Genomic DNA, 72,089 nt, shown 5'->3' with positions numbered 1-72,089 from the left:
TCATCTACAGCTCTATGCCTTGTGCACAGCGGATGCCCAGTAATGCGAGCTAAGTGAATCCGGTATGAAAAGGAGAATGCACGTTTCAAAGAGCTTTCCATCAGCCTTGCTGCTTAGTTCTCTGCCTCCCAACTACTGGGTAGTAAGACATGTGACCAGCAGGAGGAAGAGGTGGTTGTTTTGCTATGGGAAATTGACTAAAGTTTTCCACATTTCAATCCAGTGTCTTTATGCAAAACAAGTGTCCCTTACTGGGAGTCTGGTCTTTTCACGATTTATTCCTGAATTTCTTTTTCTCAGGTGGGGAAGGTAATGACGTCTTTGAGTCTGAGAACCTATTAGGTCTTTTACCCTCAGGCTATAACATAAGCCTCTTTGAGAGGATAATTATAACTCTTTCGTAGCAGAATAGGTGTTCAATAGATAACTGCATGTTCATGTTAATGTATGTCTTACCATTGTAAAGCCATGGTGAGGCCATTGTCAGCCAATGGATTTTCCAATTTATGCTTTTATATTCTGGACAGTGTCCCATCTATACAGATGGGCTTCATTTTCCCCTTAATTTATCCTTCACTCCTCTCTCCCAGCATCCTCCTTCTCTGCTCCTTCCCCTAGCAGTCTGGCTGCTTTTTAGAAATTATCCCCTCCCTCATTGATAGGATCCTAGAGCTAGTGATAAAAATGTACATAACTAACTTTGAAAACTTTTTTTAAAAATTAAGAAAACATAATCCCTCTGCCTTCCTCTCACATTATTTTATAAAAAAGTTAAGGCTGTGTTTTCTTTTTTTTAAGTGAACCTCAGCTGTGCCAAATTGGACTGATCCAAATTCTTGGTTTAAGACACATTGTCATTATCTGTTCAAGCATTGTCTTAGTTTAAAACCTTTTGTGTATTTAACAACATAATGAGCCCTTGTAAGCACACTGCCTGACTCACCCTGGAATGTTGCCAGTAACAGACCAGACTACCAGATCCAGTTCCCGCCTCCAATGCGCGGAAGCCACTGACCCAAAGTTTGTCTTTATCTATCACCCTTAGTCTTTTGAAAATGCGTTTTTTAACATATATATGCCCCAATGATACATTGTTCAGTTTAACTGCTTTTTGATTTTTTGAAAAGTATACCCTGGTATCTGAGATGCTCTAGCACTTTGTCATGCAACACTACCTTTCTGCAATTTACCCACGAATCTCCTCTTACAACAAAATAGATTTATCTTTAAAAGAAAACAACAACCACAAAAACACCTAAAATGCTATATATTCTCCCACTGTGAATGTTAAGAGTCTGAAGTAGGTTGTGTTAAATGAGAGGGCTACTTCTGTAGAGTAATGTCTATAGAGTAAAATATCACTTATTTTCATTGTCTCATTTATTCTGAGTAACTTCAAGTGAAGCTGAAACGAGAATAATTGGGCCATTAATGTTCATTTGGGTGTTATGTTATTTCATAATACTTTCTATCAAGTCTGTTACATGAGGTATGATAAAAATATTTTACATCAATATATGCTAAACTTATTGTGTGTATTTTTTTAATATGATGCTCAAAGATTTGATTCAAAGGATTTCTAGTTTTGGCCTCATCTGCTTTTTTTGTTTTTTGGTTTTAGCCCATGAAAATGCATCTCAGAAAGGTATACTTTTAGGGGGCATTTCTGGATCAAACAAGAGCAAACATTCCTCAAATTTTTCTAGATAAGTTTTCTAGGTTCAACACTCTAATGACTCAGAATTAACCTCCTGGGACTTTTGGGGGTGCTGCTCACAGGAACTAATTCTTTGAATCTTCTGAGACTTGGCTGTTAATAATTTAAGCAGATCCTTTTGCCCAGTAGTTCCCCAACTCATCACTGAGCTGCAGCAATAAATCCAATCTGGCCACAGAGGTGCACTCTGCAGGCCTGGAGGAAGATGGGCAGCTCCTCATTCTCCAGTCACAGGATTCAGACCCTCACACACTGTATCCCTCCTGCCAGGCAATTTTGTGTAGCAGCATGAAGTTCTGGTTACCCAAAAAATAAATAAATAAATAAATAAATAAATAAATAAATAAATAAAAATCCTTTTGGAAGTCGTCAGGGGCTACTGTTGGAGCTCTGGCTGCATGGGAGTTGAGTCTGAGACATCAGAAATAAAAATTACAGAATGAATGGCTGGAAAAATTCAGACTCTAGCTCTTTCCCTGGTTCTGGAGCAGAAGACATCATTAAAGTATTAAGTAGGGGCTTTAAGTCTTAAGTAGGGGCTTCTAACAAAAAAAAAAGAAGGTTTCCTCTTCATTTTCCATGGCCTCAATTAGAAGCTGTAGTTAAGGAAACAAATTTGAAATGAATGCTTTTGGTTATATGATTGCACTTTCCTTACGTATTTGGCTAAGACATCTGCTCATCATTGAACATTCTAGTGGATGCCGAACAGGACACAAAAGGAAGGAAGGAAACTAACATTAAGTACATGCCCGACACTTTGTAAGACATCTCCCCTTTGCAGATCAGGTAACTGCAGCTCAGACAAGTTACATAATTGTCATGCTCTATAGTATTGGCATGCAGTCCAAGAGCAAAGTTTATGTTCTTTCCATAACAGTACTGTTGATTCTAAAGGAATTTTAAAATCTAACTAATGAGAGCTGCCGAAGAAGAAGTAGGAGGAGGAAGAGAAGAGGAAAAAGAAGAAGAAAGGCAATATGTGTCTATGTGGCTAATAGCCAGGAGGATGGATTGCAACACAGTTGTCAGATATGAAGGAAGAGTGTGGAATCCAAAAGGAGAAACACAGGACCACGGTTCAAGCTCTAGCTAGTGATCATCAAGGAACAGGATGGAGGCTTGAGGATGATGGCTTTGTTAAAGATGGATTTTAGAGAAGCTGATCTGATTACAGTGGTACAGATGTGATGGCTATAGTCATGGGAATGGAGAGCAAGTGTCCTAGAGGAGGCCTCCCATTTTTAAAATCTCCACAGTTTGGCTAGGACATGGTACATAGTAAATGAAAGTTTATTAAATGAATAATGACTGTAATGTGAAGTAGGGCATGACATAACTCAATTTATATATACATATATATATATATATATATATATATATATATATATGTAGTCATTCAAAGAATTGAGACAATCATCATGCTGTTGAAAGACCTAGGGAAGATCTAATTAACTTATGAGAGATCTTTTAACTTTATTCTACATGTACTCTTTCATCCTGCTTGTTCTCTATGTTTCACTCTGGATATCTGTTTGCAGCTGGATATTATCTTCTAGCTCACTAGTTGTATTTGTACTTTGTTCAAACTGATGGTAAATCCATCTATTGATTTCCTAATTTCAATTATTGTAGTATCAGGTTCTAAAAGTCAATTGTAAATTCTATGTATCAGATGTTATTCTCCAGGTATTTCATAGATTTTATGCATTTTTTAAGTATACGAGGTCAGGCCAGAAGGTGTCCAGCCATATAATATGAAAAATAGAGACATTTATTGAAGAACTTAGACGATAAAAGAAACATTGTATCTTGTGTGACGTCTCAGTCCCCTTCAAAGTAAGCACCTTGGGACCTCATACAGTTCCCCCAAACACCATTTGCTGCCGCATCCAATTTTCCAGAATCTCATCCACAGTCTGAAATCTCTTCCCTTTCAAAGCTGATTTTAGTTTTGGGGAAAGCCAGAAGTTGCAGGGCACCAAATCTGGGCTGTATGGGCGCTGATTCACCTGGGTGATTTGATGTTTCGCAAAAAAAAACTCTGCATGAGATGTGATACATGAGCAGGCACATTGTTGTGATGAAGCTGCCAACCACCAGTTAACATAGTTGTTGCCTTCTTAATCATCCAAACAGTTTCACAGTGAAATGCGCAAACTTAATGTGCAAAATTTGATGCAGATTCATTGCTCTACTCACTCAGTGATTTTGAATGTGATGGCCCCATAGTACACATACTCACTCAACAGTGTCTACCACCCCTACTGACTAATACAGTGAAGTTGTCATTGTTCATGTATGCACATTCCAGTCTATTCCCCTTGGCTGCCAGGGTACATCAGTGTCTCAGAAACCATTCTCGTTATATTAACAATGACTGGACTTTTTCAGGCACATTTTGTATGTCTGATAATTCTAATATCTATCTCATCTCTTAGTCTATTTCTATTGTCTGTTTTTTGGTTCTGTTTCTTAATGCCTCATAAGTTCTTGCTTAATGTTTGACTGTGTTTATAAAAATTGTAGAGTTTTTACGTTCTCACTTAACATTGTGGATAGGTTCTTGGAAGCTGCAACTTTAAGTGAAATGATATACAGATGAAACCAATTTTAACATAGGCTAATTGATACAAACAAGTGTTAAGTTCTTATGGTATATTTCTAGTCATGAAAACATCACCAAACTTCCAAATAAAGACTGAAAACACTTTTAATATTAAACATTGAAACAAATGTGTGCTATACATAGATTTAAGAAAGATTAATAAAAATAAGGTAATTATTTTGCAACCTGCTTATTCCAGTTCAGGGTTGAGAATGGCCTAAGCCTCTCCCAGCAGCCCAGGGTACGAGGCAGAAACCCGCCCTGGATGGATGCTTTTCCATCACAGGTGCATTCACACACACCCACACTCACTCAGGCCGGGAAAATTTAAATACTTCATAAACAAATGATGTTGAATGAAATGGTAGATATTATTTGAGGATCTGCTATAATGTTACCTTCCTGTAGGAAGAGTTCTCCATTCTCCTGTAGGTAGCAAAAAGGCAGATCAACTTACCCAATCAGAGACTAAGTTTATTGATAATAATTTGTATCTTTCATATCAAAAGTCAGTTTGGTTAAATATAAAATCTTTATTTCCTTGAGAATTATATTTTCACCTCAATTATAAATACATTAATGTACAAGGTGGGGCAAAAGTAGGTTTACAGTTGCTCACATGAAAAAATACAAAATAATACAAGAATAAACAGTATTCTGTATACTCAAAACTGTGAGCCTACTTTTATCCCACCCTGTATTTTCTTCAGGTACAAGCTATTGCTGTTTAAAATTCTGATAATTTTATCTTCACTTTTTTTATAAGTTATATGATCTTTTTGCCTAGTGTTCGAAGAATTTTTATTTTTTTAAAAAGTCTAGTAATTTTACAATAATATGTCTCAATATCTGTCTTTCTGTGTGAACACTCTCATGTGTTACTGTGTGCTGTTTCAACATGTATTTACAGTCTTTGTCCTAAAGAAAGCTTTCTTGAATCATAAGTTTTAGTATTTATTCTGTGCTCTTCTCCAAGAAGAGGAAAACTGTATTTTGGACCTTCTTTGACTTTTAATGTTTGTTATGTTCCCTCAAATATTTTAAAAACTACTTTTTGTTTTGTATTTAAAAATAGTTTTTATATCTACTATATCTCAAGTTTTCATCTTTTATGTCTATTTCTCTTGTGCTTTTCTGTTTTACTTTTACTTTTAATTTTATCTTTTCTTTTATTTCTAATTTTTCTTGAGGTCTACCACTTCATTTCTAAATTTTTCCCATTCTAACGTATGTTGTTCTTTCATCTCTTATATTACACCCTTAATTTTAACAGATTTTTTGAAATAGTATAATTTTTTGTTTTTAAATGTGTATATAACATTTAACTTTAATAATTTCCTATTGTTTATTTTAATATGAATTTAGCTTTTCTGAACTTTTAGGAAAAAAGCCAGCTTTAGGATGGATTTAATAACTTCTCAGAGTTTTTTCCACATTCTCATACAGTGTTAAAAAAATGACAGCTTTTTAAAGACTTTTCTAGCTCTATTTTTCTCCCCGTTTTTGTCTGAACTTTCTCTTTCTTTGATTTCTGTTGTCTCTGTCCTCAACTTCCATTCCTATCTAATTGTTTCTCCTCAGTGTGGAGTTGTGTCGTGAATGGAATCGTGACAAGCATCTTTTGAAAGCTCAGAAGAGCCAGCCTGCTGCAGTCACAGTCTGTCCTTATCCCCAGACCGCTGGCACCGTTGGATCAGGCAGAGTCTCTTTCGGGTTCTGAAATTGACACGCTGCACTTTTAGTGCATATCTGTTGGCTATGTGGGAACTCTGCTGTTACAGGTCTAACAGATACACAGCACTTCACTATGCTTCCCCCCACATGGAAGCTGATAACTTAGAAGTCTTGTGGTTATTGGCAGTCTGTTCCCATCTGCTTGTATTTTAGAGTTAATGGGGATAACTTGTCGCCTTTGGGTGTTTTTTTATGGCTTTTTGATCTTACGATCCAGTTGCCTATCTCTTTTTATGTTGTATTTGGGAAGACCCCAAAATTATGTGACCACCTCTGCTTCAGAGGTCTTAGATTTCCTGAAAGGATAATTTAAGTGTAGTTTTTTACTTGAAGTTCTTATGAATTATATTGAAAAGTTCCCTTAATTTGGAAACTTAAAAATATTTTTTATAACATATAGGTTTATTACAGAAACAGTTTTATTGGCTTTGGGAAAAATTATTAAATAAATCTGTGATAATTTATACTTGACCTACAATTCATAAATCATAAATTATTCCAAATAGAGTTTTTAAATAAAACATTTATTGATATCTAGGATAAGAGAAATGACAGAAAACTTAAAAATGTCAGCAACAGCAACAATTAATATCTCTTGAGTGTTTATATATTCTAGGTACTATTCTAATTGAACTTACATGGATTAACTAATAATCCTCATACCAACCTTGTAAAATAAAGTTTATTATCTCCATATTACAAATGATAAAACTGTGGAATAAGGAGATTAAATAGCTTATGGTCCCACAGAGGTGAGTACCAGCCCAGAGATAAGTGGGTATCATTTATTACTCTATTCTGTTTTCAAACATTTAATATAATAAGGCAATATCTTCCAAAAATTGTTTAAAGGCAAATTTTATTCTTCAAGCATTGTCACTGGGGTAAAATATACCTTATAAAAATTAATATGTCATTTATAGATAAATACAGTTTTTGGTTATAATTAAATATAATTTTTGGTCATTCTTCATATATTATAAGTACAACTAGAATGTTCTTCTAGCTACACAACTTCCTCTCCTCTTAGCTTTTTCTCCACTTATGCCAATGATAGAAAATGACATCAAAAGAAGGTAGGGAGTCATGGCAACCTTAATTCAGTCACTTGATCCTGAGAACCAACATGTTTTCTGCCAGGTTTTCTGGAGTGTGAAAAGACGGGTCATGCAAGCAGAAGGGAAATCAATGTTCTCACCTCACCAGAAACTCTGGGCTGCTCCTAGATAGCAGCAGGCCACCCCGATTTCAGGAGAATCACTTCTTTCTTGACTCATACAAATGGGTGTTGACTTTCAATAACAAGGGGTTAATTTAGACAGACATCAGAAACCGATTCAGGCCACTGTCAGAGAGAGAGCCAGGAAACACTTGGAACCAGCGGCTTCTCCTGAAGAAGGCTGTTCACTCACAGATAAAGGGTTTTTTAAATATATTTCCTCAAATAAACTTTTTATAAGAAAAAATGTGTGATTTCTTTACCTCTAAAAGACTTTGCAAAACCTGTAGGCTTTGAGGGTACAGAAGAACAGTGAGGCAGACGAGACGCAATTAGGAGGAAATGAGTTAAACTCTTCTCCATTTTCCTTCTCACACAACTCCTCTAGGATTCCTCAGCTTATACCTACAGCTGTTGTGGAAATGTGCAAGACAGAGAATAAAGCTCCTGAAAGGGGCCAGGAAAAGAGTAGGTTCTAAGTGATGCTTTCAGAAAAGGAAGGAGGAGGTAGTTGCTGTGAGTGAAATACTGAGTCCATCTATCAAAAATACATGTTTCACTCATAGGTATGTCTTCTATAGAACTGCCACACTAGTAATTCTATTTTGCTTTTTGTGTGTATCTTTCTGATGCCCTAATATTTGGAAGGGATGGAGAATACAGTGTCAGAAAGAAAATAATGCTATTAGATAACCAACATTGCATCTAGTCAAGAAGACACAGCAGGACAACTATTTATTTCCCTCTTAAATTGCTCATCACTCCATATTAACACCATGGCAGCTCAGTATGAAGGATTTTCTCCATTTCTGTCTCTTTTCCTTTTGTCCACCTTCCCTGATAGTCCAGAATACATTTTCACCCCTCTACCTCCACCCCATGGTGTTGGATTTTAGTTATTTTGCTCCATCTGAAGCCATCTCCTCCTCTTTCCTACCTCATTCTCTTAGCTGGGGACACAGGGGGCAAGGTTGGAGGGCTTTACATTATTCAGGCATTGGTAGTAAAATATTTAGCTGTTAAATAACCCCTGTCTTTTCTAATATGACTACTTCTTTCACCATAATGCCAGGACATTATTACATGGTTCCTTTTCTTTGTTACTTCTATTGCTCTAGTTCGGCATGGGCAGTGCTCAAGGAGAGAGGTGAGCCAGCTTCTCCCTCCCCCATGAGGAGCGTGCAGGAGTGGGAGTAGAGCCCCTCTTATCCTGTGCACCTTTTGAAGTCCACTACAAGTTCCTCAGTAACGCTCACCAAACAGGGAATGATTCTCACAAAAGCTAGAAAATACAGCTTGTGTAGTTTTTCTTGATTGTTGATGCCAAGATGATATGGAATATACTAGTTATACAGAACAGACTATCTAGGGAATATGGCATTGAAACTGAATTAAAGCAGTGACTGAGCGTGTCAGTAGCCAATGACAGAAGCTATGAACAATCCCCCTTTCCCAGGGTTTCAGCCTTTACATGTTAGAGGTTTTCCTGCCTTTCTATGTGGACCATTTTGTGAATCCCTCTGCATACTAGGTCTGGTATGCTAAATTCTTTTTTGGTGGAAGGTAATATTTATAAATTTAAAGGTAGTTTGTAATTAAGGATAGTTATACCATGTATGAACTATATAAATAAGGTGATAACAGGACAAACATTATGAAAGAGGTTAATTCCTAAATATCTAATGTTTTTTATAAGAGACTTAATTGTACTGCCTATTTTTTCTTCAGGAGATAGCTGCAGAAGTAAATGTGTCTCTAAAACAACTACTGTATGTGAAGCTGGAAATACTAACCAAATCAACCTCTCTCTCCCCTTTCTCCCGTGTCCCGGGAGGCTGAGGCAATATCAGTAATGGAGACACTCAGATATGGGCAAGATACACATTTAACAAGTCCCATGAAAGAAAGCTTGTTTGCTGTGTCACTATGCCCTTCAAAGTCAACTGAGACGATGGCAAAGGGCAGCTGTCTTACAATCCCTTATTTTAGTGCAGAGAAATGTCCTTGCTGGTCAGAATTAACTCAGTTTGTACAAGACGGTCTTCAAAATATTTCTAAATATTATTATTCATCATTACAGAGACCATGTTATTAGGGAAAATAAAATTATTAAGACAGAGGTCAGGCTGCCTGGTATTAAACATGTCAGAACAACACAGAAGATGCAGTAACCTGACATTCTTGTTACAAATGAAAATCAAGTTTTTCTGTTACATTAACAATCACATAAGCCTCTAAAGGTGGCTCTTATAACATGAAGGATTCAACATTTTCTAGTACATATTAAATTATATGTACTAGAAAACATTCTTAAAATATGTCTTTTTTTTTATTGAGTAGAATGACATTCAGTCTTTCTGAAAGGTGTCCCCTTAGGGACTAATGACCACCATGGGCGTGTATTGATCGGCCAGCTGGTACAGAGAAAACATTTAATTTGCTAAGCATTTCTTGATAAGTATTTTTTGATCACCTACTATGTGCTGAACACAGAAAGACAAAATGAGTTAAAGATCTAGAATATGCCTTTCAGAAGAATATAATCATGTTGGGAAAACAACAAATGTTTAAAAACCAACAGCCTGGTTGGTATGAAAAACAGGAAATATTGTGATAGTATAAAGCAGAAATAATAAAGGCCATCCTGGCCCGTGTAGTTCAGTTTGTTGGATCATCGTCCCATAAACTGAAAGGTCTTGGGTTCGGTTTCAGTCAGGGCACATACCTGGGTCGGGGGGTCTGGTCCCAGGTCAGGGCACATGTGAAAGGCAACCAATTGATGTTTCTCTCTCACACTGCTGTTTCTCTCCCTGTCTCTCTCCCTCTCTTTCCCTCTCCCTAAAATCAATGAGCCTGTCCTCATGTGAGGATTTAAAAAAAAGAATTAACAAATGCCAAATCCAAAGTTTGGCAAGACGATAGGGAAATCATCCAGAGCAAAATGCCAATAGGGCAAAGGAGCGTGGCAGATATAAGACATGGTGAAGAGCATTTGGAACAAGGTCGTTCCCTTGAGAAGGGGTCAGATGACAAGAAAGTTTCAATCATGGAAAAAGGAATTTTTTTAAAAAAATTGCTCTTATAAACATTGGAGTCCTAGTAGTGTAAATGAATCATGCAAGTGGGTGACCGTCAAAGATTAACCATCTGCAAACATGACAATCTAGAGCTGGGTATTTGCAATAATATACCCGTCAACTGACTAGAGTCTATAGTGAGTCCTTGGGACTAGAAAGGAAAAACAGAACAGAACACAAAGGAAGGACTGATTTATGATAGGGTTCAGAGGAAAATAAAGTGCTGATGACCACACATGCTAGGAGAGCATCCAACAGAGTTAAACAGTGGCTATTCAATGGACGATGTCTGAATGGGTAGCTCTTAGGTAAATCTCAGATTCCGAGCCTGAGTACCCAAGACGTTGATGGATAATAAATGATGGACAGTAGTATTATAACACCCTCATACTGGCTTAGCTCTCTCTGAGACTACACAAAATTGAAATTAGAATCACTCAAGATCAGTATATTTAATTCAATAAATCTAGTTTAAAAAAATCAAACTGGTTAGTTTAATGGTACATAGAAGAGACAGATCATTTTTCAATATTTCCCTTTTTGCCTTTTTGATGATCTGGAGACTTAGATTCACAAACACAGAAAGATGGAGCCATATTAGGGATTGTGGGATGTGCTAACCTTTCTTACTTTTTCTGCTTTTGCAGAAAAGTAGGTTGATGGAACTGACTATACTTTCAATGAGGAAATACTTTCCACAAGATCATTTGCAAAGGCCAAAAACAATGAAGACTTTTCACAGAACAGCATCTGGTTTTTCCTAAACAATAAGCTGTTCCTGCCAGGGCAGTTCTGCTCACTGCTCACCTCTGAGGAGCCTTCTGAATAGCTGCGCTCCCTCTCTTTTCCTGCTCCTGGTTTTAAATCATGTCTTTATTTCTATTACCTTGGCCCCAAGGTCCCATAATAGCTTCTTCCTTAAGCACAGGGACTCGGTCACAACAGAACAGCATGGCTGGTGTGAAGGACAGGAAATGTCAGGCAGTGCTGAGTGGCGGGCAGATGCACAGTATTATATTAGTGCAGAAGCCACAGGCTACAGCCTCGTTCTTGAAACTCTGTTTTATTTTCAAGTCTGTAAATTTGCTATAATTCCTAAGGAAGTATTTTCATATGAAAGTCAAAACAAGTAATATTTACTTTGGGACTACATTATTAATAATTAATACTTCTTGAATAATTCCAGTTAGGTGGTGCTGTATAGGTGTTTATTCCTGGATCAACTTTTTTTTTTTTTAATGTAGTTACCATATCTTCTAATTAAAAACTTCACTAGGGGAGGATTTGAAAACTGTGAATGTGCTGCCACCTTGAGGATTCTTTCTGCCTATTTGGACATTAACCTTAACGGAGCAAGGGTGGACTAGCCGTGATGGTATCATCTTATTCTATAAAGAAACAGAACTAAAGTTGAGTTCTCCAGTTTGGGATATTGCAGAACACGGAGGCAAGCATTTTCATGGCTGATGTTACTTCAGCCACAAGTTTCAGCATCAGGTGCCACAGTGACGGGTCTGAGGTACTCTGGCATCTCCCTTGCTGGTGACTGCTTCGCCTCACAGGGACATTATTGCCCAGTTCTCTCTTCTTTCCCCACCTCCAGCCCCATGAGCAATATAAAAATGATTGGAGAAAGAAGTTGGCATTCTATTTAACTGAGGTTGAAATTGACCTGAAATGAATAAATAACTTAAAATACAGATATATTCACAGAGAAAGAATGACAAAACCCTAACCTCTCCAACTCATCCAATTGTTGCCATTTTTTTTCCATCATTAATACCAGAACTACAAAGACAGTGGTGCTCTAAAAATCCCCTGCTCAGAAAACAGGAGTTTGGGATGGAAGCGATCCCATTCCTAAATTTATACTAAATGGCAAAATTGTTGCCAAATTCATTATTATCTGCAAATTAAAAGACAATGAGATATAGTACCAAAGGTATTCTTTACTAACTGGTCCCCATTTGAAGCGCCTCAGTTCTATGTATAGTAGACTGACATATTTTTAAAAAATAAACTAAAACTGAACTGTAGACTCTTAATTTGGGAGATTTTTGTATTCCTTGGCTTTCAGAAGCCCCTCTCATTAACCCTTTAGCATGTTCCCATGAATTCTTCAGCTTAGTATTTACCAAGATGCCTTCTTCCTGCATGCTGAGAAAAAAAGACTTGAACTTCTATTGAACCTGAGGCCTCAACACAACTACAGAGCAGAAATGGTTCCATTTTCCCATTAAAAAAGCTTTCATTTGCAGACCACAGATGAAATTTCATCTGCTTTGCATCAGTCTAGTTTATAACTCAAGAGAACTTGGCACCACAACCTTAAACCCCATTATTGGTGTATCCCCTTCTGAGGGGAAATAATGCATTTACAGCTTGGTTTTTGTTTATTTTGTTCTTGTTTAAAAATAAAACAGTGGCGCCCTCATATTTTTTTATCCCCCATTCAAAGCTCTGTTCTGGGCTGCTCTCAGCTGAGTATCTGCAGAATGACAGCCATATGTGTTTTGGTTTTTTTGGTTTTGTTTTTTTGTTTTGGGTTTTTTTTTAGTCTGTATGTGCATTTAAGCAACCTAGAACTCCATTGGCACTTACAAATGCCCTCTTGGATTTCTGAATTCACATCCATCAAAAATATAGAAAAGTAAAATGGCACATTTTAACTTTTCCCTTAGAAATTCTAACCATGGGACATACATGCTTTCTCTTTCTGCTCAGAGAGCCTGAGAGTGGATGGTACTCTTCATCCCTCCCACAGAGCCATAATTCCTGGAGTTAACCATTCCTTTGTCTGGTTGCAAAAATAATAGCAAAATGAATGCAAAATCAAGTGGAATAAGCCTCCATTTCATTCCAGCAGGAATTCCTTTATGTCCCTCTTTGGGCTTAGTTTATTCTTCCTGACCCATGTCTTTGTAACTTAGCTTTTCTTAGCCATTAGCACTTGTAACTTAGCTTAGCTATTATCATCAGAATAAATGTCTGATTCAACATTTATTTTTCCAGTACAGAAAAATGGTTTGCCATAGAGTAGTTGGGTGAATTGAATAGATTTTACTCAATACAAGAAAGAGGGCAAATCTTTGCAAAAGGCATCATATAGATGGCTTTCTTTCAAATCAAATTTGAAAAGCAAAATGTTCAACCTATTCTATAAAGCTAAAAATAAAGGAAGGGGGAAACCCATTGCTGAACTTCTTGACAGCTTAAGTGTCAAGATGTAATAGATATCATGACCCGTATTCCAAATGTGTTATTGTGTACCAATGTTAGAATCACTTTTTAAACTATCTTAATATTTAACTCAGTGACATTAATTATGTTATTTATCCTATCATTTTTCGTCATCTGAAAAACAAATTAAATGTGACTTATAATGTAACTGCAGATACAGATAGTTGGAATTATGAGAATTTGAGGATATGCAGCTGACTTAAATTATATGAATTTATGTCAGTAACCCGAGATAAACGTAACGTAATAATGGTAACTATAAACCAGGTACTGAAACTCTAGGTTCATCATTTCATTTAGTCCTCCCTGCCCCACGAGGAAGTCACTGCTGTTATTTCATTTTATCCTCACACTTAACCAAGGTGACACACTTGCCCAGAGTGACACAGTAGTAGATCGCAGCTCAGAATTCCCGCACCTGGAGCCCAACACTGGAAACCACCCCATGAGCAACCACACAGCAAAGATCATCCTGTCATAATCATCCTTTTGTTCTATTTCCATTTCAAGACTCTTATTTATGGCAACTATTAGCCTCAGCTCATACGTTCCTCTCAGCAGTGACGTGTGGTGTCTGCAGAACCTGAATTCATTTAGGGAAGTTCTAAAAATTTCTGCTCAGTTTTGTTTTCATTTTTCTAAGTTACAGTGAGTGAGGAAACAGAATCAGATAAAACTACTTTACCTCTAACAAGTCAAAACAACTTGATTTTAGATAAACCAGGCTGACAGTATAGTTTTTACATCTAAAAGAGGAAGACTGAGTTAAAGAATCAGCTACTGAACAGTGCAGTCATTCTGTCACTCCATTAAAAAGCATATTGAAATGCTTAATTAAGAAAGAAACTAGTAAATTTTTGTTGTGGCTTTATCATATTGGCAACAGCTAACAGCCTTCTGGCTTTAGAAGTGATCCTTGAGCTAGGAAAAGAGACCTCTAGAACATTGTTTAATTAGTACAGCAGTCATGTCCTTTATTATTTTGTCATCTGAAGAACAAAGGGACCTACATGAACCTGATGTCCTTAACTTACCCGTGTGGATCGTTCGTTACAGCCTCCATCCACCTATGACTTTGTAACATGTGCTCTAATTAATGATTAGTGTTACAACGTTGCCTTTCACAGACTCATCATTCACTGTAGATGTTAACTACCACGACGAGTGAAGAGAGAGTTGAAAGAGTTCCCCCCAAATTTTTCACGGTTCTCGTACCAGACAGGCATGGGCAAGGTCAATTTACCAAAGAGGGCAGAGGTTGCCACGAGAGCCTCTTCCTTAATTTTATTAAAAAAAAAACAAGAATAGTCAAATTAGGAAGTCATTTTAACAACCTTATTACAAGCTTTACTTGGTACACATAAACATATAACACTTTTTAGTTTTTCTGTAACTTAAATTATAAATAAAACTTCTTAGGAGTTTTGTGACGGTATAATAAAAACCAAATTTATGAGGATGTTTTTCAACTTAAAATGATCCGTTTAATGCTTCTTACCCCCAAGAGAAGATATACAGAGACTTCACACAAGAGTATTTTGAATCAGGAAGAAAAAAGGATTTGACACTCTTCAAAAGTAAGATGATATTTAAATGTGAATGCTCACATCGTTTCCCTTTTTAAAATGTACATTCTTTGTTTCCATTATATCGTGACTGTATCCATACATTTCCTCCAGAAGCTGGAGAAACACTCCCATGCTTTCTTCATCTTCCTTGGCTTCAAATGGCTGGCAAGACTTTTCAATTTCTCCTAAAACCCTGGGAGACTTTGGCAACACTTTCACTATTGGAATTTCAAATTTCAAATTTGTGAACATAATTATATTACTTATAGACTATGTATAATATGTTTCTGAATCATTTTTATACCTTTAAAATCAGATAAAGCACTCTAATTTTAAATTATACTTGTTAAGCTTACTTTTTGTTGCTTGGGATTTTATTTATGGTCTAGGCTGTGGCCGCACTAGCCTGTGAAGAGGTTGGCCGGTGTAAAAAGATAAACCATCTCTTATCCACGATGCTGAATACAACATGACATAAGCCACCTTACTGCTCATGCTGGGCATTTCATTATTCCCATTACTGTCAGAATCCTTGGTGATCCTATTTTAGAAACCTAGACAAACTCCAAGAGTCACAGAGAACCAAGACACTCCTGCCATGAAAGGCTGTCAAATAAGTCACCTCTTCTCTCAGACAAGCATAAGTAACATGGTCTATTCTTACACTTAACTTGACCATTTTTAAATAAGCAAACCCATCTTGCCTTTGCTCATTTTTAGAACTTATTGATTTGAGAGGGGGGAGAAAGAGAGAGAGTGAGAGACATCAATTTGTTGTTCCACTTATATATGCAATCATTGGTTGATTCTTGTATGTGCCCTCAGCAGGGATTGAACCTGCAACCTTGGTGTATCAGGACACTGATCCAACCGATTGAGCTATCCAGCCAGGGCTCCTTTGCTCCTTTTTAGGGGCATATCTCCATGTTTGCACTGCTTGTTCATCAACACATTTTCATTTCTGACAAAATGCCATCACTTCTGCGGCAGTTTCCTTATGTGTGGCCCATATTTTCCATGAGATGATTCCTGACGTGTTAAAAGTGGCTGTCTGTCTCCCTCTTCTATCTGCAAATTATGTTTGAAATCCTATGTCTAAAATAATGTTATGTAGGAAACAGCCAGTAGTAACTTCCATTACTCTGTTTTACAGAACATAAATGTTGTCTTCCAACTGACACAATAAAACAGAGAAACAACTCTCTTCCCACCAAAAGCAGATTAAACAACATCTGTGAGAGGAAGTGAGTGAAGGAGAAAAGTGCCCCTGAGTAGGACCCAGAGGCTCCTACTGGACTGGGTGACCTTGAGCGTTAAATGATCCTTGGTTTCCTCATCTGAAAAATGAGAAAGTATGCGAGGTGATCACTGAAACTCTGTCCAGTCTTATACAGTAATACCAGAACTTTATGAATATGACAGGTGGCACAAGCTTTGTATTTGTCTGTGTCTCTTGTGCACATGTACCTGTTCTTATTTCACATATTTTTTCTATAAATTCTTCTCCTTTACTTTTCCGATAACTAAATCACGCAGGTAAATTCAATTAGAAACAGACCTTCTCTCTGGGCACCAACAGAGCAGCCAGCTGCTGATCATTAGAGCCCCTCACACTCAGGTAGTTCTCCTTCAAAAACTAATTAGAGCACCTGCATTGGGATTTTTAACAAAAATATGTTTTCTGAGAATAACTCCATAATGATATGGACAAAGCAACAACCACTTTTATTAGACACTGAATAAAACACTGAACAAATTAAGGGACCTGTAAGTGGGTCGGCAGTTGGCAGCTGCGGTTTTTCTTTCCCACACATCCTTCCCAGTAAACAAGATAACCCATCTCATCCTACTTTTTTCTGTCTTCTTGGGCAGCTTCTTCATGAGACCCTCATGAGCAGTGCAGCAGGCTGAGTGCATCTCTAGGATGCTGTCCAGCTGAGTCATTATGAATGACAAGGACATGGCAGGTACTTTCTAGCTCCATAGATAATTCTCAGTTGCGAGCCTGCATGATGGTTGTTGCAGCTATTTGTGGAAAATACCTGTAACTTCTTTGTTTCTCTCCCCTTTCCTTCTACTCTGCCTGTATGGTGTTCTGTCCTGTATTCTTTCTCCCTCTAGACTCTGAGTTCCTTCCTGAAACAGGCTTCTCTGCGCTCTGCCCTGCCCAGCGCTGCCCCCTGGCTGCTCCTGCTCTCTTCCTATCCTTTTCTCCAACATGAGTGGGCAATCATCTATAAACCACGGACCAAGCTAGGTGATGATTAGAGCCCTGACCATTCCATTTGCAGAGGCAATCATTTGGGGTTGCCTACAAAGATTCTTCCATTCTAGGTTCTTTGGAGTTTCTGAAGAGGAGAGGCTACTTACCACACAGATACGGTTTTGGTGGAAAGGACAAAATTTGGGGGAGCGACATCCACCATCAAGGGAAACGATGCCTCTAGGAAGCCAAAGAAAGTTTCTTTAATTAATTTTCTTCATTTTAAACTGTTCCTAGATTATATCAAAGCCCACTAACTCTTAACCTGTCTTTGTCAGCACATTTGGATAATAATTATAAACAGTGCTTCTGAGCACTTGCTGTGTGCCAGGCAATATCCTGAGTGTTTATTCATCGTCACAACCACACATTTTGAGAAAAACACCGTTATTACCCCCTTTTCAAAGATGGGGACAACATGGCTCAGAGAGGTGAAGTAATTTGCCTGAGGTCATGGAGAAGCAGAGCACTTTGAAATTAGGCCGCTGGGTTTCCTAAAGTTAGGGCCTATTCCCTCACACTCTGCACTCCCCTGCCTCCACAGAAGGGTGTCAGGTGCACAACACATCAGTCAGAACCACGTGTGTGTGCCGGGGGAGGGGTGAGTGGTTTCATTCATCGACTTAGCAACTTAGTTGCCTACATTCTCTTTCCCCTTTTCAAAATAAATCCTTGGCTAAAGCACATTTTATTTGAGGGATGCTGTTTGTTGTTTTTTTTTTAATTTATCAGGCCCTACAAATCTAAAGTTGGTAGAAGTTCTTCAAAATTATCCATCCTGATATGAGCTGAGAAAGGAAGATTTTCAGCTGCTTTGGGATGGGTACAACCATTTTAAGAGGGTGCCATGTAACTAACAAATGTGAAAAATTGGATGATTGGAACAGGAAGGGACTTAATCTTTTTGCATATAGGAAAGAAAACTGAGTGAAGCCCAGGGAGAAGAGGGGACCTGCTTCTGTTCACAAAACCTGTTGGTGATTGAACAGAATTAGAATCACTGATTTCTCTTTGAGAATTCTCTCCAGAAGTAGATGATACCTCTTATCTGGTGGAGTGAAAGTATCCAAAATAAATGCCATAGCCCTGTTTCTGTATATAGTTTTCTTTATTTCTACTATTAGTGTCCAAGGGAGAAGAAAATGTTTAGAAGCCAGCACCAGCAGCCACTACACCTCTTCTGTCGTCATCCCCACTTCTGGATACAGGCACCATGGCAGGAACTGGAGGAGGGGGAATGTGGTGAAGAAGGCAAAGCCAGAGTCACCATCTGAGAGTCCACAGTTGTATCATTCAAACCAGCCAGTTCACTGTGCATTTACTTTAGAAATTCTCTTAAAGTAGACCATCTTACCAACCAGGCCCTTTAAACTTTCCAAACTTCCTGGAATTAAGTCATGATGAAGGTATCTTTAAATAAATTCTCTCTGTGTCTACAAATCCTTAGTCTGAAACTCCTAAGGCAAATAGGCAAATAACATAATCATTCAGTCATCAGACTCCCCCCATATCCGCTCCCCAAAGACTGGCAATAAAACTCCTCATGCCAAAGAATATTTCCCTGTCATAAAATCCTTTCCAGATTATTTGCCTGTGGAAAAAATGCTTCCCTCCCTTCCTTTTTATATTTAAACACAGTAAAATCCCATGAGGTAAAAATTGGAGAGTTTCTATAACCTATTTCTTTACATAAAATGATGTTGCTCTTTTGAATATACTATCTGGATTTATATATGTTTTGGGATTGATTTTATTCCAGCATAAGGGATGAACTACATTATCAAGGGTATTCTAATACTACCCATGTCTTTTTCTTCCTTTCAGTTTGATGGCTTTATACTTCTTGTTGAACTTTGCTGAGTTGATTAGCATTGTTAAGTCTCATGATAACTACATAATAGGAAAGCAGACTCACTACTCCTCTGGCTACCATGGCTTGGACCAGCGATGAACTCAAAGTGGATCAATCTGCTGATTGGCCAAATACCCTCTCTCAAGAAAGTGACCACAGAGGCCGGGTCAGATAGTAGTAGAGCCAAACAGAGTGACATAGCAAGTGAAAGCTACAAGCAAGCTGAACATAATGAGAAATCCAAACTGAGTAAATGAGGAAGTTGAGAGAGGAAAAACTGGCTTCAGAGGAACAGAGACAGCAGTTTAATTGCCTCCTGAGGACTGCTGATTCCCAGCTCCCCTCTTAGAGAATTGCCTTTTGTTTTTGTTTTGTTCTTTAAGCTATTTCTATAGCTTTTATTTATTTATTTAATTTTTATTGAATTTATTGGGATGACATTGATTAATAATATTCATAGGCTGCAAGTGTACAACTCTGTAATATATCATCTCTATAATGTATTGTGTGTTCACCACCAAAGTCAAGTCTCCGTCTAACACCATTTGTTCCCTCTTTACCCGCTTCTACCTTCCCCTACTCCCTCTTCCCTCTAGTAATCATCAAACTGTTGTCTGTCTATGAGTTTTGGGGGGGTTGTTTTTGCTTAATCCCTTCGCCTTTTTTCACTCAATCCCCCAACTCCCCTCCCTTCTATCCATGAGTCTGTTTGTTAGTGTCTTTCGTTTAATAGATCCTACATATAAGTAAAATTATATGGTATTTATCTTTCTCTGACTCATTTATTTCACTTAGCATAATAATCTCCAGGTCCATCTATTCTGTTGCAAAATGTAAGATTTCCTTCTTTTTTATAGTCTAGTCATATTCCATTGTGCAAATGTACCACAGCATTTTTATCTACTTGGGCATTTTCACTTCTTCCAAATCTTGGCTATTATAAATAGCACTGTACTGAGTGCAATGAGTATAGGGATTCATGTATTTATTCAAATCAGTGTTTCAGGTTACTTTGGATATATTCCCAGAAGTGGAATCACTGTGTCATAAGGCAGTTCCATTTTTAATATTGTGAGATAACCCTATATTGCTTTCCATAGTGGCTGTACCGATCTGCATTCCCACCAACAGTGCATGAGGGTTCCTTTTTCTCTGCATTTTTTCCAGCACTTGTTTGTTGACTTACTAATGATGGCCATCCTGACAGGTGTGCCCTAATATTGCACTGTGGTTTTAATTTGCATCTCTCTGATGATTAGTGACATTGAACACCTTTGCATATGCCTATTGGTCATCTGTATATTCATTCTCTTTGGAGAAGTGAATATTCAGATCCTTTGCCTACTTTTTTAATTGGATTGATTTTTTAGTGTTGAGTTTTACGTTCTTTATAAATTTTGGATATTAACACCCTATCATCTGTGATTAACACCCTATCATTTGTGAATATGTTTTTCCATTCTGTGGGTCATCTTTGTATTTGTTGATAGTTTCCTTTGCTGTGCAAATACTTTTTAGTATGATACAGTCTCATTTGTTTATTTTTTCTTTTGTATCCCTTGCCCAAGGAGATAAATCAGAAAAAAAATTTCTCCAAGAAATGTCTGAGATTTTACCTCCTATGTGTTTAAATTACTCCTTTTCTGCGTAAACCAGTCCAAGGAGGCTTGTGGGGTTTCTTATTTTTAACCAAACTCTAACTAGCAAATCTGCATTATCACCCATTTGGAACAGCCATATTTGTTTTTTTAGTCATTCTTTCACTAAAATGGTGAAACCCAGGAGTCTCGCTGGGGAAGAGACAGAGTTAAATGCTTCCAGATTTTGAAAGGTCTTTATTTGTCATGTTTGTACAAAAACTCCATGTCTGTGTGAGATCAGATGAATTAGCAATATGGTCCATTTGATTTCTGTTACCATCAGGCTAGTCATTTGTTGAGCAGGAAATATATGCAGTTGCAAACTTGGGATAACAATTTACCATTTGGGAAAGTTGAATCTCCACAGCCACACTCAGACAGAGAGCTCAGATTCTGTAAGTAGAATCCCAGGACTTGATGTTTCCAAACCAGAGTGTACGGCATACCTCTAACATAAGGCATCTTAAATGTAAAAAGCACACGCACACATAATTTAGAGTAAGCAGCACCGCACAGTGATGGGACAGGGTATAGCCACCATTTGAGAGAAGTACCAGCATGTACCCCCTTGGAGACAGGGAAATGGTTAGTTCTTTGTGAGAATTTTCCAAGAGAAGTTTGGTTGTGATCAAGGAGGTGTTCTTTTCAGTGAGAAAGAAATCATTTTTATAATGCTTTTACTTCTTGACCTCTAGACAAGAACAATCATTGGGTAAATTTCCAACTTACTTAAAGATGAAAATGTTAACAATGAAACTATAGTTGCCATATTTTACTATGTGTAGTTGTGTTTATTCAATCAAATGCATTTCCACAAGCGATGATTAAAAAACACTATTGCCTGAGGAGTTTCCTTTTATTCTTTGGCACAGAGAACATTGTATTGCTAAATTTAATCAAATTTTGTGACTGAAAACTTAGCCCAAATGTAACCATAGGCATTATAATGATTACATTAAACAAGTGAAAGTAAAATACACTTCTGATATAAATTTAGGGGCAGTTTGACCCATAATTTATTCTGTGTATGAAGTATAAAACATTAATCTAAAAACTATTTCCTCACATTTCAGTCTGAAGATATTATTTCTGCAGTTCTTTAAAGTGGGAGAGCCTTAATTTCTAGAAAGCATTTTATTTGTGTCACAATGGGATGTTCATCTCTCCTCAACAACGCTGGTTCCCATAATACCTCCGCTGCTATCCTCAGTGGAGGCCTTTCTGGGTGTTTCTCTGTATGTGAAGAGTTGTCAAGAGAACTTCTGCAGACCCACTGGCGTCTAAAGGGTCATTTGCTCATTATTTAACTTTTTAAGCCTTCTTGCTATTGAAGAAAACATGGTTAACAGCAGAGCTGCAAAATAATCTGTAATCAAGACGAAGTTTTGGTCAAGGTCAGATAGCATCTTTGAATGGTTAACAGAACATAAAAGTAAAGACAGCCCTCAGTGCACTTGAGTGACACATTGAGTGGGATTAGCTCTGGTGTTTCTAATACTTTAATATTCTGCATATGCCCAGAACACAGAAAATTAAAGATCCTATACTAACCATTTTTCCACTTTTTTTTGATACTCTGGGGCCTCACTAGACAGGAAACTGCCCTCCCCAAGTCCTGAGATTGCAAAAGGTGTGTCTGAAATCATGCCTTTCATATGCAAACCAACCACTCCAGAGCTCACACTCATCAACTGCCTGCTTTACCAAACTCTCATTCCTCAATCCACTAGCCTCCCTCCCATCCCCCACACCCCGCTTCACCCCAGTCATACCAGCACCAGGCGTTAAGGCAGCTCAGGACAGTCTATACACCCCATAGCCAGCTGAAATTATTCAAACTAGCTAATAGGACAAATGCCCCCTTTTTAGGCTCTCTTTCCCAGTGCTAGCTGGATCCCATAAAGCATGATGACCCTTAATTGTTTTACGAGCCTTATCCTCAGAACTAGAAAATTACTGGAAGTGCCCTGAAGGCTCAGAGGCTCTGGAAACTTACACTTATTTAGGAACAGGACAGACCAGACCACAGCAGCAGGACCTTGCACCCAAAGATAACATGAGACAAGCAAGACTCACTGAAACATGCAAGACTCACTGAAACATCCTGCTCTACAACCACCCCAGTCACCTCACAAAAGCTCAAAGTCCTCCAGGGCTGGTGCATATCTTCACACCCAGCCCCTTTCTTTCTCTTGGGAAAGTAAAATGAAACTTTGCTCTCTGCATTTTCTTCTCTTTGTGAATTCTTCCACAGCCCTAACAGCAACCACCTCAACACTAGCCAACCCTAATCCAGTTTACCCTGCTTTACTTATTCCTTCCCACAGAAACAATGATAAAGCTTTTTTCCCACACTTTCTCTTTGCTTTTCCTCTGCCACCTGGCCAGCCATAGCTCTGCATGGTATTCCCGGCCTCCTGCTTCTGAAGATCCGTGTGGATACAAATGTTTTCCTTCATGGGTGCCATTTCTATGTCTGCGTGTCTTACCTTAAAAGAATTCCTGGGTACATTTTAAAACAAGTTCCTAATAATGTAGGACTTGTGCATCTCCATCATTTTCATTTCTTGGTACCACTTTATTCCTGGAATTATGGGAAAGGATGTTTTGTCCAGAACTGTGTGGGGATTTGGAGCCCAAGAGATGTGTAAAGGGAAGATGACTAATTCCTTTATTACTTTGTTTATGAATCTTATGTAACTGGAAAACGTTTCCCACAAAACTCAGCCCAAATAGTAAGGCTGAAGCCGTGCTTTCTGGAACTTTACAACCCAAATTTAATTTCTTACTGTAGAATTTGATTGTGGCTTTCGTCTCTGTGTTAGTTCCAATCCTTTCTTATTATTATTACACTAGTTTTTAACTGATTTTAACATGCAAAAATCAAATACAGAACTGATTAAAGAACCAAGGCATACATTTGGTGGGAATCAATAGTCATCACATTTACGTAATTGCCCCACGTGGCTTGGTGCATGTGGCATATTGTGACATACTATATTTTGACTAAATAATGAGCTTTCAGTCTGCCTGATACATTGTTACACGCTTCTCACAGGTTGTGCCCAATTGACTCTGCTGTTCGATTTCTTCTGTTGGATTCAGAGTACCCCAAGGCTTAGCCCATTTCATCTGTGCAAGGAAATACCATTCTCCTAGAGTTATGTTTAATTAAAACAGCAGTATATAAGAGAAATATTTCACTTGTGAGGTCGAAATCATCCTTTGCTAGTATAATTACTTTGCAAAAATCACACTGTGGCAAGAGAGGAAAAAAGCAGCATTAATGCAGCTGTGGAGTCACCATCTGAAAGTGGAAGAACAAAATCATCAGGAAGCAGCAGTCATTTTTTTGCCTTGTTTCTACTTAATAAACTACACAGTAAATATATCAACAATACGTATCCACAGTAGATGCCCAGGCCTACAGCATTTTTATTTTCCTGAGTGAAATAAAACAGTTTCTGATTCTCAGAACATGTGTGTTTGTGTAAACGTGTGTGTGTGGATGGGCATTATCATTAATTAAATACCTACCACACACAAGCGCTTTGCTTACCCACTGTGCATTTGCTCTCTAATTTTTATAATTCTAGTAAATATTATGATTTTGATAATTATAACCCTATGTCATTAATTTAGTATCTTCAAATGTTCTCCACACAAAGATTAATGCGAATGAGTATTTATATTCTATACATAGGTAGAGATCTTAACTGCTAAAATGCAAGTGTTTTCAGAAATTCTACTTACTTTAGAGGGAGTTGGAATTTCTGTGCCAGGCCCTGTGTTAAGAATTTTACGTATGTTTTCTCATTTCAGCCTTACAACAATCAGTGAGATGGGTTTACTCTTCTCTTTTCACTATTGAGGAAAATGAGGCTCCCTGGAGAAAAAATGACTTTTTTATCAAGGGAAATACAGATAGTGAGGTAGAAATATTTTAAGATATTTCTTGGTTTGCCCGTGGCTTCCCCCTCAGTGAGCCAGTGGCACTCACTACCTCAGCGGGTGGCGGGCGCAGCTCCCCAGGCCCCACAGAGAAGCGGGAAGTCCTGTCCATCGTGGCACCCAAGCAGGAAAAAGCAATGGTCCGGGCCCAGGCTTCTCAATCTCTCTGTGGTGAAGGAACGGTTACCTTTGTAATGAAAATAAAATATTGTAAATAAAATTGTAAAGATGAGTTACTAAATACTTGAAATGAAAAATCCAGAGACATAAAAAATATATACCCCCAGCTTTAATTATTAAATTCAAATCACTATAAAAGTTTTTATACTTTTACTCTCAATTTCTGTACTTATTTCATTGAGAATTAGTAACAGATAATTTAAATAATGTACGTGCTAGTACCCTGTCCATATATCACACTTTTTGTGGCACTGGATGAGGAAACCAGTCGTGGGTTTCTGGTCCCCCAGATGGCAGTGAAGTGCCTGAGGGGCTGACAGACTGAAGGACCCTTCTCATTGGGGAAAAAGGATACTGAAAACATGGAATAAGACAAGGAGAGGCCAAGCAGAACTGCAAGCATCACTGGCAGATGAAGCAGAGGCAGAAGTCACTACCTGAGACCTGGTTGGCGGTGTGAGTTCCACCTCAGTGAAGGCCTGTGAGGGCAGACCACCACCACAGACCAGACATGCACTCTTAAATGCACCACCATTTCTTTAGATAAGCTTCCATTAACCCAGACTCTTCCAAGGAAGAAGGAAGAAGAGAGTGAGGAATCCTGAATGGCTGAGTTGTAAATCTCCAAAAGATTGAATTTAAAACCAAAAGTGCCTGAGTTATCTCAATTTGACAAGATTTAATTTTCTGCTATTGAAAAAAAAGGGAACTTGTGCACTAAAATAAATAATACCAGGTATTTTTTAAATTATAATTTTGAAATGTGAGCATGTATTTTGTAAAACATCATATCTTCTATGTGATATTATTCACATTTCAACAGGAGACAATATCCTAATCCAGAAACAGAAGAATTTCTGATAACCGTCACAAGTCACTGAGACATTTTTAAAGGGGAACTTAAATTTCCTAAATCAAAATGCCACAGAGATTCACCTTCTGAACTGTTCAGCCCTTCTGAGGAGTTCTGACCCCCACAGAAATCATAGGCAGATCTGTAATAATACATGATATCATATGGCTTTACATTTTAGAAACACTTAATATTCCATTAGTTTGAGAATTTGAAGTGATGTACAGTGAGGTATCTGAGTGGTAAATGACACAGCTAGGCAATGTACTAAAATTGCTCTTTTGGTCAGACATTTTGCTAGGATGCAGACTATGGCACCGGCGTGTCCCCGAGAGCTTCACTGTCTTATCTCAGTGTTTACAGCTGTGCCCTCCATGCAACTCTCATTCTTGGCAAGGGCTGTCCAAACTTATTAGCCAGAGATTTCTGTTTTTCAAATAAAATTGGATGCCAAATCTGAATATATAAAATTGCAATTTATATAACAGACCAAAGGGAGAGAAGAATTGGAAACATATCTACTAGCAACCTCCTCCTCACGTCAGTTTCCAAGCCTATGCAAAACCCCGGGTCTCCGAAGAACAAATTGGGAAACCACTTCAGGGACTCTGCCAACACAGATGACTGTCTCCCCTGTGGAGAAAACGAAACTCTGGGCTTCACCCAAGTGTGTATTTACCTTCTATTTAAAACGACCAACAGCCAAAAGACACTTCAATAGGGAAAGTGTTGACTATAATGAGAACAGTTGATGAAGAGAATGTCTTGTCTCTGAGGATATGGCTTGTGTGTGATATTGTAGATTGGGGTTTAACATAAAACTTGAATGTGGCCATTTTCACTGGACTGAGATGAAAGATGTGGTCAGTTTTATTTCATTGTGCTTTGCCAATATGGCAACGCCTTACCGCAAAATGTGGAAAGTCCTGGGTTCCCATCTTAATTGTTGACACCAACTTAACTGAACGATGTCAACAATATGTTTTTGTCCCACGTTTTCAATAAATACATCCAGATTTACTATTTTGACTTCTTATTTTATTTATTTATTTTAGAGGGAAGAAGGGAGTCAAGAGAGAGAGATTGATTTCTTGTTCCACTTCATTTATGCATTTATCAGTTGATTCCTGTATGTGTCCTGACAAGGGATGGAACCCACAACTTTGGTGAATTGGGACAACGCTCCATCCAGCTGAGCTCCCCAGCCAGGACTAACTTCTTTTTTGTTGTTGTTGTTGTTGATCATCATACTGTTGTCTACAAGTCTGTTTGTTTGTTTGTTTGATTTTTGCTTAATCTCTCCACCTTTTTCATCCAGTCCCCCATCTCTCTCCCCTCTAATACCTGTCAGGTCATTCTCTGTATCTATGAGTCTGTTCCTGTTTTGTTTGTTTGTTTATTTTCTTCATTAGATTTCACACATAAGTGAAATCATATGGTATTTGCCTTTCTTTGACAGGCTTATTTCACTTAGCGTAATAGTCTCCAGGTCCATCCATGCTGTCACAAAAGTAAGATTTCCTTCTTTTTTATGGCTAAGTGATATTCCATTGTGTAAATATACCATAGCTTTTTTTATCGACTTATCTACTGATTGGCAATTGGGCTGTTTCCAAATATTGGCTATTGTAAATAGCACTACAATAACCATAAGGGTACATGTGGTCTTTCAAATCAGTATTTAGGGTTTCTTTGGATATATTCCCAGAAGAGAAATCACTGGTCATAAGGCAGTTTTTAAATTTTAGGGGAAACTCCACAGTGTTTTTCACAGTGGCTGCACCAGTCTGCATTCCCACCAAGAGTGCATGTGGGTTCCCCTTTCTCCCCATACTCGCCAACACTTGTTTATTGACAGCCATTTTGACAGGTGTGAGGTGATGTCTGATTGAGGTTTTAATTTGCATTTCTCTGATAATTAGTGATATTAAACATCTTTTCATATGTCTATTAGTCATCTGTATATCCTCTTTAGAGAAATGTCTATTCATGTCCTTTCCCCATTTTTTAAATTGGATTTTTTGTTTGTTTTTGGTGTTGAGTTTGATGGGGTTATTTTATAAATTTGAATATTAACCTCTTATCAGATGTATCATTGGCAAATATATTCTCCCATTGAGTGAGTTGTCATTTCATTTTGTTGATGATTCCTTTGCTGTGCAATAACTTTTAGTTTGATGCAGTCTTATTTATTTATTTTTCTTTTGTTTCCCTTACCTGAGGAGGTATATCAGAAAAAATATTGCTGAAAAAAATGTCCAAGATTTTACTGCCTATATTTTCTTCTAGGATTTTTATGGTTTTGAGCCTTACATTTAAGTAATTAATCTATTTTGAGTTTATTCTTGTCTCTGCATGGTATAACAAGGAGGTCTAATTTCATGTTTTTGCACATATCTGTCCAATTTTCCCAACACCATTCATTGAATAGACTGTCTTTACCCCATTGTACATTCTTGCCTCCTTTGTCAATTATTAAATGACCATAAAGGCATGGGTTTATCTCTGGGTTCTCTATTCTGTTCAATTGGTCTATATGTCTGTTTTAATAACAGTGCCATGCTGTTTTGATTAATATGGCCTTGTAGAATAGTTTGATATCAAGTAACCTGATTCCTCCAGCTTTGTTCTTCTTTCTCAAGATTGCTGTTTTGACTTCTTATGATGACATCTGAAACAAATTTGAAAAGTAATGACATGAACATTTTATGCAGTCTTCTGCTTCCTATATTTTAATTTATATCTCTGCATTGAGGGCACTGTTCTTTCCATCAGTTGGACATCTAAGTTTGTGTTTGGTTACATAGGATAATAACAACATATGTTAACTATTATCACAATCAATAACAAAAATAACCAAAATATTTTAAATGTTAATCACTTTATGCATTACTTTAGGATGATATTTTCTAACCAACATATTTATATTTTATTTGAAGTCATTGGAATAAGCTATTATTGAGTTTATTCTGTAACTTCTCATTAATTTATCTTAAAATATACATTTATTGAACAACCTACTTTATATGATGCCCTGTGTTGGAATTATCAAAGTAGACAAGCCATGATGGAACTAATGAGCTATCTATAGTTCAGAAGGATTGTCAGAGATTTAGAAAGGAGTGGTGTTTACATCTCCCTCTTTTTAGCAGAACCTTGAGTCCCTCAGGCATGAATTTTAATTGTAATTGACCCTCAGTTCTACTCCAAAGGCAGTCTCTGATGGCTTAAACTCTTCAGCATAATCTCATTCTCCCGACCTAGTCCAGAATGAAAGATGTGATCTAATTTGGTCCCATCAGAAATCTCATGGAAAGTGGGAAGTTACCAAAGCTATAGTAAGAAGTTTCCAAAAATAATCTTACTGCTTTAAATGACATCTAAAATTGAGTTGATGGTTATCATTAATTCTAAGTGCTGAATTTTCTTCTAAAACAACAGTAACAAATATTTTGACGTCGTTTTCAAAATGATGTCTGCGAGGAGTTAATTTTAGGATCATTTATTCTCTTAAATGCTATCATATCCTATCTGAGGAAATTGTTTTATTTCAGTGATGTCCTCCTTAACTTTTAAAATAGTTAAACATGGTTCTGAGTTTGAAATCATGTGAACTGATGAGGAAACTTGTGAAAAGAAAAGAAAATAACTACAGTACACTTGTCATTGCCCTTTATACTCAATCACTCAACTAGAACAGCCCAGTTGTAGCAGACTATGATTTTAAGTTTTTGATTTTAAGTGTTTGTTAAGAAGCTACTTTGAACTTAACTCTCTGTGAGGATCTATGAATTTTAAACATTTCAGTGAAGTCTGTAGAGTACTAAGCATCTCAGTCATGACCAGGATAAAGCTTACTAAAAATAGCTGGATAGCTTCTTTAGTTGAAATTAGGAGTTTGGTTTAATTTAAGACATAAGTTCAGTTTGCTTAGAGCCCAGTGGTATGAAAAATTTAATAAAGAAAACTGCTTTTCTACTTTAAATAGTCACCCATGTAACAATGATTTTATCACTTTCTTAGAAAGTATAGTCCAGATAAATTGTATAAACACTAGGTGGCACTATAGCTTGAAATAACATTTGGATAGAAGATGGCTAAGATATATGTGAGATGGTAAAATAGAAAAAAAAAACACCCAAGAATACAATTATTCAATATTTAAGAAAAAATTAATACTAAAGTCTTTTAGTGCTTATTAGAGAAAATAAATTAACCTTTATGCAATTAATGAATTAACTCAATAAATTAATTCATGTAACCTGTCTAATAAATTTAAAAGATTAGTCCCCTCCCCAACTGAAATAAGACCAGTACTCACTGAAAGGTAGTTTATAAATATTTGAATACCTTTTCATTCTCCAGATGAAGTCTAAATTTATATTTTTAACTTGTTCACCAAATTTTACAACTAAATAATTTTTTTCTCAGAAAACCAAAAGAAAATAAGTGCTGATATCTATTAATGAAAATAAGTTACCTAAGAAACTGGGTTGTTAGCTTATTGATTTTTTTATATTTAGATCATAGCCACATGGGTAATTTATATCCAGTAAGCTCAGTAAATTTTACTTCATATATGTAGGGTCTTCTCCAAAAGTGAGTTTTGTATATAAAATGCAGCATTTTATCAATTATGCATAGTCTTTGCCAACCAGCTTCAAATTAAGGATGCTGAGAGAGCACATGGGAGCCGTCAGCCCCCTGAGTGAGCAGTCCACTGGGCTCCACCTGGCTGTTGGCCCTGAGACATTCAGGCGGATCTTGGTCAGGCTCCAAACTCATGTCTTCTGTCCTTCAGGGCTGTCTCCTCACATAATATCAAGTCAGGGGCTTTGACAAACTTCCTCCCAAAGTCAGCCTAAAAAGGTGAAATAAAATTGATTTTTGAAAACTTCATCTAAATATTTGATGTCATGTGACCAAAGACTTTTTAGAGTAAATGCAAACCTGTTTTTCTTCCACTTGGGAGGAAAATAAAATGTGCTATTTTTATGGGTCAATTTGTCCTCCCTAAATGTTCTCTTCTAGGTCCCATTCCCTCTTATGGAAAACAGTCCTATCAAGTGACAAGGAAGAGATATTTTTGAAGTGATTAGGTAGGTTCTGTTAAGGATTTCTTTAGGACTGCCTTTGTTCATAAAATACTACTATTGTGGTTGGGAAGTTTAAAATATGTTCACCGTCTAAGGCAGGAATATCATTATCATAACATAAAAGGGCCAATAAAACCTAAGAAAAAGGTTTTTAAAAATTTGAACAACATGTTGTTTTCTTCTGCTGTCTTAAGAAATGAAAATATTGTATCTCTAGAAGCAGAAACTTAAATTGGAAATAACTAGAAAAAAGAAGTGCTCTAGAGTAGCCATAAATCACAAATACATACTGAATTCTTCTGCTTCTAGGGAGCAGTATAGTATCATGTGAAATAAAAACTACATGAGAGATGCTCCAGTCCTTTAGAGAGTTTATAATTTTAGGAAGAAAAGTTATAAATATTCAGATAGTTAATTAAAAATAACAATTTAAATGTCAGTTTAAGGCAGAGATATTTAAAAGTAGTGCCTAAGATTTCCTGAATCAATGGTACAAATACAAAAGTATAAAAGTTATTTGGAGGAGAATATGCTTATATAGGTATAAGTGTACGTATTGCTTTAATATAGGCTAAGCTACTGTAAAGGAAAGAGAAAGACCCCAAAATTTAGAGTCTTAAACAATACAGGTGTTTGAAGGAAAGGCAGCCCAGGGAAAATATATAACTTGGCTCCATTGGGTCATATGTGGACCCCAAATCACATTGTACTTAGTAGCTTCACTGCACCCCCCACCCCAAGGTATTGCATTGATTAAGGTGATACTAGCATCAAAAGTAGATAAAACAAGCATTTAGGTGGCTCAAGAAAATCATTTCTCAATCACATATAGACTGGAGGGTGGCCAGAGAAGTGGCAGGGGAAGGCTGCTCCATGCAGACGTTTGGAAACCTAGGTTGACAGAGGCTCTGCCATCTTCAACAGCATGGTCCTAGGCAAAGGCATTCAGCATTGATTGCTTATGCTGATTGGAAGGCTCCAAAGTTATCTTCCCACCTTAGGGTGTAAACACCTTGTATAACATGTAAGTGCCACCTTAAGTTTGGGCATACTTATAAATATAATGGAATATTACTTTTAAGATGAAGCAACCAATCAACTGACTTTGAGATAATCAAAAAGATTATCTTGGTGGGCCTGACCTAATCAGATGAGCCCTTGAAAGGAAATGGGTCCTTCCTGAAGTCAGAGACCTTCCTTATGAGGGAGCTTTCCCAATGCTGGCTTTGAAGATGGAAGGAGCAACATGGCAAGGATGCTAGAGCAGCCTCTGGGAGCTGAGAGCAATCCCCAGCTGATGGAAAGAAATAGCAAATTCAGTCCTACAACCTCAAAAAATGGAATTCTGCTAACAGTGATTTTTGGAAGTGAACTTTAAACCTCAGGTAAGATTGAAGTCCCAGCCAATTTCAGCCATGTGATACCTGAGCAAAAGATTTAGCTATACCATGCCCAGACTTCTGACCTACAAAACTGTGACATAATAAATGTTGTTTTAAGCTGCTAAATTCATGGTTGTTTCTTGTGCAACAATAGAAAGCTAATATAATTCCAAAGTTACTAGACATAATTCTCAAGCTCAAATTCTTCTTTGTTCCTCACACTCATACATTTTTCCCTCAACTTAAAAAATCTTCCTTGAGGCCACTGGGCTTGTGGAAAAAAAGCCACAACCTTAATATGATATTTTCCACAAGGCTAAGTATGAATGTATTTCTGTTACTCAAAGGCTTATAAAAAGGTACCTCCTCCCTTTGGAGCTGCCTTAGTGGGCTGTAGCTGCTAAAGTGAAGTACCACAGGCCGAGTGGCTCATCAACAACAGGTGACTGCTAATCCCATCATGAGGCCTCCCTCTCATGATCTAATTACCACGTATAAACTCCACCTCCAAACACTATCACATTGGGGATTAGACTTTTCACATGTGAAGTTGTTAAGAACAACTATATGCCAACAAATTGGACAACCAGGATGAAGTGAATAAATCCCTAGAAATATACAATATTCCAAAACTAAATGAGGAAGAATCAGAGAATCTGAATAGGCATACTACACCTAGTGAAATTGAAGCAGTAATCAAAAAACTCCCAACAAACAAAAGCTGTGTACCTGTGTACTGGATGGCTTCACAGGTGAATTTTACCAAATATTCTGAAAAGAAGTAACACCTCTCCTTCTCAAACTATTTCAAAACTTTAAGAGGAGGGAAGGCTCCCAGCGTATTTTATGAGGCCAGCATTATTCTAACTCAAACCAGAAAAAAACACTACAAAAAAATATAGGCCAATATCCTCGATGAACATAAATGCTAAAATCCACAACAAAATATTAGCAAATTGAATACAACAATACATCAAAAATACCACACACCATGGTCAAGTGGGATTTACTCTGGGAATGCAAGGTTGGTACAGCATTACCAAATCAATAATTGTGTATACCACATAATCAACACATGAATTGTCAGAGGTTGGGGGCTAGGAGAGGGAAGGGGGATTCAGGGGCCTGTAGGCAGTGGGCATCTCCACTCCCTCTAAGTTCCAAATTTCCGGACTTTATCCCCTTTCCTTTCTCTTACAAATTTGCTAATTCTTGCTGTGCTTTTCTCTTTTATGTATAACCTTGCTAAATACAACCTTTTTCTTATAGAACCTTGTCACAACCACACACATTATTTTATTTTCCAACTACATTTGAAAATCTGAATGAAAAGGATAATTTTTCAAGAAAAACATATATTAAAAATTTGTTCATAAAAAGAGGAAAAGAGTAAGGATAAATAATAGAACAAAATGACAATTTTGAAGAAAAACCTTGAAAACATAGCATTAGGCTCAGACCGTTTTTTTGTCCAAATTCATTAAAACCCGTAACAATTACTGGAGTACTATTCCCTGCACTTTCAGAGAGATGAAAGGGAAACTTCTTGGGGATTTTTTAAAAATAATCTATTACAACTATGATTCCAAAACCTGACACAGAATACAGATAGAATATAGAACAATCTCACTTCCGAATAGTATGTATAATTCAAAAACAAAAATTGGCAAACTATGTATTCAGTATAGATACAAAAACCTAAAATGCTAGCAAAGCATCTTGCCATATAACAAAAGACAATCCCAAGAGGTATATTATAGTACTCTGGGCATTGTTTAATTTTAACAGTGGCTAGCAAGATGAAAATTCATCATATTATACAATAACCCAAAAAAGAAAAACCAGATATTGATAGATGGTCAAAAATAAAGATTTTTGATAATATTTAACATTTACTTCTGATTAAATTCTCAATAAGATAGAAATGTAACATATTTCTTCAATGTAGGGGAAGGGTAGAAATGTATTTTCAAACAACAGCAATGTTATCCTTAATGATAAGACAGCGAGGAGAATATCAGGAATACTTATTGTCACCATTATTATTTAACAAAGTACTGGAAGTTCAAGTCAAAGCCAGTTTAGACAAGAAGTTGTAACTATAATTGTGAGTTGCCAGTATTATGCTTATATATCTACAACAGGATCCCAAATAATCAATTGAAAAATATTTAAAATAATTGTAATAAAATTATGGGTAGAACAACAAGCAGGTAGAACAACAAGCAGATTTAATATCAATAATAACATGTAAAAATGTAATAGGTAAAGGCTTATTCATAGTACCACAAAAATAAAAACCTAAAATGTACTAAATGTGAAAAAACATATGAAAATTAACAAACCCTACAATCCTTTTTGAAAATCATTCAAGGAAACTTGAAATAGTATTAGTAAAAAAAAAAAAGACATTTGGGACAGTTTGGCAATCAACTGGGGACATTAAGAAGATCCCTAGCTCATAATTCACACCATAATGTATTTCAGCTAATTTAAAGATTAACTATTTTGTTATAAAGAGATAAAACTGGAATGAAGGCTTGGCAACTATATTTAATTTTGGTGAGAGCATGGACATGTAAGTTTGACTTCAAAGACAAATTCCTCCAAAGGAAAAAAAAAGGTAGATTTTGTCATAAAAACTTCAAAACTATCACGAATCATTTTCAATAGAGTGGAGATGGTGATCAAAAGCCGTGGATGGAAGACGGACGCAGCGTAGCAGAATCTCCCTGTGTGTGAATTCTAAAATTACTGCTACTTTGTGTGATTTTTTACTTTTTTAACTGTTATTCACTGAGTTTTTAGTATGTGTCAGGCAATGACCATACACATTGGCATCATTTTTCATTTAACAGATGAAAACTGAAATTTAGAGAAGTTATCACCATCATCAGTAATAAGGTAACATCATTAGCAGCTTGTATATTCCGATTGCTGTGCTAAGTACTTTACGAGGATTCTCCTGTAATTCTCCCAATGATTCTGTGATGTAGGAATGATTACTACTCTACTACTCAGTTAAAAAATCTCAGAAGTTAAGTAATGTGTCCAACTTGGAAGTGGCAGCCTGAAACTGAGCCCACAGCTGCCTTCACGCATCCCTGCTCGACCAGTCAGAGCTCGGAAGCGTTGGTTATGCTAAGTTGTGTTGAAATTGTCAAATATCTTAAAGGTAAACATAAGATTTTCATGTTTTCCAGACATAGATATTTGAAGATGTGGAGAAACACTGACTTTTATAAAATCAGAAAACTTATATAACAATGTTAAAAAGTAACATTAAAAATTAGGAAAAATATTTCTAACATGTTTAATAAGTATTTATCAAATGCCTACTATGTGCTGACACTGCTTTAGGCACTCAGCCTTTAGAGAAAGGACAGGTCCCTACCCTAACGGAGTTTACATTCTAAAAGTAGGGTTAATATCCTCACAAATTGTTAAAGAAAGATTAAGCAGTAACGCAATATAAAAAGAAATACAAATGCAACTAGGCAAGAATAAAATGAATTCTCAGGAAAACATGCTCACACATAACTCAGTCATCAAACATTATTAATTCTTCCTTACCAAAGGGAAAGATTGTTAAAAAGTGAAGAATATTCTTGTGTGAAAAAGCGCTTATAGAGAAAAATACATGAAATGAAATCATTTTTATAAAAATCAATGTCTCCGTATCTTGTCACAATATTTAATATTTAAAAATTTTTACATATCTAGGTTTTAATAAGAATGTACAATGTAAGACAAAAGTAGGTTTACAGTTGTTTGTATGTAAAATAATAATTAATCAATAATAATATAAGAATAAACTGTTCCCCATACAACTGTAAGCCTACTCTTGCCCCACCCCATATAATTTCTATATTTTTAAGGCTGCACCTAAAACACACTAAAGCTGCACAAATCCAGTAAATTCAGGGCAACAGGGCAGAAACTCCACTCAGTCATTGAGACCTTAGAGGCAAAAAGGCTGAAGATGGAATCTCACTGCTGCTGCTGATTGGCCAAATTCTGAGTGGTAATGACCAGACAGGTAAAATTTGCTAGAATTAGAGGGTATATTTCAAAGCATTTTCCTTTAGAAAATAATGTAAACCACAATTATTCAGTATTTGTTAGTTTGTAAAAATAGAGTATTGCCATCAATGTCTCAAATAGGCATTAAAGATGCAGAAGCTATGAGTCATGCTTGGCGGGTTCAATATCTTATTTGCCCCTAGAACTTGGACCACATCTTTATATTTCATCAGGTAAGCCAAATATGGCATCAGGGGAACAGCTAATTCCCTCTGCTGTTCTAAGATACTGATGATATTAAATGACCCTTTCATCACCAACCAAGTGCTAAGGAACTGAGTGCAGCAACTACAACTTTGTTTTAATTGGGAATGAGATAATTTTATAAACTCAGGACTTGCCTAATTGGGGCTACTAGTCCAAATATTTATTCAACTGGCAAATCAATTTAATGTTTTCCCTCACTGTATTGCTTTTTTTAAAAAAATGAGAAGAACTCTCAGTGGTATTGGTATTACTTAGATATTGCCTCAATTATTTTATTAACAAAGAATCCTTTGAAACTGAAAAAAAGGGGGCATGTCTATTGGAGAAATTAGAATATGTTGCATACATCTCAATTTTAGTTGGAGATTGCCATCCAATCTAAGGCAGGGGGTTGGGTTTATGAAGGGTAAAGAGTCTTTAAAAAAATTTTTTAAGAGTCTTTAATTGTGAGAATATAGGGTTTACCAGTCAGGAGCGGATAGATTTTTTTCTTTCATATTACCTAAGTCTGCAAAAATAAAATGTCTAAAACTGAGAAACCTTATGTGCTGAAGCCTAACATGCTATAGACTAGCTATATTTCAATAACAGCCCAATTTAAATCTTATGCAAATATTTAAATTAATATGGTAAATTATTATCTAGAGCTTTTACTTAGTGTTTTACAATTTATAAAGAACATTGGTAGTTCCCAGTTGAGACACCACTCTTGAAGTGCAATCTGGCTAAGTGCCCTTCCCTAAGACATTCAGGTAGTAAGCATCAAGGTTCAATTCAAATCCAGGTCTTCTGAGGATATATTTGGTAATATTTTCAGTATAGTTGGTCATCTTTCTATGTACGGTGTTTTCTGTGGGTTAGCTTTGACTTAAACACAGCTTTGAGTAAAATGACCCATAAATCTTCCATGACCATCACAACTCTAGGATTAAGGCAAAGAGTATGAATGACAAATAGCTGCTGTTTATGCTGGCTCTCCCTGTTCTACGCTGCAATCTCTCCTGCTGCTCCTGGATGTGACCTCAGAATCCTTCACAACACAGCCTCCATGCACCCACCATAAATTAATCGGATTTGGGATGCAAAAGGAAACCTATTTTTTTCACCCCTGAAATAATTTTCTGTCATGTTCTATCATGTCCTGATTCTCAATAATTATAATATCATAAAAAATACTTATGTGCATCTGGAATGAATAAATTCTCTACAATTTCATTCACTGATGATTAGTACTCTTAGCCTTCAGATTTTCCTCTTCTTTTTATTTCACCACAAAGTTGTCTTCTCCAAGCCTCTTTTATTATGGTACCTGTTTGTTTAAAAAGCCCTCACTGTTTCTCCAATGGCTACTTAATTAAGTCCAAACTCCTGGCTCTGGCATTCAGGACCCAACACCATCTGGCCCGGACTCTCTTTCTAGCCGCACCTGCCACTCTTCTCCAACATGAGCACCACTACCAGACAACTGGGGCCACTCAGTTCCTAACATGAACTCTTCTAACACCACCCTCTTCTCTTGATGAAATGCCATCTTTCCTCTTTCTTATCTTACTTCATCTATATTTATTTGTCACTTTACTCTTGTTTAGGTTGATCAATTGCTGTCTGACTATTAATTTTGGTTCTCCTACTTACCAGCTGTGTGAGACTGGACAAGGAACTTTCCTGGCCTCTGATTTGCTCACTGACTGTAAAAAGGGAACAATAATACCTCTGGAGTTGTTACGAAGAACATGTGAGTGATTCTATGCAAATATCTTAGAAAATGACTGGCACATACTATACAAACATCTGCAGCTTGTATCATCATTACCTTTTAAGACATTATTGTTTTTCACTACATTTTAATATCATTAGATATTTCCCTGTGCTAAGAAAATTATCACACTGTCTTGATATATTTGTATTTGTATATATGCCATATGTTCTCTTCTAAATTTTAAGTTAAGAATATATTTGCTATAGAGAAATGACCATGAATTTAAGCCATTCTTATCTCACAAAACCAATAATATGTCAAGCAATCAATAGAATCTATTGAACTCAGTGTTTTGACAAAATAATGCTATCTACAGACATAACTTAATAAGTATCATATTTTCAAAATTTATTGCCTTTTTCCATATTACATACAACAAGAAGTAATTTATTTGCTAAAATCTCAGAGCAGGCAATGAACTTGAAAAGGATTGCAATTTATTCTCTGACTTCCGGTTTAAGGGTACCTAAGGCATTCAAAACAAATGCCTACTTCTTTATATTTAATTGATCTCAAAGGACAAAAATACTTTAGTCATCCCTTTTGGCCTATTTCAGTGTTTCTTTAGCTTTATGCTTTTCCTCAAGTCTAGACAAATTCTCCTGACACACTGAATATCTCCCAAAGATACTATCTTCTCAATCTTTAATACAAGTATAGCAAGATTATTAGTTTCTCCTCAAAGGGTTTATTTTTCTCATCTTTATCAACTGAATCCTCTTTCAAGATTCATTCTTACTCCTACACTGGAAACAGAATATAGAAACTAGTGCCAAGAATCAAGGATGAATCACTTTCTGTATACATTAAAATATTATCTTCTATTTTTCATAAAAAGCTACATTCTTGCCTTGTGCTCACTATGATTGATAAGACCCTCCGAACTTGGCAGCATTTGTGTGGATTTTCTCTATCCCAGAGCTGTCTGATTTAGTTTTAGTCCCTAAGTGAACTGTTTTGCAATGGGGTCTAAAAACCATTCTGAAATATATCACGGAAACTGTAGGAGGTGTTATTTGTCCCAGCTAATTTAGTGTCATGAACAGATGTGATGAAATCTCAATTTCTTCATCCAGGTCAGAGCTATCCAATAAAATCAGCCCTTGAGGCACTCCTGAGGAATATTTCCTAATAGATGGTCTTTCAGCTTGTTACTGTACCCATTAACAGTGGTTTGGTCTATATTTAATCGTTTTCGCTCGAAGACAGGACTGTCAGGAAGCGAGTACCGTAAATGGTGGTGGTGAGGGGGAATTTAAAGCTTTATTAAAATCAGTCAGGGCATGCATGTTACTTCTCCTTGGTCTAAATGCAGCTCACCTCTCATATAGCACGAATGCAATATTTTATAACATGACTCACTGCTAAAAGAACCATGTCTCTCACATCTAAGACTTTGCATTCATTTACGTCAGTAGAGCAGTTCACCGGATAATTTTCAATAATTCAAGAGTTTTTTTCTGTTATGTTTTAGTTTACACTGGTAAACTAGTTTAAGAATGCTCCTACACATTCCAGCAAAGACTGAGAAGTTTACAAATAATGGATGAATTTGTGGTTGAAAGCCTAAAGTGATAAATGATAACCACAAAAATCCCACATGTGAAGAAATACTCTGTTCTTTTTGGAAAAGGAACAGCACTAGGGAAGATTAGATCTAAAGTTTTCCCAAAGGCTTATGCCTTGAAAATTGGAAAAAGACCAAACTCTGGAAACTGTTAAGATTTTTTTTATAAGGGATTAAGCCTGAAAGCAGGCTGAGGGATAACTACTCTAAACAGAGAGATGGATTGTGCCCAATTGATATCAGATGTCTGAAGTTAAACACCAAGTAATCTTTGCATTTTACTCCTCATGATAGTGACAGGCAAATAAGAATCTATTTTTGATGCTCTTTCATGGCAGATACTGGAGAATCTGTCCTTCCTTTGTACATTTGGTGTTTATGGCAGGTCATATTTTCTTTGAAAGCCATGGGGAGTCAATATATACTAACCCAGGAAGCAGCATAAATGAGATGTTACCAGTCCCCCAAAAAGAGTATCTATGGCTTTGAAAATTTGCCAAAGAAAGTAAAATAATAACAATAATAATAATCAGCATTCAATCAGCTACATATTCACTTGAAATGAAAATAATGTGTTTTGTTCATTGTAAAATTTACAGATATTTACTGTTTAATAAAATAATTAAGGAAATAAAGAAAATTACAAAAAAATAAAGACTCAGACAGCCTTTCATTCAGATAACTACTTTTAATTTGTTTGTAAACATTCTTTTATCTCTATGCATACAGAAGCATATATAAAGTTAGGTATCCAAGTTTACATATTTAGTATCATACTGTCAATATATATTTATTCCACAACATAGTATGAATATTTTATGGAATTAAATACATTTTTAAATGACTGCTTAAAATTCTTTGGATGTCTGTACATACAGGTTGATGTCTTCAGTTTGGGGCCATTATAAATAAGACTTCAATAAGCAACCTTCAGCGTATGTATTGGCAGATTTGTGTATTGTGTCTTTAACAAAAATTTACTTGTTAGATGTGATGTTTCTGGGATAAAAAGAACATATATTTAACTTTTTGATACATGTTGCCTATCTGGCTTGCAGAAGATTTTTTAAATTCCTTTCAAAATAATGCAAGACGAAGTTCACTTACTTTTCTAACACTAAGTTTACTGTTGCAAACACCAAGTTCCATTTTATTTTTGCCAATTTGATGGGTGAAAATGAGGCAGGATAGTCTAGTACAAAGCCAGGGAAATTCCTTGACAAGTGGAATAAGGGAAACTGAGACAAAATAATTAAACAAGGCCAAACAATTTGAGTAATTTACAGCCAGCTAATGAATGACAAGATTTTACCTTTCCTAATTAAGGACATTTAGAAGCAAATGGTTTACACATTCCAGACCATCCAGAGCAGATTGGCCTCAGTCCTGGTGCCTGCTCAATGACGTTCCTTAAAAGTTAAATGAACTGAAAAGTAACCCTGACCCCTCTGTACACACATTTTGATGAATCAACATATTGAAAGACATACCTGGAAAAGCTAATGAATATTGTGTTAAGACCCTCCCCTGAGACCTCCTCTAGGATCCAAGGCTAAGTAAATATTAAAAGCCTCAAGACAAAATACCCAGCACCTGCTTTCTCTACAGCACACCCACATCTCTCTCCCCCAAGATGTGTGTCTCTCCTCTCGCTCTCCTAAACTCTAAGGGTCCCCATGAGACTTGCAACCAGAGGAGCAGCAGGCAGTGGCAACTCCTCTCAGGCTTACCCACTAAACCTGTCCTCAAGGCCCCCTTTTCTCGGACTTTCCAGTGAGCTAACAGCAACCCCACCTTGGCTCACGTCTGTCCCTGTGACTTTTATTTCTCAGTGAGTTCTTGTAGCCCAGTGTGGCCCACATCTTTCCTGTAACATTTCCAAAAAGCCAAAGCAGCCCTGCCGAAGCTGTCTCCTGATGTTTCTTCTGTCCTAAACCCTCCCTTATTTCACTCTCCCCGGCTTTAATACAGGTACTCTCCAAATCACTTGGATGCGGGTTGTGAAATATTTCCTATACAAAGTCAAGAGTCCACATGCCACCGGCCAGCCTGAGGCAGACCTGCTCTGGGCCAGTCGCTGTCCAGTAACAAAAATAATATTTAACTGCTGTTTATATTATTTTTTTGATAAATAGTGAAACTTAAAATACTATTTTAAAATTTTAATCCTTTTGTCCATTGTCAGTTTACTAGGTCCTTGGCCATCTATATTTCTATTTTCTTATTTTAAAGAACATATTTTTAAATATATGTGAGGAAAGGTCAATTTTTTCTGCCATGTTAAGCTCAAATATTTTCCTGGGTTGTTGTTTTTTGTTTGTTTTTTTTATTTTGTATGCAGTGTGTTTTTAACTGTACACAATTTGTAATCAACACAGTCAAAGTGTTTTATTCAGTTTTACATTTCTGGTGTCCATGTCATGACACACTTAGAAAAATACTCAGCACTAGTAATCTTGACTTTACTTTTTGCATTTGAATTTTGTCATCCATGGAGGGATTAATTTCTGTATGAGAGTGGAGATAGGAATCAAGATTTTCTTAAAAATGTCAATGGCTAAACAACTGTCCCAACACCCATCAGTGAAAAAGTTTACTCATTTGCATCTTTATTTAAAATACCCTCTCTTTATATATAAAATGGCCACATACCCATGGTCATCTTTGTGCAGTCTCCCTACAGTTCAGCTGGCCTGTCTCTTCCAACAGCTGTAACAGCAGCTTTAATTACTGTGGCTCTATGTTACATTTTGATATCTAGTGAAGAAGGAGCCTTTCTTTGTATTTAAAGACCACCTTTAGTTCTTCTTCTTACGTATTAATCTAAATGAACTATAGGAACATTTAGCGGAGTTCCAAAAAATGTTGTGGACTTTTAATTGATTGAATAGATGAATCCAAGTAGAATTAACTTTTGACCTCTGTTGGTGGTTGGTGATGTGTTAACTTGGGTAGGTCAAACTACATTTTCAAAAATTCCCCTTCTTACGTGTTTGCTGTCAGAGTGGGCCATAAGGGGGCTTTAGAGGGTTGGGGTGAGGCAGTAGCCATTTTGTAGTTCACGTACTTTATCACTAATCTGATGACTCCTTTTGTTGGTGTGAGACAGCAGCTGGACCTGCAACTATTCCACTTTCTCCTGGATCCTCTTTCACCTTCTCTGACTCCTGGGCCAGGTGTGTGTAACTCCAGGGTCATGACCAAGGTCCCTAGCTTCTACAAGATACCATGTCATCAAGATATGAGAAAGACCAGACTAGGGTAAGATAAGCAAGGCACCTGTGGTGCCAAAGTTAAGCAAGCATTCACTCTCTGTTTGTGGAAATACTTCATAATGGCACAAACCCAAGAGTGCATGGCTGCTTAACTTTGCAGTCTTAGGAGCCTCACTTACCTCAGCCTGGTGCTGGCTCTGTATGATGTAAAAAGAGCTGACACAAATTTTAGTTAATACCCAGGGGCTTCTGGTTTGGTTTGTGAGTTCTAGCTTATTCTTGTTCTATTCCACCTTATATTCATGTTCCAGTCTCAAACACAAAAATAATTACTTAACAGAGATAGTTTAAGCAGCTCCCACAATCACATGTCAAATCCCTATAATAAATTTCTACACACAGAGAATCCAGGAAAATGTTTGAATTATTGATGGCAAAGTTGAACAACATAATGTATATAAAAATGTTCCTAACAATTAATAATAGAAAAATAGATGACCAAGGACATAATAAGCCAACAATTCACATAAAAATTAAAAATGCAAAGGAATACAACAAGGCCTGCCCAGAAAGTATTCATCTGGGTACTATGTAAAACAGAGGCATTTATTGAAGAAGATACAAGATAGAAGAAACATTGTACATAGGACAATGACACCTCAGTCCCTTTCAAAGTAGGCATCTTGGGACCTCACACAGTTCTCCCAGATTCATTGGCAGTGATTTGAACCAAGTCATTAGCAGGTGCTGCACGATGTTCCTTCTGCTCTGGTAGCAGAAGCCACAAAACTGATTTTGCCATGACATGCTTCATGCCAAGGTCCTGCATCAAAACCTTGGACACACTAGATTTTGTAATCCCCAGATCAGTTTCTAGTCCTCACACTGTCAGTCGCTGGTCTTTGTTGATTGCAACCTGTACACGTTCAGCAATCTCAGGTGTTCTGCTTGTTGCAGGCCTTCCAGAATGTGGATCACTTTCAACAGATTCTTTACTTTCTTTAAATCATTTGTGCCACATGTTTATTTGTGCTGCACTCATTGCATCATCCCTAAAAGCTTTCTGAATCAACCAAATAATTTCCACCAAGAATGTTCAAGCTCGACACAAAATTTGATGCAGATTCATTGCTCTACTTATTCAGTCATTTTGTATGCAATCCCACACAGTACACAAGCTCACTCAACAGCATCTACTGCCCCCACTGACTAGTACAGGGAAGTCGTCATTGTTCATGCATGCACATTCCAGTCTACTCTCCCTTGCTGCCAGTTTACATTGATGTCCCGCAAACTGTTCTCATTATATTAACAATGGCTGGACTTTTTTCAGACAGACCTCATATTTTAAGTTCCACTATTAATCAAATAAGTGAATATAAGCACAGTAATCAAATATCATTTTTCACCCATCATGTCAGAATATTAATAAGCAGGTATTCTCCCAGCTCCATTTTCTGCTCCCTCAATTATCCCAAATCCTTTGACTTACATTATATCAATCAATACAACTCACCCTTCCACTTGTTATGGTCATCTACAGAATTCCAGCCACTCCTTTTAACTCACTAAAGATTTTATCTCCTGGCTCACTATCTTTTCTATCACCAATTCTGTCATCATTCTTGATGTTCCGGAAACTATCTCTCCAACACCCTGGATGCTCAGTTGGTAGAGATCTTTACTTTCAAGTGTCTTGCCCTTCTCTTTCCTACACTCACATCCTGTGCTATTACCGGTCCTTGTGCCACATCAGGAATCTTTATTTCAAGCATTCCACTCTCACTACCATTAAAGAATTGTTCAGTTAGATGAATAAAAGTATTGAAGCAAGGGTTTAAAAACTTAAGTAATGACCTCACAACAGCAGTACTTTACCTACCACTTCCTTTCATTTATAACAATCTGACATGGACCTTAGCCACCAGATTTTAGTATCCAAAACCATTCTCCATCCAAAGGAATTAGACAAGTGTGAAAGTGGCTAAATCCATGTCTTGAGTCAGGAATAAATCCAGATGGGTCTGTAATAAATTATTGTTTCCAGAAATCAAGAATATTTTTTAAAAAGTACTTAAACTACAGAGGAGCTCCTTAAAGTTTCTCTTGAATACTGTAACAATAATTTAATTCCAAAATATGTTGTGTTTGAAGCAGATTGAACCTGTGAAGAGCCATTAGTCTATAATGAAATTAAAAAGGGAAATGTTAATATTGATTTTTTAAAGCAGTCACAATAAAAATAAAGTTGGCAAGAATAAAACATGGTCACTTTAAATTAAACTTAATTTTAATAAATTTGGGGCTTTAATTTTAAAAATGCAGAGGAATATAACAAGGCCTGTTGGATATATGGATATTGCTTTTATTGCATATTGCCTGTATATATGGATATTGCTTTTTCTTTACTTATGTGTCTGTCTCTGAAATGCATTATTAAAACCTAAAATTGCCAACATTTGGCCATTGTTGCTTACAAAAACAGCCATTACATATGGTTCAGCCAATACATACACATTTGTATCTACATGTGTAAGAATGATGGGTGAAAAATGATATTTGATTATTGTACTTATATTCATTTATGTGATTAATAGTAAGGTTTAAAATGTGAGGTCTGTCCAGAAAAAGTCCAGCTACTATTAATATAAACAGGTAACTGCAATGCCACAAATACTGGAAACTCTACAAAGAATTGTAAAGAATGATTTGCTCTAGGAGTCACTCAAACTAACCAGTTAGAAAGAGAGAAAAACAATGAGAGGCCAAATAATAAATTAGCCCAATATCCTAAAAGAAGAGCTCACTGCATAAAATCACTTCCTTGTCCTTTGGACAGCCCTGCTACTTATAATGCATCAGTGAAACTGCCCAACAAAGGAAACAGTGAACAGAGGGGAAATTTCTGCAAAAAACACTTGATGGGAGTGAAGAGAGAAGCATCATCAGACGTCAAGGAAAAATCTGGCTTACAGTGCCCCACACAAGTATTTACTAAGCCTTGACTATAAAAGGCTTTGATTTGAGGTAACAACCAAGTCCTCGTAGAATAGCCCTGCCATAATGTTTTGGTGACCTTGCCTCTCTCCACATAAGTCATGTAAGCAAGGCTTGATTGCCATCTGACCGGTCTTGGTGGAATGTCCTGTCATTTTTCATACAGCAGGAGGAAATAAGCCTGGTGAGAAGTCACCAAGGGACAGTTTCATATCCCTATATCGTGGGAGACTGCCTCGAGGCCGGTTCTCATCCATTTCCCTAGTTCCAGTTGAATACAGGATTTTGATTGACCCTCCCTCAGGGTACAGCTGCAGGCTTCTGTGTAGGTCTGCGAAACTCTTGGCTGCAGTTTAGAGTTGGTTCCTCTACAACAGAGTTGCCCACCACTCAAATTGCTGTCACCTGGACTCTGAATTGATGCCATTTTGCAGTACTAGAGACACAGGGAACTGACACCATGTCACTTGCTTTTGCTGTCTGAATACATGTGAGCTCATTGTTTTCTTATCAGCTGAAGCTATGGAGGTGTGTGGCAAGCCAAGCTAACAGGTGCAATGGCAATACTTGTGGTCCTGTTAGTCACAGTGCTGCTGTTTTGGGAATGCTCAATGGCTTGACAGTCCTCTGGCCCAGCCAAAATCAATTGTTCAGTAGCTGAGAAACAACATGTCAGCTGGTCTGAAACATCATCCTCTTTGTTTGGATATGACATGATTAATGACACCTTGAAGAGGTAGAAAAAGAAGTACAAATATAAGAAAGAAAAAGAGCAAACCCATAGTTTTACTACATTGAAACAGCAAAAGTGAAATAATAAATGTATATCATTGCAATAATTTGTACATGTTTAAGGTAGACATCCTAAAGAAACTCTTACATAGTAAATCATTTATTTCTAAGATTTAGGACATATGTGTGAGTTTGAAATTAACATCTAAATGTTTAAAAGAAATTTATAACATTAATACATTTTTTATTTATAACTAATATATTAGTTGTATAAGTAGTGTTTACATTTTTAAATTTAAGATTCATAAATCATTAAATTAAAAATTGAAATAATTAAAATTAGTAGCAAATGTTCTTTTCCTCCTACAAAGAACCCTAGAGAGTATGGAGAGTATGGAACCCTAGAGAGCTATGTCTCTTCTTTTTTTCACTCTAGCCTCCTTCCTCTGGTGCACACACATAACACCATGCATTTGGAGCCCATCAATCTCACTAACTTACCCTGCACCTTACCCCCTTCATGTTCTCACATCTCTCCTTCCTGACTTAGAGTCCATACTCCATTACTGGAATTTCTCCTTTGCAAACATACCCCATTTTTTGTTCTCTTTCTATACTTGCTAAACTGGCAAAGTAAGGTGCAAGTTTAATCTAATTGTTCCCCTACCTTTTCCAGGATTTATCACAACTGGCTGACTGGCCATTGCTCAGCAATACTAAAAAATTCACTCTTGGTCCAGGATGACACTTTATACTTTCTTCTTTATTTCAAATTTCCAATGTCCTCTCTCTTTTTTTCCCATTTCAACTGATAACATTATTTTTACTTCACTGGGAAATTCAAAGCAATCAGAAGAAGACTATCTTATTTTCCAACCAGCAAACCTACTAACCTACCCATTTACACTGTTATAAATTCTGTCTTTCTCTTATGGTGAGGGATGGCCACTGTCTCCACTTAGGTATTTGAATGTACACTCTCTTGCCTATTGAAGGACTTTGCTCCTTCAATTACCTGCTTTTTCCTCCTACAATTATCGGATACTCTTTTCAGCAGTATAAAAATGTGCTTATTTTCACATTATAAAAACCTTTTAGACTCCAAATTCTCCTCCAAACTCCATTTCTCTGGACTGGTTTTTCAGCAAAACTCCTCACAAGGGTTTCTATACTAGCTATCTGTTTTTCTTAATACTCATCCTCTCTGTTTAATCCAAATCACTTCACTAGAAGGATATTTATATTAAGGACACCAAGGATTTTCTTGATGGATTTAAAGGTTAATTTTTGGTCTTCATATTCCCCCAATCTCTTGGCTGACCATTTTCTTGGTTTTCCTTGCTTGGCTCTAAGGATGCCACTTCTTCTGTTAACTGTCACCCCATTCTCAGTTATCTTTGCAAGGCTCTTAGCTTTGTTCTAAGTCCCTTTCTATTCTCCATATCTTGCTCCCTAAATACCTCATCTAGCTCCTATCTTTAATAGTGTTACTAGACTGGAGGAGTCTCTTTGTCTGTGCACATGAAAGCCCAATAAGACATGTACAGGAGTTTGCAGCCAAGACAGTACAGATTTGTTGAGGAGATGGCACTGTACCCAGATTCCCAGGTGATCTAATTCTCAAAGACCAGGCTTCCTGATGGCTTCCAGGGGATGATTTATATAGGGAAAAAATCATTAATTATGATAACTAAGGAGTTAAAGTTGTGGTCTCTACTGATTGGTTGGTGCTAGGGTAGGGTCTAATTGATTATTGCATCTGGTCCTAACGTCAGCCACGGAGTTGTTCTTTCTGAGTGTGCAATGATTTGTTCAGTGGGATTGTTCCACTTTCCTTGGTCCAGATCTAAAACACAAGTGAAGTCAAGATATTATCTTTAATTTGATTAGAAGCTTTGTCTCTGTAGTCAATTGACCCAGGACCTTGTTTCTAATACTGCTGGATGCTGACCAGAGCATCATTCTTCTGCAGGTTTAATGATAAAGCAAGAGAAAGGGAGCTGAGTGAGTCAGGGCACTGGGTGAGGGCCAGTTTGAGTAAAAAAAAAAATCAAAAGAAAAGTCCAGAAGAAAGAAAATAAGGTTTCTAACCAGTTACAATACCATATATACTCTGACGACTCTCAAATTTATATTTTTATCCTGACCTCTTTCTTGAGTTCCCGATTTCTCCCTATATTCAACTGCCTACTTGCTTCATAGCCATATTTTTCCAGGGTGTTCCAGAGAAATAGAGCCAATAGAATGTGTATATACAGAGAAAGATATTTACTTTAAGGAATTGGCCCACATACTTATGGAGGCTGGCAAGTTCAAAATCTGCAGGATGGAACAGCAGGATGGAGACCCAGGAAGGAGTTGATGCTCCAGTTTTAGTACAAAGGCTATCTGCTGCAGAATTCCCCCTACTTGGGGAAGTTAGTTTTTTGTTTTATTCAGGCCTTCAGCTGATTGGATGTAGCCAGCCCACATCATAGAGGGCAGTCTACTCCACTCAGAGTTCACTAATTTAAATGTTAAGCCCATTCAAAAACATTCTTATAGAAATATCCAGATTAATGTTTGACCACTTATCTGAGCACTGTGGCCCAGCCAAGTTGAAACATAAAACTAACCATCACAATAGTTTTCTTGAATTAAACATGTCCTCAAATGTGCTTCTTCCCAGGCTTCCTCATGTCAGTGAATTGTATACCCATTCACCCAAGTGGTCAGACCTAAACTTAAGATTTATTCTTTATTTCTCTTTTTTTCTTTACTTTGTATCTAATACTTTAGCACATCTTATAGACTCTATGTTCAATTTGTCTTCAGTCTGTCCATTCTTACCACTCCTACCACACCTACCCTGGTGCAAGCCACTATCATCTCTTGCCTAGAGGATAATAATAATCCCCTAAATTGTCTCTCCCTACTCTCATTCTTGCTTCCATTTTCTCCACAGAGAAACCAGGGTGATCTTTTAAAAAATACATCATATCTTGTGTCTCCCTTGCTCAAGAGCCTAAAAACTTCTCATCATACTTGGAATAAAATCCAGAGTCTTAATGTGGCTCAAGGCCCTGCACACTCCAATTTTTATAGATCTCTCCCCTTTATTTTCTACCACTCACCTTCTCTCAATCACTCCACTCCAGCCATGCTGCCTTCTTGATGTTTGTTTCTCACATACTGTAAAGTTCTCTCTCAACACCCCTGCCATTGCTGTTTCCTCTACCTAGAATACTCTCCTCCTACACTTTTTGATGGCTGGTTCTGTTTTTGACAGGATCACTTTGATGGTTGTGTTGACAATAGTCTGAAAAGAGAAAGTATAATGCAGAGAAACCAATTAGGACATAACAGCAGGAAGGCAGTGGAAAGATGACGGGAGTTTCCACTAGGATGGAGACAGTGCAGGTAGCAAGAGGTGGCTGGATTTTCAATACATTTTGAAGATATGACCTGCAAGATTATTCTATTTGATTGATGTGGAGTGTGCAGAAAGGAAAGATTCAGGGATGACAACGTAGTTTTCAGACTGGACAGACACTGAAAGAGTGGAGATGTGATTAACCAAGATAGAAAAGACTGTAGAGTTGCCACATTTGGGGACAGTTAAATTCTAGATGCTTATTAGACATCCAACTGAAAGTGCTGAATAATAAGTTGTATGTAAAGTTGGAGTTCAGAGGAGATGTCTGGGCTGGAAATAAAAATGATCAGTTTATAGATGGTAATTAAAGCCTTGAAAGCAGATGAAACTACTGAGGAAGAATGTAAATAAGGAATTGGAAAAGTCCAAGGCCTATGCCTTGACTTATTCTAACATCAAGAGGCCAGGAAGATGAAAAGAAGCAAGTGAAGGAGCCTGAGAAGAAGCAGCAAGGTAGAAATGGGGACAAAAAATCATGTGCCCTAAAAAGAAAATTGAATAAAGAGTTTTAAGGAAAAGCAATGATCAAATAGATCAAATGCTCATCGAAGATCAAACAAGAGGAATACTGGCCCTGCCCAGGTAACGCAGATGGTTAGAGCACCATCCAGATATCCCAAGGTTGTGGTTCAATCATTGGTTAGGGCACATACAAGAATCAACCAATGAATGCAAAAATATAAATAAGTGAAACAACAAGTAGATGTTTCTCTCTCCCCCTCCCTCCTTCATTTTTCTCTAAAATCAATTTTTTTAAAAGATGATTTCTGAGATGTGACCATTGCACTTAGCAATGTGTTAGTCAGTGGCACCTCCACAAGTGCAAGCTTGTGGGATAGAGAGGGAAAAATCCTTCAAGTGTTCAAGAGCTTTTGGGAGATAAGGAATTGGAGATAGCAAGGATAGACAACCATTTTGAGGATTTTTGTTATAAAGGACAGGAGAGAAATGAGCTGGTGGCTAGAAGGACCAAGAAAGAGCTGGAATTGTTAAAAATAAATGGAATGTCCAATAAATAAAGAGTAGGAAATTGGAATTACTTGCAAAAAAAGGAGACCTATTAGAGTTGGTAAGCAAGGCTAGAACCCAGCGCTCAAATGGAGGAAGAGTCCTTGGGCAGGAGTCTGGCAGATGGCAGCACACCCATGGTCACTATAGGGAGGGTAGGCCAGGTACATGGGTGCAGACACACCTCATCTGCATAAACCCTGTATAAAACCTCAGTTGCTCTAAACTCAGACAGAGCTGTCATTTGTAACACCCTCAGTACTGACATCTGATGTGCTGGCCAGGAATCTCAAGATAAAGGCAAGGGATAGACCTTGGGGAGCACAATACCCACAGCATTTTAAGTTTCTGTTGTACTGAGGCAGGTGGCTTTAAGCCTTGACTTTTGCAAGACTTGAAATTTATTTGTTTGTTTGTGCATGGAAGCTCACTAAAGTTTAAGGTACCTTTTTCACAGGTAAGTGGCCATTTTTAATCTTTAGATTGTAATCTTTCTATGAAGGTATATTTAAATTCTGCAAAGAGTTTATTAATTAAACTCATCCCAGTGCATTTTTTTAGCAGACTGTTCACTGTGCTACATTGGTCCTGTTAAAATGCCCCAAGTTTTATCTGTAAAGTGGCCTCACTAATAAGAAGCTGGACTACCCTGATCAATTGTTGATTTTCTCCTCCAGGGGAACGGATCTGGATTAACCAGGGGCTTAATGGTTAAATCCAAAGTGTTAAGAGGAATAAATCTGAGAAACATCGTGGGCAAAGGTTAAATTTATATTCCCCTTTCCTGGCATTTGCTTCCAGGCATTGGGACATAATACTCCAGACTCCTCTCTATTCCCTCACCCACTCTTCCCAGAGAGGGGTGGAATGCCTTATCTAATTGATGAGTTTACATGTGGAAAAAATCGGGCATGCACAAGTCTAGCTCTTCTCCTTCCATTTCTCCAGCAAGCCAGATGCCAGCAGAGCCCATGCAATCTAGGTGGCTCTAGGACATGCAGTAAGATTACAAATAAAGTTCCTGCCATCGGGTGGTTTAGTGTTGCCTGTGATTAAGAGGGTAAACCTGCCAAACTCAGATTCACATTTGGAAAGCCCAGTGCCCCACAGATAATAGGCAACTTACTCCAATGTCAATTTAATCAGCAATAAAGGTAATACTGGGATATTCCATATGCTCTACTCCTTGTCTATCTTTTTAAATAGCTCCAAAATCAGGAGGAGAGTGGGATACCATTTACTAGACCCCCTTAAATCTCAGCAACAATTTCACTCATACTCAGTACAAAGGCATGGCTACTCTGATTTAGAAAGATTGAGGTAGAAGTGCATTTGAGAGTATGAGAAATCTATTTTTTTTACTTTTTCATTAATCTTGAAATATTTGCCCATGCATAGATATTTGACTGTTACTGCCTATTGTTTAAGATTTGTCCACAGATAAAATGGACTATACACAGTAAAATTAATAGAACTAGCAGAGAAACACAAAATGCCTTAGACTTACTATTTTATCACTGGGTGTGCATACTTTGTATATTTCCTTCTGCATATTTTAAATTATTTTTAACACCACCAATCTCTAGAATCTATTTACATGGGTAATTGTGCATTAAAATTAAGCCTGCAATATAAACCAGATTGAAAATTTTTAATCTGCTAGGCAAAGAGTGAAGTTGTTTGGCATCTCACACAAGTCAATGAAACATAGAAAAGCAGCTGTTTAATGAGGTTTTGCTAAATTTTTTAAAATAATGAGTTGCCAAACTGGTACCCTCACATCAAAAAAAGCTCTGCTCTCATTAAGGTGATATCAGATACAGTGAGAGAGCAGATGTCAGCGAGAGTTTCATAGATAAGGCTTCTTCACATGGACACTTTCAGTCTGTCACGATGTGGTGTTTTCAGAATTGAAAAATTATGCTTGAGCAAAATGTTATTTAAAAATGCAAATGAGCATCAAAAATAATATTTTCTAAAAACAAATTTTACAGATTTTCTGAAAGAAGTTACATTAGCTACTTGACTTGTATTCACTGATTAGGTTCTGATACTTACCTAAAAATTCACAATGTAGGTTTCACTCAGCATAGCTTATGTTCAATATTAATGCCTTTTCCTTTTGTTCATCACACACAATTGCTTATAGAATACTATATCACATAAAATTTTTTCCTTACATTTTTACTTTACTCATGTATTTAAGTATTTCTATTGGTCCTCACATCAAAAATACAGTGGAAGAATATAAAAAATAAGTATAGTATCTTTCCTCACTACTCTAGGCAATTGCCAAAGTGAAGATTTTGACACTAAATTTAGAGACTGCATAACTTAATCATATCTATTATGAAGGGTTATTAATTCATTATTTAGAAAGGGCATAATTAAACAAATTAGCCTATCAATCAAAATATTTATTCTTTTCAATAAAGATTATCTTTGGCTAAATCCAAGCTAATTACAATAGTCTGATCTTTAAATTAAATCTGAAGCCACTCTTGGTAGTAATAATAGTTACTATTCATTGAGACTGTTACGTGCCAGGCAGGTGTCAGATGTTACACATAACATATCTTTTATAATTCAATCCCCACAATATTACTGAGGTAGCTAGAATTATTCTAGTTTTACAAATGTGAAAAGTGAGTGCCAGAGATGTTCAGTAACTTAACTGAGATTACACAGCTTGTAGGTGGCAGAGCTGGGAATTAAATTCAGCGATGTCTGCGGCAATGCTGTTCTTTGTTTCTTCAATTTTAAGAACCATATTTTGCCATGTACAATGCACACCCACGTTTTTGGCCCAAACTTATAAGAAAAAAAAATCTTTCATTTTCATTTTTTTAAATCAATTTTTATTTATTTATATTTAGAAACAAAACCTATTATCATGTTCCAGTGTACTATTTTGTGTATGGGTACCATTACTGCCTTCTAAAATTACACTTCTAACACAAAGCATAAATAAAAGAATTAAAAACATTTATATAGATACTTCTCTCTCAAAAATTTGGGCAAAAGGTGTACATTATATGTGGCAAAATATGAGGTGTTTCAGATGATGATCCAATTGTGCCAAAGGTGTCATTTTTGAAGTGGTTGGCTCAGTATAGGATTCAGTTGTTGTGCTTTAGAGCAAAGTCAGACATTCAATTTCAGGATGCACTCTAAACGCTTACTTTTTTAATACCATGAGCTAAGTAGACAAACTAACTTGTCAAACAGATCCCCAATTACAGGGTGAATTTGATATGGAGCTATAAACTCTAATCAACTCAGGTTTCTACAGATATCCTAAATGTCTGAAGCATTCATGACCATTCATCATGGAACGAAGCTGTCCACACAAGCTGTACAGTTCGTTGATCTCATACTGATACTGTTTAAGGTTGACACTGTATGGGTACACAGGAAAATTAGGCAGCAACATAACAAATACTGATCATCTTTCCAACCAACATCCTTTCACACAGGATTTCTTGAACTTAACCAAGATTATGACATTTTCTGGTAAATATATAGCCCAATTTTTGTGCAGGTTTACTTCCCAACTCAGCCTTAGCTATAGTTTGAAGTTTCAATTAATTCTTGAGTAAGAATCAAAAATAAACGAATGTTTTTATTATGGACATATTTTATTACAAATAAAATAATAATAACAATAACAATAGGTCTGAGTGTTATGGGACAAGTAAATATTTAGAAACAGCTAAAAATTGAAACAAACAACATATGAGAAACCTCAGAAAGATACAGGAGTTTGAGTCAGTGAACAGCTTATGTAACCCACTACTGTTTGTAATGTAACACCACTACTCTTTCCATTTGGTTGCCCACCTGTCCTAAGAGATGAGTGGTAGTGGATTCAGGTTGCAAATCCCTGAGTTCTAAAGAGAATGAGCATGCTAAACTTTCATCACAAACACATATAATCCACCTCCGTTATGGGCAGTAATGCACACTTGTAGCAGCGGCAAATGTTAACAATCTACACTCAATCTACACTCAGTCAGGCTTCAGTGAAGGCAATTTCTGAGAATTCTTCACTCTTGAATACATGTGTATTCTTTGACCCAGCAGTTCCGCTTCTAAGAAATGATCCAACAGTAATACTTACATGACAGATATAGATGTGGATATGGTTACAGGTACAGGTATGTGGGTACATATACAAGTACCGTCATACTAGCCTTAGAGCTAGGAGGAAGGAAGGCTAAATATCAATAAAGGAGTATTTAGGTAACTATTATTAAAGTGTTATAAAAAAAAGAGGGTTAATGTTTTTGTACTGATAGGTACAGCTCTCCAAGATAGATTGCTGGGTATAAATAAATGAGGTAAAGGATAACATTTAGTATGATATCATTTCTTTAAAAACAAATAGGTTACTGTGTGTGTGTGTGTGTGTGTGCGCACGCGCGTGTGAATGCATAGGGAAGAAACTGAAAAAAGGTACATGAAATATTTGCCATTAATTATCTTTTGTGAAGGGAGAAAAACTGGTAAGAAAAGTGAGGGGAGCATTCTCAGTTTTCTAAATATTCGTATTATTTTAATATTTTATAATGAAAATTAATTCTTATATCACCTGTGTAATAAAAAATTTTTTAAATTCTGTGATAATACCAGAACATCACTCCTAATATCCCAGAATCATTAAAGAACATCCATGCTTGTGTCCCACATTTTGTGCACACACACAAGTGTGGGGAAAAGTGGGCTTACAGTTGTGAGTACACAAAACAAAGTTTATTCTTGTATTATTATTAATCGTTGTGTTATTTTCCATATAAACAACTGTATACTTTCTTTTGCCTACCTCTGTGTGTGTGTGTGTGTGTGTATAACATTTTTAATTAATTTGGTTCTCTGATCTGAGATTGTATTCACAGATATAAATTGAACTCTGAACCTGAGTTCATTTGAAAATTCTTTTTATTGAAATCATGTGGGAATAAGAAAATGTGTATAATCCACATAACAAACCAAGATAGTCCAGACTATCTTGCACATTGATACCAAAGTGCAAACACACTGGTAAGTACAGCATTCCAGAACTAAAATACTCTTGAAAACATTTATTTCCTCACGATTAGATCTTGGTTTTAAATAATAGCATTTATGGTTTCGCCACTTCTGAGTTGTTGAATATCAGAGGTTATTTCTATTCAAAACTGGTGATTTGGACAGAAGCCTCTGGCTTGATTTGTATTTTAAAACTAAGTGCAAAGACCACTCTTTCAGTATGTGCCATGCTACACTCCATTATTTGTGCAAGGCATTGTGTGGTATGAAACTTGTATTTATCATTTCAGCACCTGTGGGGTGGAAGAAGCAAATAAGAATTTGTTCTTTCATTAATCTTTTGTTAAAATGCCTAATTCAAATAAGAAACACTATGCATCTACATTTCACACTTGCTTAATGAAGAAGGCTGAATCTGAACATATTTTAAAAATTAATTAACCTTTAAATGTTGTGGTCATGGACATAAATGGCTATTAAGTAATGATAAAAATGCAACTAATGACTCATAAATCTACAAGTTTATTATAAAGCTCCTGAAGTACTTGGAGCTTTCTGCCCTCTTAAACTTGTAAGGGTCAGACATCACATACCTCCTCTTTGCTGTTCATTCACTGGTTTATTTTTTTTCCCCTATGAAAATCTTACTTATATTAATGCCATTTATTTTTATGTGACTCACTGTAAATAAACGACAACCCAGTTTCCTTCTCACAAAATCTCCTTGAATGTTTCACTAAGGCATAGATGACAATTTTTTCCTCATGACACCTGAATTCCGCAAGTGAAACTGGTACACTCTTATCATGTTCTACAATTCCTTTGAATAGTAACACCAAATATCTGCTTTCATTCTTTCAAGAGATTTTTTAATTGGGTGGAAGATCCCATTGTTTTGAATATTTCCATCCGTATACCTCATACAAACCTTGAGTCCTATTTATTTCAGCTTTGGCAGGAAAAAGAGAAGGAATAAATGAACATATTAAATACCTACTATTCGTTCGGCATTGTGTTAGATGTTTCCATATGTCTTCCTATTTAATTCTCCCAGTAAGCTATTGAAGTGGATATTATTTTCTTCATTTTGTAAGCAAGAAAACAAAGACTCAGACAGTTATGTAAGTTGTTGGATGTTACACAGCCAGTGAAAGGCAGACCCTAGATTCCAGGACTGTTGACTCTGTAACACCAATGTAAGTCTACTCCTGAAATATGGAATTTCAGATATGGCAAATATTCATTGCAAAATTGGTACCCCCTGAGCACCTGTTCAATCTCCATCAGCTTTTCTGGCATTCTTCAGAATGACACTCCAACCAAAGGAAACATTTTAATTCATAATCCAGCTTGAAGGAACTGGCCATTATTTTATGCAGCCTAATAATGTTGGAATAAGAGTTATTTGTGCTAAATTCTCTGCTAAAGTTATAAAATGTTCAGGTTAGGATCAAACGCCTGAATTTACCAAACAGTCTTTGCACACTGAGGGATCTTTTCCTGATAGTCCTGACTGTCATTGCTGTGTTCACACTTCACAGGACATCAGTTCCACCAGTGAAATCTCGTGTAACCTGTGTTCATTGTCTAAAAATATTATCCTCCGAACAGTGGATACAGTGTGCAGTAAAAGATATTAATGAGTCATTTCTATTGTGACTTAATGTTGCTTTTCTCTGAATATTTGTGCTAGTCCAATTGCAAATGATCTTTCTCCCAATATTCCTGCTTGGTGGGATAAATTTCCTTCTAACTGGGGAGGGGTTAGGGATATCTGAGAATAGAGAGAAAAAAATTTTGTCTATTAGAATTAATGCTAGCAATACTTCTGAATTTTAGATATTTAAGAGGCAATACAACTGCAAGAGCAGTTTGTTGCAAGAGCTTTTTGTTTAATTTTTAAGGTAATGTATACTTATCATAAGAAATGTAAGCAGTACAAAAATCATGATGGAAAAAAGTGGAAGTACCCTCTGCACACACTCCTAGGGCCCACAAGCTTAGCCTTCAGAGATAATCACTGTTAAATTTTATAAGAATCTGTCAATACCATGAAATTGTAGTTCTGCAACTAGCTTTATTTTACTTGAGTTTTTCCTTCCATGTGAGTACATGTAATTCTCATTATTTTAAACATTTATATAATACTGTATTATATATCATAAATAAATTATAACATGTTTATACTGATCATGTGCCAAATATTTCATAACCTCTTGATGAACCTTTAGATTGTCTCCAATTCTTGGTATGTTAAATGTTGCTGTGATAAACAACCATGTGAATACATAGAATTTTGTATTACATTATTAAAAGAAAAACAAACCATAAGGTATAATTTTGGAAATCGAAGTTTGTCTCTTTTTAGTTTCATTTAATAAACTTAATTGTTTACTAAACTTAATTGAATGTAGGACAGCCATTAGAAAACGTGATTAATTGTCAAGCAGGAAAGGCTTTCCACAAGTATGCATGCCAGTAAATAAATTTTTACATGGGCAATAACGGAGAATGAACCATGCGGATCTGTGGACCGTGTTTGAGAGTCATCAGTCATACACATCAAAGTATTCAACCTCGGTCACTCACTGGGGGTGGCAGGAGACCTGATTGATGCTGTTTCATTCCTGTCTTGAGTGGAAGGGGATGTAGAGATAAATATTGGTGTTTCCCTTCTAGGGCCCCAAAATTTATTTTTTAGAATTAAATATTTCTCAGGAAAAAAGAACAATGTTTTAGTCTCATACTCTGAGATATTCGGTTGTTTTAGTAGAATGTTCTTTTCAAAATTAATGCTCTTTTCAAAATTAAAGAACATGAATAAATTTGCTTATATAAATGTAAATGTTTATAAAAGTGCCTTTTAAGAATCCTAGCACATTAGACCTAGAAAAAACTGTGTAGATCATTCAGTCCATTTAATATCAAGAAAGTTAGGTCCAGAAAGACTAACTGATTTGTCCGAGGTCACACAGATATAACACTAGCAGAGAAAGCACTAGAATCAAGGCATATATACCCAATCCAGCGTCTTATTTAACTAGAGGATTCATACAAATAAACCGATTAAGCATTGTTAGTTTCTTTGCACCCATAGAGTCAGATGTGATGGGAGAGTTGGTCAGTCCCAGGCCTGTATGATCAAGGATGAGAGACTCTGACTCCCGTGTGAGGCCAACATTGTTCTGAACTGGAACTGACTGAAGAGGCTGCCGACCTGCCTTGCATGCTGTGTGGACAGCCCCTCCCAGGCCAAATGCAGTTGGAAAATGCCGATGCCTTGTCGCCGTTGGCTTGGGTCAGAGAACTAGCAGCTGCTCTACTGGATGTTCCATTCATAACAAAACATTTGGCAGTTACTTTACTTTAAAATAGAGAAAATAAATTAATTATGTCAGTTATCTAATAGGCTACCAAGACTTTTTTCCAGGATCCCTTGTTTAATTCTTGGGTCTTCCTCTTCAACCTGAGGTAGCAGATTTTCACATTACTGCAGTGTCTACTCTAATAAATAAGTGGCAATTGAGGACAGGGCCCAGGGCCCAGGGTGTTCAGAGCAGTCTTTTAACTCACATCAGAATCCATCCTCTAGTATCTCATGTACCTTCTGTGAGTCCTGGAAATGAGTAGAGTAGAGAGAAAGAGGGAGGATGAAATACATCAAGTCCTCTTTCGGGAAAATGACAGTAAAATTTCTGTTTATCTGGAGAAATCCTATCTTTCAATGTGAAATTCAAATATCACCTCCTCAGTGACAATTTTTTGACTTCCCTGGAGTTATCAATCACCTTTAAAAGTATGATTGCTGGTATATATGTGCATTCATTAGAAGGTCATTATATTTTTGTAACAACCATGAGAATCTTCATCTTCCATAACTGACAATTTCTTGAGGAGCCAAAATTTTATTCAGCATTGTTTGCCTAGAGCCTGTAATAGAGTAAGTACATAATCAGCTAAAATAGGAAGTTAAATTTCTACAATGACCTTTGTGTCAAGTGATTTGGTCAGAAGCATAGTTAACTCTTCTGATTGAAAAAATGTATATACTCTATATTAATGACCCATTTAAATAACAGAGCACACAATAAAATTCATTTTACACCTGAATTGCACTAACAGGATTTCATTTTTTTTTATAATTCACACAGTATTTACCATGTCTCAGGGTCATCATTACAAATGTCAATTGCTGTTGTTTAGAATGAGTAGATATGCCAGTTAATGCAAATCTCTGGCTGATAGAATATCAGATAAACCACATGTCTGTTTATTTGTTCTGCCCCCCATCATGCATCACTTAAGTATTCACTCTGACACCTGTTAGGGTTACCCATCGGTTATTTATCTGTGTGCTACTTCAATCCTTATTTCTAACAATCAAGATTAAATGCCTGTAAATTCTTATGTCTCTTTCTCAGTCTTCATGCACTCCCTGCAGAACATACACACACATGCCTCATCATACGTTAGTATCTGTATCAGCTCATCATGAAACTGAAATAACCAAGCAAGCACCCCACATTAGCACTCAGCTTATACAGTTTCCAAAAAGTAATGTTTATTCCAGCGCTGTCTCTCTGGCAATTCTCAAAAGATGTTAGTAAATGTTCAATTGTTAAAGCCATCTACACATACAATAAATCAACAATCTGGTTTTGAGTTCAATAAATATGATAATCAGAGGACTTAAAATTTCAGATTTCTGTCAGTTTTGATTTGACTGCCAAAAAAAGACAAAAGTCAGTAATAACAATATAAAATTATAATTAAAAATTGAGAAATAGAGGTCTTTTGACTTAAAAAAATGGGTAAGCCCTACTTTGCCAGGTATTAAACACTGAGGATAACATTTTCTATAATTAAACAGACCTGACTTCAGAAAAAAAAGTAATCTGTTTTTGACATGCCATAATTACAGAATATTTGGGCCTTGAAGCACCAAAAATCAACCTAATAAATTCATAAATTGGTGATAATTATTAATGTTTAATATTATTGTTATTGATTTAGTAACAGTCTACAAATCCAGAAATGCTATTCTTAAAAAACAAATGTATGGGAAATAAGAATATCTTTACAGGGTACATATAAAGTATAATTGCCAAATTTAGCAAATAAAATATGACACCAAGTTAACTTTCAGATAAACAACAAATAATTTCTAGTATAAGTATCCCAAGCAATGTTTTATTTGGCAACACTGATATAAATCTACTAAAGAGACAACGTATTCAGCTGATTTTGTGGCAGAAGGAAAAAAAACTCAAATCTGACTTTACTCATTAATAAAAGTATAGATAGAAATAAAACAATTAATTAATTCAGCAGTTTGTACTTTTAAGATCTAAAGAGGTTCAACCATTTAGTAATGTGTTTGCTTCCCTCAGTCATAGAATTATAAGCCTAAATATGGCTTTTGAAGAGCTACTATGTAGTTACTTTATAATCAAAAGGTCTGGGAAAACCGAATCTCCATCTTGAAATAATTACATAGACTCTTGGCTCATTCTTCTCAGGAAGAGTTCTAGAACTTCTAATCCTTCTGGAATTCAGTGTTTGGATTGATTCACAAAGATGGTTTGCTTTGGAATCGGGCTATTTATCGCTGCCATTTAGGCAGATCTTTATAAAATATTCTGCCCTGTCAACTTGGAATTAGAGGCCAGAGGAAAATGCTTCCCCCATAGAGATCCACTTTCGCATCCTCAAGATGAACCTGTGCCCATAAACACTCCTGGAGTCTTCCTCTGCTGAAAAGGACAAGTGCTTGGGGTACTGCCCTCTTCCCTTCTCATAGGTGGGAGGACAAGACACCAAACACAGCTCCAAGCGTGTTGCCTATTCTGTGTGTCAGGGCTCACTGGATACAGGTTGTAAATGAATTGAGAAGTATGTGAACTATTTTGTGAATAATTAAGTGACACTTGGTGATACATGATCTCCCCTATGAAGTAACTTTATAGTTGAAAATCGATAGCTTCTTTTCAGGGTGGACACTGACCAACACGGCACTTTTTCTTGCTATATTTAGACCTCCACAAGAGGTGTTCAAATGTTCAAACTCTCTCAGTCACACTTGAATGGTTCACTCACTGACCAAGACCTGCTGGTATGTCAACAAGCCATTTTCCCACTTTGTTCTTCTCTTGACCCATAACACTGGGGAAGAGCAATTCTCCTGCAAAGGATGCCTCAGCATGTTCCACTAAGAAAGAAACAAATGCTGCTGTTAAACTATGACAAGGCGCTTTCTTGTGACTTAGAAATTTATTCTTATTGGAAGACCTCTTACATACTTCTTCAGACAGATTTTTAATTAGTTCTTGTGCATACATAAGAAAGCCCATGTTTCAATCCCACATTCTGACTACGTGCTAACTGAAATCACATTTCATATATTTAACAAACACTTAGGCAGAGTTCTACATGCTTTATAAAATTTAGTGTAGTTAGTTCTCATCACAAATCTATTGGATAGATACCATTACTGTTCCCATTTTATAGATGAGAAGTCTGAGGCACAGTGAAGATGAATGACTTGTCCAGGTCACATAACCAGGGGGTGGCAGAGGCAGATTCCAAACCCACGCAGTCAGGTCTGCACGCATTGCTCTCCAGTGCTGCCTATCATGACACGGTCTCCTTTTCAACTTTTGGTTAACTCACATGAGGCTGAAAGATAGTTAACTTTGTGTTAACTAACTTCACAAAAGAGGTAAAAAATGGACATGGAAGAAAACCTTAGAACATGGTTTTTTATTACAATTAGTGAAACTTGGTTATAAGGAGAGTATAATGCTCCTGGAGATTAAGACAGAAATGACATAGTGGAATAGAAATATTAAATTTGAATTTTTAAATTTAAATACCAAAAAATATAAGTTCAATGGCTGTTTAATTAACTATTTAGACATGAAGTTCTTTATAAAGTTACTGAATACAATAGATTTTGAAGATGATGTAATGTCTAAGGCAAAGCTTACTTCAGAAATATTTCCATGAGGTCGTGTTTCCTCTTTAGCAATCCTGTGAAGTAAGTGAGCATATCTGTAGGGCTCAGCTCCTTTCCTATTTTTGTTCAACCTCTCCATCACCCTCAGAGCTCTACTCCAAGGCAATAGAGTTAAAGCAGACTTACTTCATTCATCCTTTATGGAACACATGTCTCCTAATAAAATCTTGTAAGAATTATGCTTTAACCCAGGGAAAAACTTCATTTTACTGTTGAGGGTTTTAGGCATAAAGGCAAGTTTTTAGAGAAAAAAAAATGTTGGATTAATCCCCCTTTTTAACTAGTCAAATCATAGGTCTCATGTCACATGTCAGTTAAAATTAGATTCAGCTGCATATAACAGAAAGAAAAAGTAATCATAGCTTAAACAAGAGGGAAGTTTATTTCATTTTCAACTAAATTAAGTCCAGAAATAGAAAGTCCAGGGCTGGTTTAGCAGCTACATTATGTCATCGGAAGCCTGGCCTACTGGAATGGCATCTTCTGCGCATGGTCTCCACATGCAAGGGCACCTCCGGGACCACGATATTGTAGGTTCTAGAGCTCCAGCCTTTGTGTCTATATTTCAGGCCAGTACCTACCCTTTCAGAGGTCTTTAAATTCTTACATGCTTCCACTTAACATCTCAATGCCTGGAATTTTATTCCATAATCACATGAGGCTGAAAGATAGTTTGGGAAATATAGCTTTTTAGCTGGCTACATTCTTTAAGGTTAGGTTACAAAGAAAAAATTGGTGGGGGTGGACAGGGAATGGATAATAGGAGGCTACTATGGTCACTGGAAACTGGGACCAGTTATTTCTCTTCTCAGTGAAGGTGGCCTTCTTATAACAATCAGAAATCTGATATCAACTGGCTATTTCATGAACTCCCTCAAACCCAGAAAGCTCCTGGTTTTCAAGTCCTAAAATCTCCAGTGGTGCAAGATGGTCATTGAATAAAAGCACATTCTTTTAGAGATTATTTTTGGAACCTGTGCGTGTGTTTATGAATGTGATGGAAAGTGATCTTAGCTTACACTATGTACAGAAGCATCCCTTGACAATGACAATAGTTAAACTTGGAAATAGAATTTCTCAGAGATCCTCTAAAAGACCACTATTGAGAGAGGGTTAAACATAGTGGGGACATTCATCATCCTGGAAAGGATTGGGACTAATTGGGGTAGGGACGTGACTTGGCGAAGTTCTTAGTTTTACGATTTTTATGTATAAATTCCAAGTGAGTGATTGATATTTTTTAAAATATAAGCTCTTTACAATATTGGATAATCTGTGTTCAAAATCTGACACAAAGGCATATACTATAAGTAACCATGGTATTTAAAAACCCAGGCTCTGTTAAAACTGGGGAAACTTCTACTGCTCTCTGACTTATATTAAGATTCTAGAGAATTTCAGAATAAATCTGTATGCTTAATATGTTTAATGTAAAATGAGCATGAGGTTGCCCTGATTTTGATGGTTTTAAATCATTGTATTTCATTATTGGCTGTGTCAGTTACTCCTCTTTCCAACCATACTGTGATGGTGATTGACATCTCAAAGGGTTAGCCACCTGTGAACAGAGTTTAAAATATCACCTTCTTGAACTAATTATGAATAAAGCTCAAAATAGGTTTGGAAGGCGCCTACTTAAGCAGAATTAAATCAGAAAGGAATGTGGTAGCCACAGACACTTCATCTTATGTATAACAGGCAATTATCAGCATTTTTATAGCCAACCATAAATTGAGATAAGCACAATTAAAATCATACTTTGTGCTAAACATAACAGTTCCTGAAATGTATAAAGCCAACTGAATGTATAAAAATGACATATTTTAACACTCACAAAAAGTTGTTAGGCAATATCTCCTTATTTTTTCTCTGCCAACATTATTCTAGTTGGTCTTAACCCTAGGCCCTCTGAGAAAATGCAAATCAAATGAAAAATATGGTCTTTGCCTTCAGGAGATCTGCAATTTGTTGATAGAGAAACTACAAACATTAAAGAAATGTAAACATGTACAAACCATAAGTATATGAGATCCAACTCATTCATGTTTTTTAATCCAGATACAATATAATAAACTTTTTAAAGAATTTGTTCATTTAGATTTATATTTTTGTATGTTATTTTTCATAATATTATTGTGAGTATAACTTAATTTCATTGAATTTCATCTTAGTTTTAACATATACCTTTATTGCTTGAAATCATTTTGCTCTTGAATAGTTCATAATCATAATTTTCACATCTTTAGCCAGAATCTTATCTCCTCCAGGTATGCATATTCATTCAATATATATTTTTTAGCTTACTGTGTGCAAGGTACTGTTCTATTCTAAGGATAAAAATTAATTAGTTCTTATTTTGTGTACTGACCCATGTGCAGGGATATAGGCAATTGTTAAATCATCAACCATCTTCAAACCCCAACAAAATTTCAAGTCATTCATATTCTCACTTTTTTCCATTCCTCATTCTTTTTTATGGCATCAAATTTTGCTTCTAAGAAAACCATCTCTTTTTTTCATCTTTGCTTTCTTACTAAATTTTATTCTCATTATCAAATACATAAAACAGTATATTTAGATATTCTCCACTAAGCTGATTCTCTTCCAGAATATCCTTGATATCTTTTGGATCTATCTTTGAAAATCCTCTCCCTCTGTTCTCATGAACACCAGATTTTATGTCCTACTTAACAGGACACTCTGGTCCACTTAGCCTCTGGTACAGTTCACAAACAATGTTCACATTATCTCCTTTGTTCCTTTATTACAATCTTTCTTCAAATGTTTATTGAGTAGCAGGTATGTGCCAGGCACTCTTCTAAGGGCTCAGGTTAAACAAAACAAAGCAAAAATAAATTTGAAAAATCCTTGTTTGCATGGAGCCACATTCTAGTGGGTTTCTGATACTCTCCCTGTAACAGAGGGATCTGGCCATATCACAGGGGTCGAGGGCCTGAGCATTCTTAGGCCAGAGGGCCCAGGAAACCACATGGCCAGGTGACAGGCCCTGCATCCCTTCCTGAGAAGCTATGGTAACACTGGTGAAGCAATGGCTGGAAGGATGGGACATAGGCACTGGGCCAGCAGGCAGCAGAAGGAAGATAAGACAGCACATTGTGAATAGGCCACAGGTGCACATAGGCTTGAGAGAGATGCCTGAAGCTGGACTGTGACTAGAAACCACCTAAGCCACCTGGATAATCGTGCTGTCACCACCTGCATATCACAAAAGGTGGTGTTTTTAAATGAGAAGGAATTCCAGGAACAGCCTTGAACTGAGCTGGCAAAGGGTAGATGGTTTCTTTTCCTTTGGAAAGTACACTAAAGGCAATGAGCTTTAAAGTAGAAGTTCATTATTCTTCCAAAATTGTGTAGCTTTTAAATAAAAGATTCATTTTTCACCAAACCTCAGCTCTGGAATTTATGAGTGGCAATCTGCTAAATCCCACATGACTATATGATAGCATCCTGGTTGGATTAATAATACTACTAATAGATAACATTAGTTATCTAAGGGAATGTGTGGTTGTGTGCCAAACACTGTGCTAATTTTTGCATCCAATTCAATAAATATTTACCACATGTCTAGAATATTCCAGAATATCTTAAGTGTTTCAGGTATAACAACGAACAAAACATATTCTACTGGAGCAAGGGAAGCACTGAAAAATGACCGTAACAAATCAGCAAATCATGGAACATGTTAGGAGTTGACTACTATGAGGACTAAAAAAGAAGTAGAACGGGATAAGCTAACAGGAGACTTGCCATTTTAAATATGGTGGTCACGGTAATTCTCATTGAAAAGGTAACACATAAGCAAAAAATCAAAGAGGTGAGGAGGTAAATCTGTTGATGTCTGGAAGAAAAGCTTACAAAGAAGAGGAAAGAGTCCATAGAAATATTCTAAGGACACAGCATGTTCAGCATGTTCTAGAACAGCAAGGAGATTGCAGTGTCTGCTATAGAGCATGCAAATGTGGATAGAGGAGGACACAGAGGTAAAGGGGGGAAGCATTTTAGACAAGTGTAAGGATTTTTATTGTAACTGAGTGAAATAAGCGACCTTGGAACAGGCAACCTGTTTTAGGATCTTACAAGATCATTCCAACTGCAGTTTTAGGAATAGATCTTTAGGGCTGAAGGATAAAGGGAGAAAGATCAGTTAGGAAACTATTACAAAAATTCAGGAAGACATATGAGGTAGCATCATGGTACAACAAGGAAGGTTTCACTGGATGAAGAAATGGAAACTGAGAAAAGAGAAGTGACTTGTCCTTCCGGCTGCCTCCAGGAGGTGAGCTCCTTAACTACCATGTCTGATGCTGTCCACTGAGACTCCTTTATGGTAAAAAAACATCTAATGAAGTCAGTATGAACAGTGCCTTAAAAATGGCAGGTCATTTCATGAGGTGAGGCTTCAAATTGCTAAAGGAAAAGCCACTTTTAGAAACAAATGCTAAGTCCTGCTTATCCTTCAAAGCCCATATTGTGTTCCAAGAGCTACTCTGGCTCTTCAAATTCTATTACATTATACTTAATGCCACATCTTTTGTCATATTTCTGTGTAGGCTATTACGATTCCTCAACTGTTTTGTGATTTCTTGAAGGAGGGAAACAGGATCACATCTATATAGCCAACATTTCCTAGAATAAAGTAGAGATACTGATATTTTAAAGTATTACTTGATTTTCACTAGCATCCCATTTGAAAGCAGTCTACCAATAATATAAATGTCAAGTTATTTTAAAATTCTGATATGGATCCTGGCTGGTGTGGCTCAGTTGATTGAGCATTGGACTGTGAACCAAATGGTTGTCAGTTCAATTCCCAGTCAGGGTACATGCCTGGGTTGTGGGCCAGGTCCCCAGTAGTGGGTGTGCAAAAGGCACCTACATATTGATGTTTCTCTCCCTCTCTCCTTCCCTTCCCTTCTCTCTAAAAATAAACAAATCAAATCTTTAAAAGTAAATAAATAAATAAAATTCTGATATGGAGGGGAGAGAAGAGATAAAGTGACAGCACTATATATACAAACCTCTACAATCAAATATGATACTTAGAAAATGAATTTGTTATGAAAAAAATCCATGTTTATATAGCACACTGCTGCTTAACTTAGCTCTTTCACTCAAATTATTTAATTTAATCATTGTAGTGCCCAAGATTTTTTTTCACATTGCTACTTTTTTGAAAAGACCAAACATCAAATAATGTTTGATGAAAGATGCATAATGTATCAAGGAAAAAATCAATCTAAAGTTAAATTTAAATTCTGTGCATTGTATCTTAAGGATTTCTATTTTATAAGAACTAAAAAGTAGTGGGGGTGGGAGGATCATTAATTCAGTACATACTGCTGACCTGAAAATAGTATTAGTTCTATGGTAAATATTTGCACTTTTTTTGTATATTCCACACACAGATCCACACATACTCCTTCTCACAGGTGAATTACGCACTTGCTTAAAGCTGGACCCTTCTGTCTTTTGTTAGTATCTCATCATTTGTTGTGGGTTTGAAATGTCATCTACTAGTCTATGCCTTTTTTCTCTATCACATGAAGACTATGAATCACATCCATCTGCATGCAACATTTTACAGGCTCCTAGACATGCTTGTCGCTCCCAGTCCTCTTGGAGAGAATTGCCACATTTAGGTTCTCAACCCTTCTTCAGATTTTCACCATGCATTCCTTCCATCAAACTCTAAATACTTTAATATAGCTCCCTCTCTATTATCTGTGCTAATGGCACACCAGGGTAAGTGAGAGCCACAGAAAACGTGTAACCTCACTTTAGGCCTTCATTCTCCATTTAACTGCCCTTTACATAAGTTGCTAATGTACAGTGAAGTTGACAGGTTGAAATGTCACCTCTTTCTGCCCTCTGATATAAGTGTTAATGAGAATGAATATGACAAGGGCTGACAGGACATCAGAAAAAAAAAAGTAATGGCCTGACTGACCTGTATGACAGTCAACTCTCCTTCATAATTGAGTTTATTTTAGTTATTTCTTTTACAAATTACCCTGTAAGTTGGTGTTGAATATTGTACTCTTCTCATTTCAGACTTTGTGACCAAGTAAGTCATTGAGTACTTCCAAGTCATAGATTTTCCATCTCTTCTGGTGTGCCAACTAAAATATTCATGGCAATTTTGTAACTCAAAAGCATAAGATGTAGCTTTCTAGTCCAGATTTGTTCTCTCTCAATTTGTCACTAATAAACCTATAGAAATCAGAAAGGGATTACAAGTCATAACAGAAAATCATTACCCAAAGCCATCTTATTACCAGGAAGAGAGAAGATGTTCTACTAACTGCATGATCAATCGAGCTGACTTCAGAATCCCACATGGTGGCTTGTGTATATTTTGCTGCTGTAAATGGAACCTACCTACCAAGTTGGAAACAAATACAGGGGAAGTTTGTACCCTCATCGCTTCCTAAATCCCTTTCAGAGACCCAGAGGCCATAGCAACATGAAACTCAGCAGGTATCCTGCAGGACAAGATACTTTTGGAAACAACCTCCCTCCCCAATGCTATTTTTCTATTACTCTTCAGAGACTGTAATTTCTGGAAACCAGCATAATAGGAAATGAGAGACAATGAGACCTAGCTATGATACAGCAACACACGAGAAATCCAGTATTTTACTTCTTAGAGTCATGATAACAACAAACCACAGAGGCAGGAAGAGCCTGACAATGGCACATACTGAGATGGAAAGTTACAGTGTACCTCTCAGGAGAAAATTCTACTAAATCCAAAGAGCCACCCTAAAGAGATGCCTGCTAGAGGGTGGGAATTTGAAAAGAAGTTTTCAAACATCAGTCTGTCTTCCAGCTCAAGTTCTAAGAGGGGGATTTTACCAATGCCCAAGTAGTCAGGCAGCCAGGAGACGGGGAAACCACTGACCTTACCTATTGGCAAAGACCAGAATTACAGACACCTCACAGCATCCCAGAGTGGGGGAACAGAAAGAAAATGGCATGGAATCCTCAAAACCTGGAGCAGCGGGAGAAATGGAAGATCACCTCAAAAGTTTAGAGTAAAATCATATTTTTCAAATTAATTAACTATAGTAACCAGAAAATACTTTGAGTGTTAATTATCAATTGTCAAAAAGTAGAAGATGTTGTGATTTTGGTGAAACAGAATAAAATCATGAAAAAAGAACATGCACATAAAATGACAACACAATAAGCTATAGAGATAATATGTTGAGATGAAAAGGGACTGGAGTGAGAGAAAGAAGATGAAAAGAAATTAAAAATGCAAAGTGAGAAAGAAGATGATACCAAGAAGAGCAGATAATAGAGATTCAGTCCCCAAGTGCGAGGTATGTCTAAAATAGAATTTAGGATGGTTGGAAACAATGTAACAGTGAAAGATAGAATGAAAAAATATCCCAGAAACTGAAAAAAATTAGCTAAACATATCAGTTGAAATGGTTCAGGTCATTCCCTGAAAAACATTAAGAATGGGCCTACATTTAGGTACATGTATTACTTATTTTTAAATACAATACTTCAAATATACCAAAAAACTGAGCCAGTCATTTGTTTTTTAAGATGTTATAAAATGTTTATTTATGTCTTTCAAATTTTACCTGAAAGCCACTTATATCTTTAAATGATAGCCTTCTTCAAATTTACATATTCTAATAATAAGTCCATTGCCAATGGATGGGAACCCATAGTCTTGTCTATGCAAATGTATGTTCATATTGCATAATGATGATACCTAAATTCAACATATTACATAATGGGAATTGAGCTTGTGTGGCATCCTGCGTGAGAGAAGTGAAAACATTAGTGGAATACAGAGAAGAATGAGGTAAAGGGAGACAGAATTAAAGGACTAAGAAGATGTGATGACAAAGAAAGGCAGCTAGTGACAGATTCCCAGGATCTTTAAGAATAGGTATGTTTTTGTACTCCCAAAGAATGAGTACATAGGTTTGCCAAAGTCATGAACAAGAATGTTTATAGTGCTTTATCCATAATAGCCCGGAACTGGAAGCTACCCATATGCCCATTAGCAATAGAACAGATAAATAAAACGTGAGACATTCACGTGAGGGAATACACATACATTCAAATACAAATACAAAAAATATAAGGAGTCAACTACAACTTTCAAATGACAATGCAAATGAATCTCACAAGTATAATTTTGAGCAAAAGAATCCATATAACAATAGAATGCTTACTGTATGATTCCTTTCATATAAAGATTAAAATAAGTAAAACTAATTTTGGTGTTAAAAGTCAGGGTAGTGATTATTCTCGGGCAGGGATTTTGACTGAGAAAGGAGCAGAGTGAGGGAATTTCAGAATGCTGGTGAAGTGCCATGTCCTGATCCAGCTGACAGTCACAACTCTGCTGAGTGTGTGAAAATTCACTGAGCTTTACAGTTATGACTTATGCATTTTTCTGTGTATATTTTATATAATAAAAAGAAAATAGTAAGGATGTTTGTGCTGTGGGAGTCCTTGTTTTGCCTCAAAAACTTAAGTCTACTATACCTGACCACCATGTGTGAACCACATTATTTTCCATAACAGCTGTACCATTTTTACATTCTCACCAACAATTCAAGAAGGTTCCAATTTCTTTACATCCTTGCCAACACTGGTTATTTCCTGGTTTGTTTTTAATAGTCATCTGAATGGG

General features: G+C 36.6%; 1 long non-coding RNA gene across 1 annotated transcript; it reads right to left on the bottom strand.

The window, feature by feature from the left end:
* Positions 1-48,647: 48,647 nt before the first annotated feature.
* Positions 48,648-63,104, bottom strand: LOC118499917. The gene is made up of 3 exons (XR_004902454.1): positions 63,094-63,104; positions 55,204-55,208; positions 48,648-48,728 (listed from the first exon to the last, which is right to left on the bottom strand). It is a non-coding gene; the product is annotated as an uncharacterized LOC118499917 (long non-coding RNA).
* Positions 63,105-72,089: the final 8,985 nt, after the last annotated feature.

This window comes from Phyllostomus discolor, chromosome 4 (genome assembly GCF_004126475.2).
Source record: "Phyllostomus discolor isolate MPI-MPIP mPhyDis1 chromosome 4, mPhyDis1.pri.v3, whole genome shotgun sequence".
In the NCBI taxonomy this organism is placed as follows: Eukaryota; Metazoa; Chordata; class Mammalia; order Chiroptera; family Phyllostomidae; genus Phyllostomus; species Phyllostomus discolor.
Note: the sequence above shows the minus strand (reverse complement) of the source record. Positions and strands in the feature narration are given on the sequence as shown.